The 60,000-nt window shown below is 47.5% G+C and overlaps 3 protein-coding genes across 5 annotated transcripts in view; 1 reads left to right on the top strand and 2 right to left on the bottom strand.

Annotated features, from left to right (window-relative positions):
* chrd (chordin) overlaps positions 1-4,015 on the bottom strand; it is an 18,352-nt gene extending 14,337 nt beyond the window's left edge. Inside the window, exons 1-3 of the mRNA XM_084674054.1 lie at positions 3,578-4,015; positions 2,129-2,232; positions 1,835-1,961 (exon numbers count right to left, since the gene is read on the bottom strand). Coding sequence (XP_084530180.1) covers positions 1,835-1,961; positions 2,129-2,232; positions 3,578-3,737 — 391 coding nt within the window. The 5' untranslated portion in view covers positions 3,738-4,015. The remainder of the gene's footprint in view (positions 1-1,834; positions 1,962-2,128; positions 2,233-3,577) is intronic.
* Positions 4,016-6,616: 2,601 nt separating this feature from the next.
* On the bottom strand, positions 6,617-14,861 carry LOC146257816 (uncharacterized). The gene is made up of 5 exons (XM_084673379.1): positions 11,526-14,861; positions 11,364-11,388; positions 10,855-10,923; positions 10,498-10,737; positions 6,617-9,625 (listed from the first exon to the last, which is right to left on the bottom strand). Exons 1-5 carry the CDS (start codon positions 12,039-12,041, stop codon positions 9,075-9,077), a joined length of 1,401 nt encoding a protein of 466 aa, XP_084529505.1. The 5' UTR covers positions 12,042-14,861; the 3' UTR covers positions 6,617-9,074.
* Positions 14,862-26,240: 11,379 nt separating this feature from the next.
* Positions 26,241-52,631, top strand: LOC146257815 (solute carrier family 12 member 9). 3 transcript variants are annotated; one of them, XM_084674053.1, is made up of 14 exons: positions 26,644-26,772; positions 27,516-27,552; positions 28,293-28,427; positions 28,967-29,104; positions 29,493-29,807; positions 30,480-30,587; positions 30,826-30,937; positions 37,359-37,516; positions 40,826-40,908; positions 42,834-42,958; positions 46,669-46,861; positions 49,113-49,287; positions 50,293-50,439; positions 50,731-52,631. In XM_084674053.1, exons 3-14 carry the CDS (start codon positions 28,334-28,336, stop codon positions 51,684-51,686), a joined length of 2,604 nt encoding a protein of 867 aa, XP_084530179.1. In that variant the 5' UTR covers positions 26,644-26,772; positions 27,516-27,552; positions 28,293-28,333; the 3' UTR covers positions 51,687-52,631. The 3 variants fall into 3 exon arrangements, with proteins under 3 accessions (XP_084530177.1, XP_084530178.1, XP_084530179.1); XM_084674051.1 differs by lacking the exon at positions 27,516-27,552 and having other exon boundaries at positions 26,241-26,772; XM_084674052.1 differs by lacking the exons at positions 27,516-27,552; positions 49,113-49,287 and having other exon boundaries at positions 26,241-26,772; positions 30,826-30,917.
* The last annotated feature ends 7,369 nt before the right edge of the window (positions 52,632-60,000 follow it).

Genomic DNA, 60,000 nt, shown 5'->3' with positions numbered 1-60,000 from the left:
CTCGCCCTCTCTCTCCTTCAATCTGTCGTCTCAGCACCTCCCTGTCCAGTCTGGCCGCCACGGCAACAAGGTTTATTTCTACAGCCGAGGGGTGGAGGGGGAATTGGGAGTGACAGTCGCGTGCGATCCCAACAATGAGCCGCTGTTCCACATACACACACCGCGCGTCCTGACGTCATGTGCACCTTTCAGCGTCACACAGGGAGACTGACAGAGACAGACGGGGTGACACACACCCGAGGAAGACTGGTGCACTAAGGGACACATGCCAGGCACACTCACATTCACAGACAGAGGCTCTTACTCACAAACATGTATTTCTTCAAGGCCATTTTCCCAGTTGTCAGACTGTCTGCTTTCTTTCCTGTTGTACCATTCATAACCTCTCTCTCTGTCGTATTCTCTCTCTCTCTCTCTGTTGTATTCTCTCTCTGTCGTATTCTCTCTCTCTCTGTCGTATTCTCTCTCTCTCTCTGTTGTATTCTCTCTCTGTCGTATTCTCTCTCTCTCTGTCGTATTCTCTCTCTCTCTCTGTTGTATTCTCTCTCTCTCTCTCTGTCGTATTCTCTCTCTCTCTCTGTCGTATTCTCTCTCTCTGTCGTATTCTCTCTCTCTCTGTTGTATTCTCTCTCTCTCTCTCTCTCTCTCTCTCTCTCTCTCTCCATCTGTCTGTCTGTCTGTCTGTCTGTGTGTCTCTCTCTCCACCTTCTCCCCCTTTCTGTTCGTACTCTGTGTAGTGTCAGCCACACCTTCATATACTCTGTATCCTCAGGTGCACCAGTCACCTTAAACACACACACACAGTTTCCAACCGCTTAACACAAACACACTCAAGCCTTTTCCCTGAAGCCGGACCGCAACACGTGTGGGGTTCACCCTCCTGCAACACTCAAACACACACTCCAAACTTTCCCCCCAAAACACACCCAAAGTTGTCGTGGTGATGGGGCCCTCTCAAAAAACACCTTCGATTTCCACTTCCCAACTACGGACGGACCTAGCAGGGAAACACACTATCCACCCAAGAACTGTGGAGAATGTTAGACCCACCCTAGGTCAGAAAAAGAAAAAGGGAAAGAGAAAAAAAGAGAGAGAGAAAAAAGAGGACAGAGAAAGTGAGACTGGACAACTGTGGACATGAGAAAGAGAGAGAGAGAGAGAGAGAGAGAGAGAGAGAGAGAGAGAGAGAGGGAGAGAAAGGGAGGGAGGGAAAGAGATGGAGGGAGGGAGGGAAAGAGATGGAGAGAGGGAGGGAGGGAGAGAAAGAGATGGAGGGAGGGAGAGAGAGAGAGAGAGAGAGAGAGAGAGAGAGAGAGAGAGAGAGAGAGAGAGAGAGAGAGAGAGAGAGAGAGAGAGAGAGAGAGAGAGAGGGAGGGAGGGAGGGAGGGACGGAGGGAGGGAGAGAGAGAGAGAGAGAGAGAGAGAGAGAGAGAGAGAGAGAGAGAGAGAGAGAGAGAGAGAGAGAGGGAGGGAGAGAGAGAGAGAGAGAGAGAGAGAGAGAGAGAGAGAGAGAGAGAGAGAGAGAGAGAGAGAGAGAGAGAGAGAGAGAGAGAGAGAGAGAGAGAGAGAGAGAGAGAGGGAGAGAGAGAGAGAGAGAGAGAGAGAGAGAGAGAGAGAGAGAGGGAGAGAGAGAGAGAGAGAGGGAGGGAGGGAGGGAGGGAGGGAGGGAGGGAGGGAGGGAGGGAGGGAGGGAGGGAGGGAGGGAGGGAGGGAGGGAGGGAGGGAGGGAGGGAGGGAGGGAGGGAGGGAGGGAGGGAGGGAAGAGAGGAGAGGAGAGGCTCAAGGTTTTGGTGTGGGATGAGAGAAAAACAAGGTGTGTGATAGAGATGGGCACCTTTGGGGCAGGTCTTGCAGCACTGTCCAGGTAGCAGTTCAGGGTTGTCACAGTTGGGCTCTGGGCAGTCCTGTTTGATATTCTTACAGCTCACCTTCCCGAGTACCTTACCTCGGCGGCCCTTTTGCTGAGAGAAACCAAACATGAGCCCACCTCACCTAACCCAGTGTAGCAAGACACTATTAGGGAATACAATCATATTTAGCGATAGAAACCATTTGAATAAAATGTGTGTGTGTGTGTGTATGAGAAATGTATATTAAAGATCTAAAAATTGGAGTGGGTCTAAGATACCGGTTCGCAGTAACACAGGACACAGTGCATGATCCCAAATGGCTCTCCCAGGTCAGGGTGCCACGTGTCCTCCAGGGAATAGAATCTTCCACCAAAAGAGCACCCTGCAACAAAACGTTGGTCAGTTTGGGCAAATACAAGACTTGACTGAAATGAAAAGCAATCCAAATTAAACGGACAAATTTGTATCTACAAACTATTTGGTAGCATGGTTATTGGCCAAAATAACTACAAGGTGCACAGTCGAGGCCAGACATTGTGTTAATGCTGTGGATCGTAATCTTTCAACTGCAATTGGGTCATTCGCAGTTCACATTCTCTTTCTTCGACTGCGAGTTGATCTACACGCAGATGGTTTTCAGTTGTTGGAAAGTAAAAGATTGCCAATTAGCCTTCCAACGTGTTAGACAGAAGGACATTAAACATTCAGTCAAAAAGAGGATTCTTGACAGCAAATCGATAATGGGACCCAAAAGAAGTTGACTGGAATTCACAGGATGCCTCGTGTTTTGGGGCTAAAGCCTTCTTTCCAATTTCAACTCTGCAGGGGGTATGCTTTTCACCTCACACGTCTGTGAAATTCATATTAAGAAAATTCCATTCACACAGCACCATGTCATTTGAGAGAAGAAATACCGGGAATGCACATTTGGTAACTGGCGCTGTATTGCCTTGAGGTTGTGAGTCTTGTAACCGAAACTAATTTCAGCGCTTATGACCGGAGTGTTTCAAGCGAATCAGAGAATTTATATCAGGGAAACATATTGCATGATAATCCTCTGAAAGCTGTAAGCCCAATAAGTGGATCCAACATGGTTCTGCTGTCCAACTCCCCCATCAAGTTCCATAATGGTTAGGCGCATTCGTTGACTTATGTGAATCAAATGTCCTTTTCCAACTCAACCTTGGCTTCGTTAGCTTGTGCCAACCTAACCGGCGCAATAGCTTGAATGCCCACCACCACAGTAAGATGACTGACTGTTGATGCAATGTTGTGCGGTTACCTACGCTGCGTAAACCTGGTTCGCATTATGTTTTCATTAAGTGATACACTTTAAACACTCAAGTTGAGTAACAGTGAACCAAAAACACCTCGCCTGCCCTCTCCGCTCCCCGGCCATGAATCACCCGTTTGGCAATGCCAAAGAAGCGCATACCATCACAAAAGAAACAACCGTAATGGAAAGTCGATTGTAACAATCACAGAGGGCAGTTTGGGGAAGACATTCGGGAAAAATACTGTCAGAGGGAAAGTTGTGTAGCTATCCCAAGGCTAAATGTTTATGCACACTTTCAATAAAAAATTGGGGGGGGGGGGAACTCGCAGTCTGCAAAACTTCTGTGTCTGTAACTTCAAAGGGCCAGTCTAAGGTCTTGTTTCAAATGACACCTTTACGTTGCCTCCATGAAAAAAGTGTGCCAAGAGTCAAGAAATGTGTTTTGGCTTACCTGACTGTCCCTTTGAAGGTAGAGGTTCTCTCTCAGACTGGATGGGCAGTGCGGGAGATTTCATCCGCGATGAGACTCCAGAATGTAGACACGCGCAGCTCATCACCCATAGCAAGAAGCTCAGAGCGCCGCGAGCTGGCATCCTGTTAAGTGGCAGCATCCAAAACGCACTCCGGTTTGGTTTAACTGGTCTCCTTTTTTTTGTATCTATCTATCTAAAAGCTTCTGTCCTTGTCGTCGCTTCTAAAGCATGTAGGAGTTGTAACTGTTAAATAAATTATCCTTGACAATAAATAAGCTACAGTTTTAAACTATTGAAGCTCGCCCAAACTGGGGTAGCCTATTCCCCAAGTATAGCCTAATATAAGAATGATCACAGGGTGGAGTTTTACCTCCTTCCTAACTGTACTAGCCCAAAATCGTATGACCCATCCTCTACTGGTCCTTTCTGCTTTATACTCCTCGGACACTTGAAGCGGACAAGTACAGGGAGGGGTGAGAAAGAAAGGGGTGGGGGTAGGTAAAGGAGAAAAACTAGAGGAGGGTCAAGTAGCCATGTGTGTCAGACCCCGGCCGTTAAGGCACTGCCATGCTAAAAGCATCAGAACACCTCGAGAACAGCAGTGCATGTACAGTACAGGAATGTGTGGGCGTCTGACCCGTATTTATACAACTGCTTTTGGAGTTTATACCTAAGTGACTTAACAGAAACAAATGAAAATAGTTTGAATTCCTCATGACAATTATTTTCTATCTGTGTTAGCCCTGTAAATCAGACTGTCTTGTTGTATTTAACAGTTTGTTTACTTTAGCTATTTAAATCTCCTTTTCAATGCGCCAGTTGCGTGTTAATACGTTCCTTCTTGGTTAACATTTCGTCATCCAAATAGGCGTCAGATTTGTTTAAACATCATGGGCTAAACCTTTTTGGTCAAACGTTTGCTGTATATGCCCACCAGATGACTATCAATTCCGATGAATGTTTTCTATAAATAATGCCTGTTATAAAGATGTGTTTGTTGTGTAAACAAAAATGTAATGTATGTTGAATGTAAAGTAAGACATTGGACGCAAATGCGTGTGGTAGCCGACGGGTTATGCGGTGTGTGGGTGTTGTGTTTGTGTGTGTATGGGGGGGGGGGGGGGGGGGGGGGGGTCTTGGTCCACAGGGAAGCAAAGCTCAAGTTTAAACTAGCCTACATAGAAGAGCTTTGCATCGTGATTTATTTTAGGAGCTTCAAAGGGAGGGTCATGCGAATCATAGACTAATGATGATTTATGGACGTGTGAAGAATAGGCAAAATAATATACGTCGATATGATTCTATATAAATGTTTAGAATACACTTTATTTGTAATAGTCCATTATACATTATGTATAAGTTATTGGCATATATATATACAAACTACTACTAACTATAAAAGTTCATGCGCTTTATCTCCAGGCCTATACACACGCGCACACCCAAACACAGACAGGCACAAACTTTTGGCTGTTGTAACTTTTGCCACTTCTCATTTACACTACACTAAAGAGCCATAAAATAAGTAAAATAAACTAATTTAGTACTTGTACTGGTGGGAATTGAACGTTGTTTGGCAAAGAGCCATATATCACTGATTGTTACTGTCTGTCGCGTTCCGGAAACTGCAAGACTCTTCCGTTTCTGGATACACTAGTCCATCCACATGCTAAACATGACGATACGCTCAATAGAGATAACCCATTCAGTTCCACACTCAGCCGTCCTCATCTGCCTGATGACCTATGGTTCAACAAGTGCCATAAACACAGATAAGAAAAAGAGGTGCAACAATAGATCATAACTGAACTTTACTGTAGGATTAAGGCCATACGGGTGTTCTATTTACAGCTGTCCTCGATTTTACCATTAGCTTATCGACAAAATTAAGCAAAAATTATGAAATCTTTCCTAACCTAAGTCAACGCGGTGAAATATCCACAAATTAAACTTGTTATTATTTTAGCAAGTCCAGGTGTGAAGACAAGGCGTTACTTTTATGCATATGTCATTAAACGAGACAGAGAGTCACTTAAATTGTGGTGAGGGAATTCACACTCGGGGTCCCGTCTCTGCGTGCAGACGTGAATGGGAACCGATGATGGTCTGTTAGCACTACATCATTGGGTGATAAGCACCGCTTCCATTTAATACGGGTGATTCATTAGGGAGACTGGATAGTAAATTGTCTATTGGAGTAAATACAATCTATTTATATTACGCATTCACAAAGTAATGAGAATAATTGTTGTGTTGTGTATTGCTCTTCACCGGGTCACTTTTTAGCACCAAGAAGTAGGCCTATTGGATGGCTATATGGCTATAGTCTATAATTTAGTATTGAGTGTAGGATTTACGGTAGAGGATAATATTTTTTGACTTCTCAGTTCACCTCAGTAGCTCGTGTGAGTTGTGAGTGTTCTTATCTATGGGTTTGAACAAAATATGCCTCGTCTCTCACGCCCACTGTGAGAATCAAAGGACAGCTGAAGTTTACAGCCATTCCTGTAAGCCTCTGCGTGTGTTTTCAGTTAAACTCTGGAGATGGCTAGGATAGGAGAGAGAGAGGAGCGAGAGCACGTCTGAAGTCATTTCTAATATGCCAAGAAACATTACAGTCTAATAAAATCGATTAACCGTGTCCAGTGTTTTATGAGAGTGAGCAAAGTTACAATTCCGATCAGAACTTAATTTGAAACAGGCACACTGCCTTGGTTAGAATAAAATTATTCACTATTGTATTCCCGGATGGGTATAACCCCCTTTTATGAGGAAAATAAAAGAAACATTTAGCCTACTTAATAGACCAAGACATAGTTTATACGTTTAAACACATAGGCCATAATCGAAATGTGCATAGGCCTACAAGTCTCTGCTTAGGATATCTCATTCACCATTAGATTAATGATATCAATGTACCTGAGGATGCCACGCAGGCTTGACAACATGCATAACTGCAGCTCATGCCCCCCCCCCCCCCTCCACGTCTGTCTGACTGGCACACATTCGGGACCACATCCTGTTTGTTGCCTGCATTATACGGGAGGCGTGAATATCCAGCGGGAGAGAAGAGAGGTGGGGGGTGGGGTGTGGGGCACTCCATGCTGGCCTGGCAGATGTGAACCAAACGCTTCCGTCACCACCTGTTCACCATCACTGGTTAGGTTACAGCAAAGCCTATGGAACACAGAGCGATATAGGACAACTCCTATCCGTACATAACATCGTTCCAGATTTTGTTACTGGCAAGAAAGCTGAGCGAAAAGAAATGCTATTTAATAGCGTGGTCCCATGCCTATTTGAGATTTATAAGGTGCACAATCAATGGAATAGACAAGCTTCATATTTTAGGCCTTAAATTGGCTAACTAAAATCAAAGCCTGAATGGAACACAATAAAAATAGTAAACATTTGATGTAATCGCATCTGAAAATAACTCAAGTTCATAAAACTGTCAAACATATTCCAGTTGTAATGTGTTATTTGGATGCCTGTGCATGTTATCGAGCCAAACTGTGATAAATTGTGTTATCAAGGGCCCAGAAACCGATGACTACGATAAAACAAATATTTCCATCTTAATTCGTGCAAATGCTCAAATAAAGAAGTCAGTTACATTCCAATATTGCCCAATATTTCAATTGGCATGGGTCGATAATACTGTAGCCTAGGCTAGGCTACTCATAAATACTTATCTAATTGATCCATTATGGGGTCAATTAAAATCAGGATGCGCTGCAAGAACGACATTTTACTGCCCACGATTTGGTTCTAAATAGCAAGTGACAGAACAACAAAACGAAAAGGGAGGATGACTTTATAGCTACTGTTATGTTAATACTGATAATGATGGTAACAAGACGGGGTCAAGGCCTACACGACAGTTCTCTTGTAAGGCTAATTCTTGTGTTACTCATAGCAACGGAAAGGCGCGTGAATACCCACTTAGAATGTAAATGCGAGTCTTGTGGAATTGATGTTTATTCATGCAATGGACGAACGGAATCAATTTGCAGACACTGCCGAAACGAAATGAATTGAAAGCAAGCAGGGGTGCAAAAAGAAACGCACCGCTTTCTTTTCTCACCAACACGATTTCCGAGTGGCCGTAGATAGATTTAACTAGCCTATTCAAATAACTCAAACCAGAAAATATTTGAGCTTGGGGCACGACACCACTTGTGCTTGACAACCCTAAAGATATCCACCTGTTATCCCAATCCACCCCGTTACAGAAAAAAAACTTCCGCGTCAACCCGGTTTCATTTGGTTTACAAGACAGAAATTACTTCCACACGTTATTTACAGTGGCTGCTTCAGAATAGCTGTAGTGCACACCTAGACCTACTCCCCCCCCCCCTCCACAATAAATAGCCAGACTACCTGATAAAGATCACCGGTCATCAATGTGAAGGCAGCTGAGACGTGCCAGCTATACTGAGCACATTGACTCATTATTGAGCTGTTCTGTGTAATGGTTCACCCGACTGAATTGTATTAATAATTGCGCATAATTATTGTTCCGGATGTAATCTAATCGGACATCTGGTTTTATACACCGCATACAAAATACCGCTTCAACTCGGTGCTTAATGCGTGTGAATCATATTGATTTATATTTTTTACAACGACATTTACAGCTGCTGTGTGCAACCTAGGTGGTCCGACCAAATGATTTGAGGGCCCTTTCCAAAAACAGAGAAGGGAAAAACAGACATGAGCAGATTTGATAAAACAATTTAGAATTTGCAATAAGTTGAATAATGATCAGAAATGTCACAATTCAACATGTCCAAGGCACATCCCCCATGCTCAGAACTCATTCTTTTCCTAAACCAGTTCTCCACCTGCAGTGTGTAGCCTATGCATGTAGACTTGTCCTTCCTTTCTTTCTTCCTTTCTCATTCTCTGTTTTAATTGTACTCTTTGGGGGTTGAGTGGACTAGGGGGCCAGGCTGGGCGGATGCAGACCACCTGGGGATAAACGTACGCAGCAACTGTTCCCTGCTGCCCTCAGCCAACACTGGCAGTGTTCTGGTGGTAGACCACCACATCTTCCGGCCACCCTTTCCCCAATATTCTCAATCAAACAGAAAGACCCCTACTGTCTTACCATCACCTCCTATGGGCCTGACCCCCGTGAGACTCCACCTCCTGCAAACGTCCCTCAGGGATGGTGTTGGCCACGTCCCCTAACTTCTGGGGCTGAGAGAATGACCAGTGTCATGGGGAGAGGGTCAATGACAAGGGGCATGGCCACAGGGAGTCTTTCCAGATGAGAAATTAGCCTTTCAAACGCTCATCCACATATCAAACCCCATTTCCAGGGGATTGTGTGAGCGTGGGGTTGTGTGTGTGTGTGTATGTGTAGAAAGAAAGAGACAGGGAGGAATCCCACTAAAAGCTCAATTCAAAACTGTTTCAGAGGCTTCAGAGGCTCACATGATCCAGAGTTTCTTCTGCCATTGTTTCCTGTTACCTTCCCCTCCTAGAGATGAGAGCTGATCCCGGGCTTAGACTCAAGCCAGTCCCTGGTCCACCAGGATCTGGAAGGGAGGCCAGCGTTGAACAAGAAGACCCAAAACTCGACACTAGACCAGAGTCCGAATCCGACACTGCCAGCTCTTCAAACTTCTGAATGACGGTCCTCACTGACTGGAAATCCACATCTCTACGCCAGCGTCCCCCACCGGCCCCGGAGGGGCCCCGGTAGGCCGACTGCCGGCTGAGGAAGATATGAGGTGGTGGGGGTAGGCCGCAACGAAGCCTCAGTCTGCCTTGTCCCAATCCCAGAGCAGGAGTCACTCCGGTGGGGCCAAAACGGGTGGGCAGGGTGGCTAAGTGCTCCTGGGTCAGGGGGTTGTGGAAGCTAAGGACGCCCCCACCCATGTTGAGGAATATGCCCAGGGTTTTGATCTGGGGGGGCACGGCACGAACAGGCTCCTGACATCCGTCATACACAGCGGAGAAGGACATACCCCGCCTCTCCATCCACCAACTGCGAGACCTGTCCAAGGACTGCACTCCTGTAGAGTAAAGAGCGTAATGGTCATGATATCTACTGACAAATGTGACGGTATGTAACAGACGTAGCCACGCTTCCTCACAACAAGGTATAGTCCGCCACTCACTGGGCTCCAACGCTCGACCTCTGACTTGCCAAGCGCGGCCACTACCAGCTACGCCAAAGAAAAGCTAGCTCTTCATTGACACGGGTGGCCTGCTACATAACTGAGGTGCGAGTTTCACGGTTTTCACACCGTTACACAAGCTTGGGTACGAGTTCAGGAGGGAGCTGCAGTTCAAACATCCACATGTTTTATATCACATTTTTTGTGAAACAAACCAAGCTCTTGGCCACATACACTTAACAAAGCAGCACATTCTTGTCATATTTAATACAAATCAACAAGTTGTTTATGATTGAACAGAATTAATAGACTTGACTTTTGTATACAGGCAGCAGCTGTTAGGCCCTGGAAGCCAAGAGTGTTAATGAAAGTTTTCGAGAACCAGCCAAGAGCACCAATCTCCTCTGTTCAGTTGCCAGTGCATGTGATCTGTTGAAACTGAAAGGCCCCTATCCTCCATCCAAAAGTAAATCCATGAGTTTTGTGTAAAACTGTGACGGGGGATAAATTGACATTTCTGGCTCCACTTCCAACTTCGCCACTAGGTGGCGGCTTGGAGCAGCATTGAGGGATGTCAATGAACTTTATGTAGGACAACCTGCATGCACTCATGACCGTTTCGATTTTCATGTGTCCCAGAGGGTTTGCGAAGAAAAAGCTCTGCGTCGATTTTGTCATTACAAATACTACATGGTTACAAGTGTGAAATGAAGGAGACGAACATTCGAGATGAACGTTGGATGATAAAACCGCATGTCCTTCCTCACCAATCCCATAGAGGGCGCTGTTACACACGTCCACCTCCCAGTAGAACTGCCCTCTGGAGATGATCACGTCGCCACAAACCTGAGGGAGGACCGGCTCCCTCTCCGACCCCCCGACCCCGTTGCCTGGGCGATGGGAGTGCACCAGCGGGGGGCTGGATCCCTGGAAGGCGACAGTGAGGGAGGAGTTGGACAGACGGAGGGAGGAGTGAAGCGTAGAGGGGTCCAAGATGAATGAGAGACCTGGGGAGAGAGCGGGGGATTCAAGGTTAAACGCTTTTTCAGCTCAGATTTTGATAACCTCTTTCGTTACGGCAGATTCATTTTTGTATTAAACAGCTGGAACAGTCAACCTCTGACCTGCAACAGATTGCTCCATGTCCTCTTCTTGTAAGTCTATAGCACCATCTAGTGGTGAAGGGGAGGAACCTGAATGGGTGGAAACGGTAGACATAAGCGCTACAGAGACACAACATGAAACTAAACCTGCCCTTTATGAAGTCTGGGTCAAAAGAGAGAGAGAATGTCTGTATTTATGCTGTGTTGACCTCACTACCTGTTCTGACAGCAGGACTCAGAGATAAACAGAAAGAAAAGCACTGCATTGGCTTGACCTCTATTCTTGGCGTTGTTTTACATTTTGTTTTATATTATATTTATACCAAACTAATGGTACACAAATACACATATGTTTAGGAAGTTCCGTGATTAGTTATAGACAGTAAACTTAGTGATTACATCAGCATCATTACTATGTTTAAGACTGTGCTGTAAGGATACTGTATTTTGTACACCAGTTCCAACATCTGTATTTGTACACGGAAAAATACAACAAATACTCTCTGAAGAGCACGAGGCTATGACATCACCTGTCTCCAGGCAGAACACATCCAGCTGGGTGCATGTAAGGACACAAGAACACAACATGTCATGAAATATCAAAAGCGAAAACTAAGAATATGACCCAGATCTATCCTATGACTTTTATTTCTTAAAAGAGGCATGTCGAAATGAATGTAATAACTACTCACTGACTTGTCTGCCTGGAGCGGGGCCTTTCCTGTGCCCTTTTCCTTGGTTCTCCATTCAGGGCTCAAGGTGGGGTCGTGGGGCAGACAGCACAGAGCAGAAGCCCAGTCCCAACATGGCAGCTCCACAGGGTAGCGGCAACATGGGCACAGCACAGCGCACACACGCGGGCCGACCAAACGGCAGGATCCATGGGCACCGCCAGGAGACTGGCACCCCCCTGCCTCCTCCTCTTGCCCCCTGATACAGCGCCTACACAGGGTGTGGGAGCAGGGCAGGAGGAGGGCAACATCATAGTCACGTCTGCAGGACGGGCACAGGGAGAGAAGTGAGATGGAGGGACGATCTACCTCGACCTCATCTGTCTGTTTCTCCTCTTCATCTTTGCTTCCTTTGCGAAACCCAGCCTGAAGGGGAGAAGGTTGCAGCGACATGGCTGGCAACAAGTAGTTAGACAGCCTCACAGTCAACCTGTGCTTGACAACCAACACTGTTCTGTAATCCTTTTCATAGATCATGTATCTCCCACAGAACTGGACCTGATTAAGTCATGCTTAGCTGTGAGTGACAGATCCTTGTCCACCCAACACCCTGCAGATCCGGCCTGAACAGATGGCTGGGAGTCAGATGGCTGAGCGGTGAGGGAGTCAGGCTAGCAATCAGAAGGTTGCTGGATTGATTCCCCGCTGTGCCAATTGACGTTGTGTCCTTGGGAAAGGCACTCCACCTTACTTGCCTCGGGGGAGAATGTCCCTGTACTTACTGTAAGTCGCTCTGGATAAGAGCGTCTACTAAATGTAAATGTAACCAATACAAAGACAACAAATCTTCAGAACCTCCTGATAAAAAAAATCCCAATGGGTAGAGATCTCTGTCTGCTCTTCAATAGTAGATATCTTTAAATTAGATGGAAGAAAAATAAAACACTCTTCTGCAGGTTACAAAGGTATCCCACTGTATTGAGTCACAAAGATATTCTTCTGTGAAAGATTAAAGAGGGACATTGCTCTCCACAGATGGCTGGCACACGGTTTGTTGGACTCAGACTGTGCCCGTCTATCGTCGCATTCATTTTCCTCAGCTGTCTGCCTTGTGGTCAGCGTCAGAGAAAAGAGCGCGTTCCAGGTAGGGAGTGAGAACAGAGACGGCCAGAGGAGAGAGAGAGAGACAGAGAGAGAGAGACAGAGAGACCGAGAGAGGCAGGGAAAGAGGAACACAGCATTCTTATTAGGGGCTTGTTGCTTGGCGTTACCATGGTGATTTGATTCCTGTAAAGGCTGCAAAGGAAGCCAGCCCACTTCACACACACGAAAATGAGAATTCACAATTAATGCAATGGGTGGAATGGGGATGGGCTCAACCACTAACACAACCTTTCAGACAGACACCCAGAGATAGAACACAAGCAGACACTATTTACCATGTTACGCAACCCAACAGCCTCTCTAGGATACAGGGATTATCTCCAAGTGTTTTCTTTTCATGACAACACAACACATATATAAAGATCCGCCCCCAGCTCCATCACCGTGGTTACACTTCCTGTGTCCATACTATTGTCTGTGGGGGCACTATTGTGCCCAGGCCCATTGTACAATAGCAGACAAATGTGTTAGCTCAGCACAAACCAGGTTTTGGCAACAAACAAAAAATCCAATGACTTTGCCAATACTTCAAATTAATTTAGGTAGCAGTTTTGTAGACATACTGTCCCAATTTGGAGGATTACAAATTTAAAGACCTTCTCAGACAGTTCACTCATGGAGGAGTTTCATTTAAAATTCCTCAAATACTCAACAAGGTCCTTTTTGTAAAACAGCCCCACATTTAGTCTTCTTACCGACCCCACAGCAGCGCCAATCTGATATTTCTGCTGTCTTGTCATCCACCCATCCACCCTGTGTATGAAGGGGAAGATCTGCGCTGCATGGGAAAGGCGGAGCGCAAACAAAGGATAGTGTCTGTTTGGGACATTAGGAAGAAAGATAACCTAGACGACTAATGGTTTATACGCACTAAGTGTATATGACTTCTGATAAAGGTCTGCTAAATGAATAAAATGTGTTACAGACTTGTATCAATCATCTGCTGCAATAACTCAAATTACCATGTAAAAAACTCCAGTATTTAATTGAGTAACTGACTTAGTAGTTAATGACTAACATCCCATGAGTTTGTTTACGCGGGCGTTGTGAGTTCATTGCAGACTTGGAGTTTGAGATTCACCAGGGATCTGATCACCGTGAGAGAATGCATAGTCACAGTAGTGTCCGTAAAATAACTGATTCGAGATCAAGCACTGGCTCCGAACCAGCACCTAAAATGCATTGGTGGAAAAGGAGACTCTTGGCACTTGTAATTATAAGTAGCAAAATACAGATAGGCCTACCTGGAATATTTCCAAAGTAAGGTTACCAGTTTGGCAGGTAACTGACTTTTTAAATAATCTTTCTCGTTCTCGGTCGTGTCACTTAGCCTACTGTAAGGCAGATTTTCTGTGTACATGTAAAGCCTAAAGTATCTGTAAGGTCAAGAGGTCCTGCAGCAAGACCCTCCACCGAGCAGAATATTGCACACAGTTCAGACAGTTAAGAGACTGTGAGGCAAATTATGTACAAACAGGTCTTACGTGATTAACGACTCGTTCACCTGTTAGTGAATACCTGGCCTTAAATAATGTACAATAGCATATTTAGCTACTTTATTAACTCTGTTGCTACGGACGGTGAAGCGATAAATAACCTGAAAGGCTCTGAGTCTTATCAGTAGCTATAGGTACCTCCACAGCAATAAAGTTGGTCGCATTTTAATAAAGGAGGTGGGACACAACCTTATCTACCTTAAAGCAGACATAGAGCCTAGTCAGAGCCTCAACAATCACCGGTCCTGGGTTTTAGTTTCATCGTCAGGTGAAATAGAAACGGCTGGGTGCTCATGTGTAGCTGGACCAGCACACTACTAACCCACAAAAATTCCTCTATATGAACACTTGCATCCCACCTTTACTGAAGGTAGGCTACTGCAACTAAATCTGTGGAGGTCTCGTAGCCTCAACACTAAGTAGGATGCGGATTTCCTCCGTCGGCTTTTTTTCCACAAAATGAAATGACTACACATACGATAGTGTTTTGGGTGGTCTTTTCAAGGCTAGGTTTTTCAGCTACATTGTTTTGTAGTCCTCATCTGTTGGCAGGCGAAGGAAACTGTACCGTTTGTCACATGAACAATCCCTTTTTGTTGTGGGTGTGTGTTCAACACATTGTCGTGGAAGCTTCAGATTTAGCTAAATCTGGTTGTTAGCTAGTAAAGCCGCGAACAGCGCAACAGGTAGCCTACCAGACGGCCGTCAGAAATGGTGACCTCTTTGGTAATGGCTCTATGATGACACTACATCGGAAACAATGGCTCCAGATTAGTGTGAATTGATTAAATAACTACCCCAAACCATCTTTCGAAGTTTTAACACCTTTGGGAAGCAGTTACGGTGGGAACAACCATTCTTTAAAAATCTTTTTTTTTTTTTATTTTTTTGTGGGTCACACATTCTGACGGCCGTCAGAAATGGTGACCTCTGTGGCAATGGCTCTATGATGACTCTAAATCGGAAAAAATGGCTCCAGATTAGTATGAATTTATGAAATAACTAACCCCAAACCATCTTTCGAAGTTTTAATACCTTTTGGAAGCAGTTACGGTGGGAACACACATTCTTTAAAAATCTTTTATTTTATTTTTTTGTGGGTCACAAATTCTGACGGCCGTCAGAAATGGTGACCTCTGTGGCAATGGCTCTATTATGACTCTAAATCGGAAAAAATGGCTCCAGATTAGTGTGAATTTATGAAATAACTAACCCCAAACCATCTTTCGAAGTTTTAATACCTTTTGGAAGCAGTTACGGTGGGAACAACCATTCTTTAAAAATCTTTTTATTTTTTATTTTTTTGTGGGTCACCAATTCTGACGGCCGTCAGAAATGGTGACCTCTGTTGCAATGGCTCTATGATGACTCTAAATCGGAAAAAATGGCTCCAGATTAGTGTGAATTTATGAAATAACTACCCCAAACCATCTTTCGAAGTTTTAATACCTTTGGGAAGCAGTTACGGTGGGAACAACCATTCTTTAAAAATCTTTTTATTTTTTATTTTTTTGTGGGTCACACATTCTGACGGCCGTCAGAAATGGTGACCTCTGTGGCAATGGCTCTATGATGACTCTAAATCGGAAAAAATGGCTCCAGATTAGTATGAATTTATGAAATAACTAACCCCAAACCATCTTTCGAAGTTTTAATACCTTTTGGAAGCAGTTACGGTGGGAACACACATTCTTTAAAAATCTTTTATTTTATTTTTTTGTGGGTCACAAATTCTGACGGCCGTCAGAAATGGTGACCTCTGTGGCAATGGCTCTATTATGACTCTAAATCGGAAAAAATGGCTCCAGATTAGTGTGAATTTATGAAATAACTAACCCCAAACCATCTTTCGAAGTTTTAATACCTTTTGGAAGCAGTTACGGTGGGAACAACCATTCTTTAAAAATCTTTTTATTTTTTATTTTTTTGTGGGTCACCAATTCTGACGGCCGTCAGAAATGGTGACCTCTGTGGCAATGGCTCTATTATGACTCTAAATCGGAAAAAATGGCTCCAGATTAGTGTGAATTTATGAAATAACTAACCCCAAACCATCTTTCGAAGTTTTAATACCTTTTGGAAGCAGTTACGGTGGGAACAACCATTCTTTAAAAATCTTTTTATTTTTTATTTTTTTGTGGGTCACCAATTCTGACGGCCGTCAGAAATGGTGACCTCTATTGCAATGGCTCTATGATGACTCTAAATCGGAAAAAATGGCTCCAGATTAGTGTGAATTTATGAAATAACTAACCCCAAACCATCTTTCGAAGTTTTAATACCTTTGGGAAGCAGTTACGGTGGGAACACACATTCTTTAAAAATCTTTTATTTAATTTTTTTGTGGGTCACACATTCTGACGGCCGTCAGAAATGGTGACCTCTTTGGTAATGGCTCTATGATGACTTTAAATTAGAAAAAATGGCTCCAGATTAGTGTGAATTTATGAAATAACTACCCCAAACCATCTTTCGAAGTTTTAATACCTTTGGGAAGCAGTTACGGTGGTGTAACCCTCATGAAGTTAGGGCTACGAATGTCAAAAGTAGTTCAGATTATTGTCTGAAGAGGGCGCAGTATGCGTTCCGTTCAATCGAACTCCCCACGACTAAGAAATCCCTTATTCCTCTCAAGATTTTACGATGAGACACGTGAAGAACTAAGCTCCCGAATTTTGGTATAACAATACATAAAACACTCCAAATATTACTTTAATTTACTTTTAATCATATTAATAAGATATATTTTCCAACTAGACATCCAAATTGACCGTCAACTGAAGTGTTGCATACAATAATTTCATACTGGAAACTCCGGTGAGAGAGCACATGTAGCTATTCACTGCTAGTCATTGCTAGAACCATGCTAGCGAACTTGCGAGAGAATTTATACTGCTTTTATGTTGCTGTTTTATAGATAACCTCTTTAGAACCAATCGGAGTAATATTATATTATCATAGTTAACACAAATGTTCAATATTCTAGATGGAAAGGGTAAATGTTAAGCCACATTGGTGCTCACTGTATTGTGGAGGTCACGTTGAGACTAGCACAGCTAGTCAGCATTGGGAATTGGAATGCTATAGGATGCGTGGCACTAAGTTGTTTATGTTTTAGCTACGCAGTTTATTTTGGTAGCGGATAGCAATGGCTTACTATGCAAGAGCATTGTAGCTGCATATAATCTGAATAGCCAATGCATATGTTAAATGAAGTTCAAGTTACACTGTAAATGATCCTCATGTTCAGGTCAAGTATATTGATATGGTTATCACATACCATGTTCATGAAAAAGGATGTGTAAAACAGATAAGCCCTTTGCTTAGTGATGTGAAATACTGTATTGTTTTGAATTGTACATTATTATTTAGTGAAGCACATTGAAAATGCAAGCTTCCAAGCAAGTGAAATTCTAATGTTATAAGAGTGGTTACTGTGATGTTGTTCTTTGATCTCAATGTAATCTCAGTGCACCCAGGTAATGGTTACACATATAGAAAATAAATTAATGAGATCTCATGTAAAGAATTGAATTAGAAAACACACACTGATTATTCTACACTTTGTGTAGATAGTTTTTTTATGTACACCAGATGAACCTGAATGCTGAGATGGCGAGCCAAACCCAGATTGTGGATGCGGTGTGGCCTACCGTATAATCCGGACCTGATTCGCATATCGAAACATCAGACCCAGTCCTGCCGTCAGGTAGACAGGTAGTTAAAGGACAATACATGTAAAGACCTGGACCAGAACGGAACTTGTGGAAGTCTAAAGCACACACTGTTCATGGCCTGAACGGATGATATCCTGGGAACTGTACATGCACACACCCACACACTGAAAAGAAGAGTTCTTATAAAAGAATTCTACTATTCTTGAACAATCTACTCTTCTGTTTTTATTTTCAACTGTCTATATTGTGATTGTTGCAACTTATTCTGTGTCTTAGGCCTACCTCTCCTTTGAATCTAGGTAGATATTTAGTGCTTTTTCCTAATACTAGCCCAAGACAAGTGCTACAGTGGGAACACACATTCTTTACTAATCTTTTATTTTATATTTTTGTGGGTCACACATTCTGACGGCCTTCAGAAATGGTGACCTCTGTGGTAATAGGTGCGTTCGATTTCATGCGGCGCCGGTGTCGCCTGCAGCCGCCTGCAGCCCGGCGGACTTGAAGCAGCCAATGGCATTCTCAGCCATTCTATTCTATTATGACTCTATTCCAGTCCATCTTGTTTTGAGCCGTAATCTTACAATAATAGCTACTGCAGGAAAATATGATCTGGTTCTTGTCCATGTTTATCCCATTGTGACGCTGTCAGGAGGAGGAATTGGAGTTGAATGTTTTGCACTTTTTCACATTGCTAGTTTAAACCATAAGCTATAAAAGTGGTTAACTGTGTACAATAGATGCATTGTCTGGCTTGTTCAGCTACTTTTCAGTACACCACATTAGGTACACCATTTAGTACTGTAAGACTTTGAATACTTAAAGTTCAAATCATCACATGACCAATCTGGGTTTTCTTCTGTTAAACTGTATAAGGGCGAAATAAATCAATGTTATCATGTAAGCAACACTAATAACATTGCTAATTAGTGCATTATATTAATAGTGTGCGAAGAATCAAGCATTAAAAATAATCAATAATATTTGCGTGACAGGGGGGCCCCTAAATAAATTCTGCTTAAGGCCCCATAAAGGCTTGGGCCGGCCCTGACTCTAGAGTATCAGTGTACTGACCACTGAAGACCCGTTAAGGAAGCAATTCTGTGCATTCTCTATCTGTACTGTCCAAACTCATGTATTTAAGCATGGCTGCGAGACAGAGTTTCACTCATGCCATCAGTTTGTCTTGAACTGATTGTTTGATCCGGGCGCTCGACTAATAAACCAAAGAATCAAACTCCTTTACTTTGTCGTGACTCCTTTTGGTCTGCCTTCTTCAGAAAACCTCCCTACTTAATTATGATCAGGATTACATTTTTCTTACACATTTTTTAAAGTTAAATATATGGGACATCTTGGTAGCAGAATATATATGGTTATGAGTTAGATTTTTTCCCCAGTGAAATGTGTTTAGTTTCCCCTATGAAGATGCTGTGAAAGATAATGAGGCCCACTGAAAGTTGTTAAAGAACACAGACAGCTCACCTCCAGTGGAATGCCACCATTAATTTTATGTACACGTTGCAACATTCCATCCCTTCAACCATTCCCAAGACATGCCCTCCTTCCTGACCATACTGTTAATCAAACTCTTGCTTAAGATGAGCATGGGAGTTCAGACCAGAATTAGGGACACTGTTTCTCATATTTGAATTTATTTGATGTTATCAATTACAGTCTCTTAGTCAGTCACCTGCACTTTGGGATCTTCTAGGATGCCTGCTCCTGCTGATCAGCATGGTTTGCACCATATTGCCAAATGTCAAGGCCAGACCAATTGACTTTGTATGCGATATACGTGCCAGAAGAAACATGAACAATGTAAAAGACTTGGAAGTAGCAATGGCGTGTGTGTATATGCGTGCACACACACGCACACACACACACACAGGATACTATAACAGCACATGTCTACTACCAGCAAGTCTGACGGTCCTACAATTGCATGACTGTAGGTGTGTTTTTCGTGTGTGTAATCTTGTCTGTGATCTTGTCTAGGCATCCTGTAGCGGGTCTGAACAGCTCCCCTCCTCCATTCCTGTACCCTGTGTCTTCATCCACAAAGCAACCTGGGGAAACAAATCTGTAAGCATTTCACTCATGGGCAGTATTTCCATTACTTGTATTTGAAATACATATTTCAATACTTTTGAGTATTTTGTAATTTGTATTTGATAGGGCCAATAAAAATCTAATGTAATGTGTAACAAAATACTTGAGAGTGGAGTATTTTTGTATTTAAAATACTCGAATATGACGAATCAAAAAACAGTTCACAAGTTCAGTCTTCAGATCAAAGCTGAGTTAGAAACCCTTTATTTTCTGGAGGACTCCAGAAAAGACCTTTCTCTTCAGCAGTACCCACTTATCAAGCTCCTTTTTGTTTGATTTAACACAACCCTCCCCTCTTCAGCTCCGGTTGAGAGACAGTTCTCATTTGCAGGAATAATATTCCATCCGCACAAGAGGCGGTTAACCCCAGAGATATTTGAAAAGTTAGTTGTTCTTAAAGGCAACTAAACTGACTACTCCTTGGTTGGGTCTCAACTCGTTAAGTTACCTGTTCACTTTTGTATTGAAGTTTGTATGTTTTTTTTTTGTAAAGAAAGTTGAACGATCTGATGCTTCAGTTTCCCCTGCTCAGCTTATTTACATTTACATTTATTCATTTAGCAGACGCTTTTATCCAAAGCGACTTCCAAGAGAGAGCTTTACAAAGTGCATAAGTCACTGATAATAACAACAAGATAGCCCCAAAGCATTGCGGGTAGCCAAAAACAAGAGGTACACATTGTAAACAACCCAAAAATAAGTGCTAAAGGGAGGAAACCATAAGAGCATGTAGTTAAGCAAGTTACAATTAAACAACATTAATCTCTAAGTGCAAGTGTACCTTTAGGAAAGCAATAAAAATAGGATTAACTAAAATAAAATACAACAGTTTAAATCAGCTACTACTAACCAACAAGAGCAACAGTCTAAGCAAGAGTCATTGTCATTGAGGAAACTAGCATTGGGTTCAGCAAACCATTCCTAAGTACCGTTGTACTACCGGAACAAGTGCGTCTTGAGGCTTCTCTTGAAGGTGGAGAGACAGTCTGTGTCTCTGATGGAGGTGGGGAGTTGATTCCACCACTGGGTGGCCAGGCAGGAGAAGAGCTTGTGTTGGGACCGGGTGGTCTTGAGCGGTGGGACCACCGGGCGGTTGTCTGAAGAAGACCGTAGGTGGCGAGTGGGGGTGTAAGGCTGCAGGAGAGACTTGATGTAGTCGGGTGCAGTCCTGTTCACTGCTCGGAAGGTCAGTACCAGGGTCTTGAATCTGATGCAGGCCATTATGGGTAGCCAGTGGAGGGAGATGAGGAGCGGGGTAACGTGAGAGCGTCTTGGTAGATTGTAGACCAGGCGGGCCGCTGCGTTCTGAATCCTCTGAAGAGGGCGGGTTGCGCATGCTGGGAGACCGGCGAGCAGCGAGTTGCAGTAGTCCAACGTGGAGAGGACAAGTGCTTGGACAAGCAGCTGGGTGGAGTGCTCAGACAGGTATCTCCTGATCTTCCGGATGTTGTAGAGGGTGAATCTACATGACCGGGAGACCGCAGCAATGTGGGCCGTGAGGGAGAGCTCGTCATCCATGGTAACCCCAAGGGTCCTGGCAGAGGATGAGGGGGTCACCATCGCAGATCCCAGGGTGATTGAGAGGTCGCGGGAGATGGAGGGTTTGGCCGGGATGATGAGAAGTTCTGTTTTGGCGAGGTTCAGCTGGAGGTGGTGCTCGGTCATCCAGGCGGAGATGTCTGCGAGGCAGGCCTCAATCCTAGCTGAGATCCCTGGATCGGTCGGGGGGAACGACAGGTACAGCTGCGTGTCGTCAGCGTAGCAGTGGTAGGAGAAGCCATGGGAGGTGATGATTGGTCCAAGTGAGGTGGTATACAGAGAGAAGAGGAGGGGTCCAAGGACGGAGCCTTGTGGGACACCAGTGGAGAGCTGGCGAGGGTCTGACAGTTTGCCTCCCCAGGAGACCTGGTAGAATCTTCCCGACAGGTAGGATGAGATCCACTGGAGTGCAGTGCCAGTGATGCCCATCCCAGAAAGTCTGGAGAGCAGGATCTGGTGGTTAACCGTATCAAACGCTGCCGAAAGGTCCAGCAGAATGATGACGGATGACCTCGAAGCCGCTCTGGCAGACTGGAGGGCAGTGGTTACTGAAAGGAGGGCAGTCTCTGTGGAGTGGCCAGTCTTGAAGCCCGATTGGTTGGGGTCAAGCAGGTTGTTCTGAGAGAGAAAGTTAGACAGTTGGTTAGATACAGCATGTTCAATTGTTTTAGAGAAGAAGGGTAACAGTGATACCGGTCTGTAGTTCTGGAGGACGGTAGGGTTAAGGGAGGGTTACTCTGGTCTGTTTGAAGGCAGAGGGGAAGGTGCCAGAGGTAAGAGAGGAGTTTAGAACATGGAGAAGAAAAGTTATGATAGAGGGGGAGATAGTTTGAAAGAGAGGGGAGGGGACAGGATCAAGGGGACAGGAGGTGGGGCGATGAGAGAGAATGAGGCATTTAGTTGGGTCAGTCATGGAGGGTGAGGGGGTAGGAAAGGTGGGTTTAGGGAACCGACTGCTAATGTCAGCAACTTTTTTCTCAAAGAAGGAGGAGAAGTCGTCTGCTGTCAGGGTGGAGGGAGGGGGTGGGGGAGGTGGGTTAAGAAGGGTGGAGAAGGTAGAGAAAAGTTTGTCGGGGTTTGAAGCAGAGTTAATTTTGTTAAGAAAGTAGAGGGTTTTAGCACCAGTTATGTGAGAAGAGAAGGATTTAAGGAGGGAGTGATACTTATCAAGGTCCAGACCATCTTTGGACTTGCGCCATCTCCTCTCAGCTGCTCGAAGGGTGGACCGTTCTTCACAAATAACATCCGTAAGCACGGGCAGGAGGGAGAAGATCGCGCAGGCCTGGTTGACAGGGGACAGAGAGAGTCAAGTGATGCAGTTAAAGTGGTTAACAGGGTGTTAGTGGCAGTGTTAGTGGGGTGGGACAAGAACTCGTCAATGGGAGGGAGGGAGGATGTTACAACAGAGGAAAAATGGGAGGGGGATAGGGAGCGGAGGTTGCGCCAGAAAGTTACAAGGGGAGGGGAGGTAGGATGGGTTGGAGGGAGAGAGACAGAGAATTGGATAAAGTAGTGATCAGAAATGTGCAGTGGGGTTACACAGGTTAAGTCAGTGATACAGTTACGTGTCAGGACGAGGTCTAGCTGTTTGCCTGCCTTGTGGGTTGCCGGTGTGCTCAGCAGCGTCAGGTCGAAGGAGGTCAGGAGAGACAAGAAGTCGACAGCCTGCGTTCCTTGGAGGTGGATGTTGAAGTCCCCAAGGACTATCAGGGGGGTTCCATCATCTGGGAGGACGCTGAGGAGCATGTCCAGCTCCTCCAAAAAGTCCTGGTTTGGCAATAAAGAACAATTAAGCATGCTTTGATAGGATCAGTTAGCATCACATAATGGTGTTCAAATGATTTGTCAGTAACAGAGAGGGGTGTGGAAGTGTATTTAATATGTGGGGAAAGAAGCAAACCTGTCCCACCACCCCGCCCGGTTGAGCGGGGTGAGTGAGTGAAGGAGTGGTTGACAGAGAGAGCAGCTGGAGTTGCAGTGTTCTCTGGGCGGATCCATGTCTCTGTCAGCGCAAGGGCATGAAGAGAAGCATGGGATGCAAACGCCGGGATGAAGTCTGCCTTGTGGGGAGGGGGAGACGGAGATGGAATCGGAGAGAGGATTTGTAAATATTTATTATAAGCTTTGAAAACCACACAGACATTGAAGAATATTGAGACAATATTCAATGAATAAATATATCGAAGTTTGTAAGTTCATGGGCTGTTAAGTTAACTAATAAATAAAATATATATATACACAAATTATGTATATGTATTGATTATGTAACATAATCAATCAAGTTGTTGTCTTTTAATAGCTTGGCTTAGTTACACTGACATTCTTTCTTTTTGTGGGGTTCACCAGAGCTTTGTATACATAGCCCAAACCTGAATGCTCTGCTATACCAAATTGTGAGAAAACGGAAAATCCAGAAAAAGTATTTCCTATATTTTAAATACAAAATACATTGTATTTCATTACATGTTCTGGCACCAGTACTTTGTAGTTTATTTTTATACATTTATTTGAGGGGTATTTTGTATCAAAATACATTTTGATGTATTTTTGCCCATCTCTGGCCATACATTTATTGTTCACAAACACACAAAATCCCCAGTAAACGTGTGTGTGTGCGGTCGTGTCCATGTCCAGCTCCAACAAAAGCATGCAGAGGTAAGATGGGCCCTGGAGGTGTTGCTCAACAGCTTGTGTCAGATAAGGATACAAAGCACTCAAGGCAGCTGCCAATCATCTCTGCTAGAGGAACTGGAGCATGGAGTGAAAAATCACCTGCATATAGTGAACGGTCTGGGAATCCAGGTGAGCAATGCTTCACTCTTGCTTCGTCTCTCTGTCTATCTGTCTCTCTCCCTCTCTCTCTCTCTCTCCCTCCCTCTCCCTCTCTCTCTCTCTCTCTCTCTCTCTTTCCCTCTCCCTCTCCCTCTCTCCCTCTCCCTTTCCCTCTCCCTTTCCCTCTCCCTCTCCCTCCCTCCCTCCCTCCCTCCCTCCCTCCCTCCCTCCCTCCCTCCCTCCCTCCCTCCCTCCCTCCCTCCCTCCCTCCCTCCCTCCCTCCCTCCCTCCCTCCCTCCCTCCCTCCCTCCCTCCCTCCCTCCCTCCCTCCCTCCCTCCCTCCCTCCCTCTCCCTCACTCACTCACTCACTCACTCACTCACAAAAACACACACAGACGCACACTAACACACATTAAATATAATAAATATGGGTCAGATGGCCGAGGGGTTAGGGAATTGGACTATTAATCAGAAGGTTGCCGGTTTGATACCGGCTGTGAAAAATGACGTTGCGTCCTTGGCCAAGGCACTTCACCCTACTTGCCTCGGGGGAATGTCCCTGTACTTACTGTAAGTCGCTCTGGATAAGAGTCTGCTGAATGACTAAAATGTAAATGTTAAAAAATATACTCTTGGTCCATAGGGAGACACAGGAGACTCACGGTCAGACTGTTTCAGCCAGGAGACCAAGAGTGTCAGACACATCCTGCGGCTCTACGGCAGACTGCTGCAGGGCAAGCTAGAGTGGCTCTCCAGGGATATGCGACACAACTGTGCAGACACGACACACTGAACATCTTTGGATCTTTGTGTGAACGCCGCTTTCGTACTAGCACTCTGTACTATTTGAGCTGTGTGGATAACAGCGCTCCCTGCTGGTTACTGTAAAACCGGAGCTCTTCAGCGATACCTGTTTAAAACGGAACAGATATTTGAGATTTAAATAGACTTTGAAAAGCAAGGGGAAATTATTTTCACCCTTGGGATTTCTGTTCTTGGTCAAACAACCATGGATTAAAAGGGAACCAAACTTTGGGGATCATTTCGGGACTTTCCAAATGGAAAGTTTCAATTGACTCATCTTTAGGCCTACATTTTGAAGCATCGATTTACTAGTTATGTCAACATGGTCTGCCTTAAATCCAGTATTATCTGAAGACAAACCTCGTCATCTACTCTTCTTCTCTTGTCATTCTAGCGACTGGCTTCATGTATAGTTTCATATATTATGCATTACTGCTTTTAATTAATATCAGTTAGGCTAATGAATTAACCGAATGTCACTTATTCATTGTAACTGTCTTGGAGAGACAGGATTCCGTTTTCGGGGAATTGTTTAATGAAGAGTCATCTGTTTTAATTTAACAAAGAAAAATAATAAGGTTTACTAAATAAGAAATGTTTTGGTTACCAGTTTATGCCTTTTATTTTGCTATCATTGTGTTTTTGTATTTGATTGGAGCCATGATGTAGGCTATAGTCATTACATTTGTAAAGAAATTCAGTTGATGTATGTTTCAATGTATCCTGCGCCATTAACCCACCTTAAATGGCAAATTAATAAGTCAAACTTTTGTCTTTTATTTTCTTAGTTTTTCACGGTGTTGATTGAAGAGAAAGAGAGAGTTAATAAAAATCAAGAAACATCTGTATGAGGCGTGGACTTCATTCATTGAACCGGTGTAGCTACATTCATGGATTTCCACAACAATCATTATGTAATTTCAGTTTTTTTAAAATAATTATTATAATTTCATTATAATAATTCATAAATACAGGTCAGAAAACAGACGTAGGCCTACATTTACACTTTTAACAAAATAGGCAAAGCTGAGCTTCAAGATACTTCTCTGACAAGCAGAACAAACCGCTGTCAACGCTGGAGGAATAACTCGAGCTGATTGGTCGAGCCAACTGGATCATATGATCGAATGCAAAACAACAGAATTGAAAACCAGAGCGTCACATGATAAATCCACAGGTTGCAACGCAGTAAACGACGAGTTTTGCAATAGCAAAGCGAAATGATTTTCACGGGCGTTTGTGGCAATCAGTTCTTTCAAAGAGCTTATAACTAAATTGGTATACGTACGACAGCGTTCAGCTGTTGTGGAACAACAACAAAAATGCCACACTGATGTAAGCTAAGCTGTTTCTGAACTGATTGAACCACTTTCGGTAGCCTATTCTCTAGCTTCAACGCGATTCGGCCGAGAGTACCGTCTTTTTGACTGTTCGCGTTAAAGTTTTGCCCGCTCACTAGTGGTCCGAAAACTGCTTCGAAATGTCGGAGCGGACTCCACTCCTGCACTATCGCCTTTCCACAAGTGTCAATGAGTCGGGGGAGCACCAGGCGAGTCTGGCCGGGGAGGCAGTGGAAAAATCCCCGGCTGTCCCCAGACGAAAGTCGGCACACCATGGGCAAGCCCAAAAACTTTCCACTTTTTTCGGCGTGGTGATACCCACCTTACTGTCTATGTTCAGTGTGGTGGTCTTTCTAAGAATTGGTAAGTAGCGGATATAGGCCTTACTTTTGTCGATATTCAATTATAATACAGGCAGGAAATAAAGATTAGTTACACATTTCTATTAGACGAGTCCAAGTTGGCTATCCACTCATAAAACTAGTTGACTAATAGGCCTAGGTCGAATTTAGTTGACATGATCAATAGGTATTATCAGTTTCACACCTTAAACCAGCTAAAATGTAACATGGACGTAACATTTATTGTAAAGGTTAATGTTCTCAAACGGCATTTAATGCCCTCCCTTTTACCTGTCAAATATAAAGATTGATGTGCCTACCTGTTGATACTTCATGATTAAGGTCTTAAGTCATGACAATGATACTGGTTGCTAAATGGAAAGTCCCTTGACTTGGAAAACCCATTATCTTAAAGGTGTATCTATTTTAGTTCAAATATTTGTGAAAAGGCAAGTAAAACAGCCAAATATACCACAAAGGGTGACACATTTGGATAAAATATTGCCTGGAAAAGACCATGAAAGATTAAGATAAGCGCTTGAGTCTTACTGTCAAGTCTAATTTTTTCATTGAAAGAGAAGGGTAGCCCTTTACCGCGTCATAACTCGGGTCATGAGCTATTAATCGTGTTCACATGATGTGGGTCTCGAGGTCAGATAACTATGCAGATGATGATATCGATAACAGGAGTCAAGTAGCCAAAATATATATAAATAACAAACAAAATGATCAAACACCATATCAAATGTTTTTTGTTTTCTTCAGCTTTTGTTAACTGATGTTCTTTGAGGGTGTTTTAACGGTAAGTGGCTGCCTGATTGTGTATTATCCGTGCTTGCCTCGTGTGTAGTTAGCCACCCTACTCTCATTTTCCCGGGCCGTCTCGTGAGATGTCAGCTGCTGAAGTGCAGCTACACTAGCTGACCTTCTCCAGGAACACACACATACACACACTCAGTGACATTACTATTTCAGACATATTTACTACATACAGGTTACAGACCCCTGCATGAGTTGACCTGTTAATGTTATAAGGTTTATTGTAATTATTATATATTTTTTTTTACTAAGCTAAGAGAGAGGCCTAGCGTTAGTTGTGGAGGACACATTGTTACAACAGTAACAATATTTTGAATTTGCTTGCCTTTAACATGGGTGAATTGGCTGTAGAGTGAACTGGATGCTCATAACCATCGATAAACAAGGACATGTTATCTGATTGCATGGGGGTACTAATTAATCATGATTGTTTTCATGGAAATGATTGTGTCTGTGGGGAAAATCAACAGTAGGGTAACAGGTTCCCACTCCCTAGCTGATGAGACCGCATATCAGCATGCCTGTCCAAGGGTACTACTAGCAAACTGTTCCTCAAAAAAAAAAAAAAAAAAAAAAAAAAAAAATGGCACCCTGTTGTTTATTTGTGTTTGGTCACCACCAAACCTACATGTCCCCTTTTTAGAAATCATTTAGCCTGTTGTAGTTTCAGCTTGTTAACCAACCAGTCTGCTCGATGTGTGCTGTTTCTTCCTCTATCCCCAGGGTTTGTGGTGGGTCAGTGTGGGCTGTATCAGACCATAGCCATGTTCCTGGTCGCCTACTTCATCATCAGCATGACTGTGCTGTCTGTCTGTGCCATCTCAACCAATGGGGCTCTTGATGCTGGTGGAGCCTACTGTATCCTTACACACTTATGAATTGAGGTAGCTGTAGTGGTGACCGCCTGGAAATCCAAACTAGTTGTAGCTGGCCCGGGTCCAGGAGCCCAGACCCTTAGGTGTCAGGGTGGTTTACCTGGCAACAGGTGATCCACGCACATATGCCCATGTATGATAAGTGTATGGAGGAATAACAACTATGTTGTATCCTCATTCCTCAAACACCAACACTTGTGTCACTGTGTTTCTGCATTTCCTCATGCAAGAATAGGATTTGTCAGCAGATTCTGTGAGTGAGTGAGTGAGTGAGTGAGAGACAGAAAGAGACAGGAGTTATTGTTCCTCAGACACTCGTAGACAACTGCCATTGTGTAGAAAAGTTAATGTGTAGAAGGGTTAACTGTGTCCAGTAGGATGGGAATGTGTGTCTACCCCCCCCCCCCGCCCCCTTTCCACCCCCCACCAACACACACACACACACACACACACACAGTTCATGCCAGCTGAAATGACAAACGGCAGCAGTGTATCCCTGAGCCTTAACCGTCCCCCTCCCAGACATGATCAGCCGAGCACTGGGGCCGGAGTTTGGTGGCAGCATTGGCATCATGTTCTTCCTGGCTAACGTGTGTGGCAGTGCCCTCTTTGTCCTGGGGTTGGTGGAAGCTATCGTTGCTACTTTTGGCATCCCCGAAGGTACCAGATCTCATATCTTGTTCGTCATGGAGTTATACCACAAGCTATGGATAGGTTGGCGTTTGCTCGCTATTTGTTATACTTTTTTTCCTGAATGACCTTTCCTATTTTATTTTACTAGAACATCTGGATGTTTTTGTGTGTGTGTGTGATCAAGTCATGTGTTTGAATGTTTTACTCTGCCAACATCCCCAGGTAGTTTCACTCTTTCTTACTCCGGTCAACCAGTCCTCATTATTTCACCATCTCTGCCGTTCTCTCCCCTCTCAGCAATTCCATCTCTCGTTCCCTTCATTCCCACCCTCTCTCCCTGACTCCACCCTCCCCTAAGACCCCACCACTTTGCCCTCTCATTTACCCCCCCCCCCCTTCCTCTCTCCCCCTGCAGACAGCACCAGTGTTCCTGGCCCCCAGCAGGTGCTGCCCACCGGGTACTGGTGGCTGCTGCTGTATGGCACGGCCGTGCTCTTGGTGTGTCTGGTGGTTTGTCTGGTGGGAGCCCACATCTACGCCAAGGCCACCTTCCTCATCTTCCTGGCCGTCATGCTGGTGCTGGGCACCGTCTTCGTAAGCTTCTTCGCCGTGCGCCCTCGCACCGTGACCCTGCCCGGCCCTGCGCCGCCCTTCGTCAACGGCTCCGGTCGTCCCACCACCGCCAACTTCACCGGCTTCAAATTGGACACGCTGCTGGGAAACCTCGGACGTAAGGCGTGGGGGCGGAGGAGTGGGCGGGGGTGGGAGCTATGTGTCTGAGAACAGTTATGATATTGATGACTGTTTCTGTTCAGTTTTTGGTCAATTTAGACATTGGTGATTCAAATGTCTGTTTTTAATATTTTAGGTTTGTTAGCAGACACACACACACACACACCCCTACCTGCCTGCCTATCCATTCCAAGCTTTCCCTTGTTGGCTAAATGTTTGCCAGGTTTTGCTGGCAGTGAAAAAGAGTGTAATTGATTATTTTGTTGTAATTAGAGTAGCTGTATATACCTTGACTGCTGTGAGTGAGCATTGCAGAGCCCTGAGAGGGTTATACAGGGCTGTGGAAATCAACCACATGATTACTCTGCTAATCACTATAAGTCCTTCCCCCTGCACACACAGTCTCTATAGACCCCATATTTGCCAAAATGTCAAAATACACACATTCCGCCACAGTCAGCTTCTCACTGAAGTTCCCTTTCAACATGTACACAATTTTATGCACAAACCATTTCTGGTATTTTTTGTATGTCTAGTTTACATGCAAAGATCTTTGATTGGATCATATTTCATTGAGTAAGCAGCTAACTATGTTTACCTTTTTATGTTTTAATACAAAAGACTGTAATCGAAATATACAGTATGAAAGAAATGTGTGTCTTTTTCTTAGCGGACTATGTGTTGGACTACACTACGGGAACAATGATGAGCTTTGCCACCGTGTTTGCGGTGATGTTTAACGGCTGCACCGGCATCATGGCAGGTTCCAACATGTCTGGTAAGCATCCGGCCGTAGGACTGTCTGGGCACCATGATGGGCTCTCCACATTCTGTTCAACTGAAGGTTTTTTTGGGAAGTGGAAGGATGTTGAGGGATCAGGAAGAGTATATGTATGTGTGTGGGTGTAAACCAATGTTGTGTGTGTGTGTGTGAGAACCAGTCTTGTTGTGTTTGTGTAAACCAATGTTGTTTGTGTGTGCGTGTGTGTTTAAACCAATGTGTGTGTGTGTGTCAGGTGACCTGAAGAGCCCCAGCTCCTCCATCCCTAGGGGCACCATCACCGCCGTCATCTTCACCTTCATCATCTACAACCTGCTGTGCCTGCTGGTAGCCTGTTCATGTGACCGGTCAGACATGCGCACACACACTCATATATATACACATGCACACACACATATCCATATGCATGCACACATTCCCTTACAGGCACATATATTCGCACACACGGACATACAGATACATACACACACACAAAACTCTTAAATCATAGTCATGTACATACTTGTTCTATTCTGTCCTCTACCCTGATTCCCCCTCTGAGGGGGTTTAGCTCAGTGTCAGTGTTCAGTATTGATGTGGCACTAAACCAAGTGTTGCCAAAGTGCTAAACTGACATAAAAGGCCTATAAAGGAGCTTTGGAAATCAATACTGCCATCAGTTATCCCATCTCTCTCTCTGTCTCTGTCTCTGTCTCTCTCTCTGTCTCTCTCTCTGTCTCTCTCTCTGTCTCTCTCTGTCTCTCTCTCTCTCTGGCACACACACGCACGCTTCCTCATACCCTCTCAACTGTCTCTGTAGCCACAACACAACAGAGAACCTTCCTGGTTACAGCTACAGGATGAGCTTGTGCTACTTGGCCACTGTGAGCCAAGTTACACATGTCCAAACCTTCCTTCTGCCATGCAGACTAACACTGGAAGCTCCTCACATGACCCCTCCAGAAGCCGGAGAGGCCCCTTTCTTGTGACGGGTGTGTGTGAGGGTGTGTGTGTGTGTGTGTGGCTAGGGAAGGGTTAATAAACTGAACTCATGTGACAGAATGGTAACCCAATGGGGTTGAGTTTTGAGGAAAAGAGAATGAGATACCAGGCTAGAATATGATAGAAGAAGAAAAGGAAGAGTAGTCATGTGACTACGAAACGAAAAGAAACAACAATTATTTTTGAAGGTGTGGTTTGTTGTAAGTTCTCCATTTGTGTCTGGGACAATCCTCTGTTCCTCTTTAGTCCAGGCAGAGGGAGTAACTCAGAAGAAGTGGTTTGTGGATGTCAGTACAGTGATTATACTGTACTTTGATCCCTTTTTATGGACGGGATCCCTTTTGTACTCAAGGACAGTTCCTTATTTCATCACATTGTGTTTCTGGGAATATCCTCAGGCTTGCTGCAGGCAGAATGTATGTGGTTGTCAGACATCTTAATTGCTAATCATGTCAGAAGAGGTAGCATATTGTGGGTGTAAAGATGGTTGTTGCTGGCATGTTCTACCCTGGTTGCCGACAGAAGTTTGGTCTAGAGGTGTGGTGTAGTTCAGTCAACTCTCGGGATTTGATTGGAGCATGAATTGATAACCATAGACCTGAAAATGGGTGGTTTGACGTGGAGGAAGTAGCTGTATCTAGGGGAATGTTAATATGCAAGGGCTAATCATTAAGTCGCTGGGTTTGGGAGGAGGGGGTTAGGGGGTGGGGAGGGGGCGGGGCGGGGCCTATCTCAGCCAATGGCACAGAGCGGATCTGCCCCCGCCACCTCCCCTGCCTCTACCATGAGCGAGCAACATGCAGAATATGAGGCAGGGAGCTAATAGAGAAAGAATCCCCCCTGATGGACAGTAACAGAGACTACCCAGGGGAGATGGTGGAGGCTGGCAGGGGCACAGTCGTACAACAACCAGGTGTGAGTGTAGGAGTGTCTGTGTGGCCTCATACTGCCGCCTTATCGGACGTGGGCCAATGGGCTTGAAGCAGGCTGACACAGGTGTAGTTAAGGAGCTGCCTAAGAGCCATGCCTGAACTAGGCTTGGCTCATTCAAAAAAAAATATATTCATCAGCAAGTCCCCCCTATGTGTATGTGTTCATACGCATCCCAACTAAACGGATTAAGTGGATTAAAATATGAAGCTTAGTATTAAAACCATCAGTCAACATCAAACTGCAGCTAAACTGTCAAACAGGGAGGGCCAGAGGTATAGAGTTACCATGGTAACAACGGCCTCTCTGTGATTCAATCGATTTGAATGTTGGTGACTTCCAGAAGAAACAAGAACATTTGAATGATTGATGCCCATGTCGGAAGCCGATGTACTCTAAGTAAGCATGTATTGGTCATAATGTGTAGTTGCGCGAAACAGCCAGCAGATGGCGGTCACTGCCCCTGACAGCAGAAGGAACTGTCCATTTTGGCTGAGGTAAGCATGCTCAGTTTAATCCCAACTATTTTTCCTTTTTTTTAAGTGTATATATATATGAAATCGTAGATTTATCAATGCCCATGACAAATTGCTACCCAAGTTGGCAGTGTATTTAGTGGGCACTTATAGTGTATTTCAGGAAAACACAGAACGGTTGTGTGACTGCTTTGCAGGGCAGTGACTCTGACTTCATGAAAAGGTTACAGGTGCAGTCCTGTGTATGTGTGTGGAAGATGGCTTCCTCACGACATGGATGATGATGATGATGATGATGAGGGGGAGGGGGAGGGGGAGGGGGATAAAGGGCCAGTCGCCAGATAAGGAGTCTATTATCTCTGTGACAGGGTTGCCTGTCGTGACAGATTGCCTGTTGTCAACGCGTCACCAAAGCCCTGCCCCATTCCTAAGTGTACATTCCACTGCGTGCGCGTGCGTGCGTGCGTGCGTGCGCGCGCGTGCGCGTGTGTGTGGAGGGATGAGTGCCCTGGATGACTGACAGTGAAGTGTGTGCATGTATCTGGTTGAATGACTTTGTTCAGTGTGTGAGTCTCTCTCCGTGCTCTTCTGTGTGTTGTCCCTCAGTGACCTGTGTGCTAATCCTCCCCTGCTATTGAAGCTTATGTATTAATTACTGGCGGGATGATTATATTAATTTAAATCTGCCATCCCTCTTTTGTTCTGCTATCTCCGACATGCAGACTTGTGTGTGACTTAAGTCAAAGAGTCCCCCAAGTCTCTCTCGCTCTCGGCCTCTCGTTCGCTCTCTCTCTCGCTCTCTCTCTCGCTCTCTCTCTCTCTCTCTCTCTCTCTCTCTCTCTCGTTCGCTCTCTCGTTCGCTCTCTCGTTCGCTCTCTCGTTCGCTCTCTCGTTCGCTTTCTCGTTCGCTCTCTCGTTCGCTCTCTCGTTCGCTCTCGCTCTCTCTCTCGCTCTCTCTCTCGCTCTCTCTCTCGCTCTCTCTCTCGCTCTCTCTCTCTCTCTCGTTCGCTCTCTCGTTCGCTCTCTCGTTCGCTCTCTCGTTCGCTCTCTCGTTCGCTCTCTCGTTCGCTCTCTCGTTCGCTCTCTCGTTCGCTCTCGCTCTCTCTCTCGCTCTCTCTCTCTCTCTCTCTCTCTCTCTCTCTCTCTCTCTCTCTCATATCTCAACTCTCCCTCCCATCACTCAGTTGTTTTTCTCTCCTCTCTTCTTCCCTCTCCCTTGCCCCCCCCCCCCCCCCGCTTTACCTTTTTTCAGACTTTCCCAGTAGCCTCACGGTGCTTGCATCTTGTCCAGATTCCCGACATTGTTCAGCAACAAGTCCCACCATTCGCATCTTCCTCCTGCCTGTCCGCTCTCTCTCTCTCTCTCTTTCTGTCCCTCTGTTCCCATGCTATCACCCCAGCACAGAGCTCCACTCCTTGGCTGCTGTTCTCTCTCTCTGTCCATCCCACTTTTTTATTCTCTCTATCTCTCCCACACAGAAATCCCAGTCTCTGTTTCCCTCATTCGATCTCTCCCTCCTTCTTTCTCTCTCTGTCTCTCTCCCTCTTGTCTCTCTCCCTCCTCTCTCTCTTTGTAACTCACTCCTTCTGTCTCTCTCTCACTCTCTCTCTCCCCCATCTCTCCATCCATGTGGTCTGGTACAGGTTTCCAGTCCACAGTGGTAACAGAGCGTCCAAATCAGCATGTCCTTGAAACAACACACTCTTACTTTGGAACCTTTCTCTGCTAGCAGGAAAGGAGAGGGAGAGAAGAAGAGAGAGAGGACGGAGAGGGAGAGGAGGAGAGGACAGGAAGGAGGGAGAGGGAGAGGACAGGAAGGGGAGAGGGAGAGAAGGACAAGACAGGGAGAGGGAGAGGACACGAAGGAAAGGACAGGAGGGAGAGGGAGGGAGGGAGGGAGGGAGGAGGGGGGGGGGGGAGAGAGGCATGTGTGCCAGAGTTTGGTCTACACAATACCACAGGCTCTGGACAGTAAGCACCCCCTCTGTTACAGGGTGAACAAGGTTCAAATTCGGATTTGTCCTTGCTCTTCTTTTCAGATGCCTTTTAAAATCTCTAGTTCTCTTCTCCCCTCTCCTGGACTCTTGGAAACATGGGCTGAGATCTTCTAAAAGGAATGTAGTAAAGATGGACAGAGAGTTTGCGTCTCACAGGGAGGAGAGTAGAGGAAAGGAAGAGAGGTAGTGTCTGGGAGATCTGTGCAGCACTTGTTAGTTATTGATTCCATTTAATTATCCCTACTCCTCTAGGAACACTTCCCTTTCCTGTCATAGTCTCTCTCTCTCTCTCTCTCTCTATCTCTCTCGATCTCTCTTGATCTCTCTCTCTCTCTCTCTCTTGATCTCTCTCTCTCTTGATCTCTCTCTCTCTCTCTCTCTTGATCTCTCTTTTGTCGCTCTCTCTCTCTTCTCTCTATCTAGTTATTTCCTCAATCAGCAATGAACGTGCCTCATAACCCACACAATCACAGAGTGAATGAAGTTGAGTAGTAAATCCACTGGTTTGGTTTGGATGAATAGTGTTGATTATGAAATTGTATTCAAAGATTGTAACGAACCCCAGAACCAACAGACGAATGACCTTAATTAATGACAGCGAATAAACAAAGAAAGAAATGGATGGATTAACGAACGAGTGCAAGAGTCGACGAATGCTTGAGCAAGCAGTCTCGTGGCTCTTTTACTCGTTTACCACCCTCCCTTCATCTTAAAAAGCCCTTCGTTTGTCAGCCTCTTTATTTCGCTCTGTTCTTTATTTCAATGGCTGAGCTCATTCCAGCTGGATGATCTGATCAATAATCTGCTTTACTGCCTTTCAGAGAGGGACATGGGGGCCACAAACACACACACACAAACACAAACACACACACACACACACACACACACAAACAAACACTGGCATTGGCACACATGCACACATTATAAAACTGAAATATACGGTTCCATACTTGAATACCCCTCTTTCTCTCTCTCTCACACAAACACGCACACACACCCCTACCTACCGTTGTCACCCCCGTTATTATGGCTTTGTTTTGGAGAGCAGATTTGAAAATGTCAACCTCGTTTGGATTTATGCTGCACCTGCCACACGTCAAAGAAATTAATAACCAGGTCCTGAGAGTGCTCAAATCCATCACTCACCCACACGCACACACCCACGCCAGGTGCCAACGTATATACCGTACACATTGAGCTCAGCAAACCCTCAAAACAGTCACATACAGACCACCTCCACCCCCACATACAGACCACCTCCACCCCCACATCCAGACCACCCCCAGACCACCTCCACCCCCACGTTCAGACCACCTCCACCCCCACATACAGACCACCTCCACCCCCACATCCAGACCACCCCCAGACCACCTCCACCCCCACGTTCAGACCACCTCCACCCCCACTTTCAGACCACCTCCACCCCCACCCCCAGACCACCCCCACCCCCACATCCAGACCACCTCCACACCCACGTCCAGACCACCCCCACCCCCACATCCAGACCACCCCCACCCCCACATCCAGACTGACCCTCGTACACAGTCATGTATCACGTGTGCCTGTCTGTGATGGGGCATCACTGGGAGAGCGTTATGAATATGTCAGAGACTCATGGTAAAGCTTTGGTTCATCAACTTTTAACTTCAGCAGCCCACTCATAACGGCAACACTCGTCAAATAAACAATGTCATTTGGCATTTCCTAATATTCGTTTGGATGTTAACTTCTCTCAAGAGCCTATTGTGTGTGTGTGTGTGTGTGTGGTGTTGTTGGTATGTGTGTTGTGTTTTTGGTGTGTGCATGCGGGTCTCACTGGGAAATTACAGTGTGTTCAGATCTTGGGTCGGAGAGAACAATACTTAATAGAGCCATGATGATAAGTAGAAAAAGCACTGGACCTGAAAGTAAACGTGACAAGCATCTTAATGATGAAAGAGAAGACTGGGAGGGAGAGAGAGAGAAAGAGAGCTCTCTCAGGGTGGACAGAGGGGATGGGGGTCTACCAGACAGGAGAGAGAGTACGTTTAAAAAACGTAAAACGGTTTCTTTTGTCTGTCATTCGATCGAGCACCCATTAGGTACCCTTTAGGTACAATCGTCACTGTGGGTTTCACGTACAGACACACGGCCAAGCACTTTCCTGCGCATTGTGTTGCTGTGTTGTGTCAAAGCCAACTTGTCATTTCTTTGACTCGTTCTAGCTCTCCATCTCCCTCGCTCTGAACCACGTGGCTCTTAGTCACAACACTTCATTGGGGTGTCAGCAAAATCTGTGTTTGATAACAGGAGCAATAAACTTTCTCTCCTCCTCTCCCCTTCCTCTCCTCTCCCTCTCACCCTCCTCTCCCTCCCCTCTCCTCTCCCTCTCACCCTCCTCCAGCATCCTGCTCCAGAGGGACTACAGCTTCCTGAGGGACATCAACGTGTGGCATCCTTTCGTCACCATCGGGGTCTACTCCTCCACCCTCTCTGCTGCCATGAGCAACCTAATCGGGGCGTCCCGCATCCTGTACGCACTGGCACGGGACGACCTGTTCGGTGAGCGCTGACATGCGCGAGCACACAATTTCTTCTTATTTACTTCTGTTTTCCAATCCTTCTTTCTTTTCTTCTATTTTGACCTCCTCTCTACGTCTTTTCCCCTGTTCATAGTGTGTGTGAGACAGAGAGAGAGATATCACTGGTGTGTCGTGGGATGTGGATGGCATCGTCAGGCTGGGTTCTCCTGCAGCGTCAGGCTGGGTTCTCCTGCAGCGTCAGGCTGGGTTCTCCTGTAGCGTCAGGCTGGGTTCTCCTGCAGCGTCAGGCTGGGTTCTCTTGTAGCGTCAGGCTGGGTTCTCCTGCAGCGTCAGGCTGGGTTCTCCTGTAGCGTCAGGCTGGGTTCTCCTGCAGCGTCAGGCTGGGTTCTCTTGTAGCGTCAGGCTGGGTTCTCCTGTAGCGTCAGGCTGGGTTCTCCTGCAGCGTCAGGCTGGGTTCTCCTGTAGCGTCAGGCTGGGTTCTCCTGCAGCGTCAGGCTGGGTTCTCCTGCAGCGTCAGGCTGGGTTCTCCTGCAGCGTCAGGCTGGGTTCTCCTGCAGCGTCAGGCTGGGTTCTCCTGCAGCGTCAGGCTGGGTTCTCCTGCAGCGTCAGGCTGGGTTCTCCTGCAGCGTCAGGCTGGGTTCTCCTGCAGCGTCAGGCTGGGTTCTCCTGCAGCGTCAGGCTGGATTCTCCTGCAGCGTCAGACTGGGTTCTCCTGCAGCGTCAGGCTGGGTTCTCCTGCAGCGTCAGGCTGGGTTCTCCTGTAGCGTCAGGCTGGGTTCTCCTGCAGCGTCAGGCTGGGTTCTCCTGCAGCGTCAGGCTGGGTTCTCCTGCAGCGTCAGGCTGGGTTCTCCTGCAGCGTCAGGCTGGGTTCTCCTGCAGCGTCAGGCTGGGTTCTCTTGTAGCGTCAGGCTGGGTTCTCCTGTAGCGTCAGGCTGGGTTCTCCTGCAGCGTCAGGCTGGGTTTTCCTGTAGCGTCAGGCTGGGTTCTCCTGCAGCGTCAGGCTGGGTTCTCCTGCAGTGTCAGGCTGGGTTCTCCTGCAGCGTCAGGCTGGGTTCTCCTGCAGCGTCAGGCTGGGTTCTCCTGCAGCGTCAGGCTGGGTTCTCCTGCAGCGTCAGGCTGGGTTCTCCTGCAGCGTCAGGCTGGATTCTCCTGCAGCGTCAGACTGGGTTCTCCTGCGGCGTCAGGCTGGGTTCTCCTGCGGCGTCAGGCTGGGTTCTCCTGTAGCGTCAGGCTGGGTTCTCCTGCAGCGTCAGGCTGGGTTCTCCTGCAGCGTCAGGCTGGGTTCTCCTGCAGCGTCAGGCTGGGTTCTCCTGCAGCGTCAGGCTGGGTTCTCCTGTAGCGTCAGGCTGGGTTCTCCTGCAGCGTCAGGCTGGGTTCTCCTGCAGCGTCAGGCTGGGTTCTCCTGTAGCGTCAGGCTGGGTTCTCCTGTAGCGTCAGGCTGGGTTCTCCTGTAGCGTCAGGCTGGGTTCTCCTGCAGCGTCAGGCTGGGTTCTCCTGCAGCGTCAGGCTGGGTTCTCCTGTAGCGTCAGGATGGGTTCTCCTGGGTTCTCCTGCAGCGTCAGGCTGGGTTCTCCTGCAGCGTCAGGCTGGGTTCTCCTGCAGCGTCAGGCTGGGTTCTCCTGTAGCGTCAGGCTGGGTTCTCCTGTAGCGTCAGGCTGGGTTCTCCTGCAGCGTCAGGCTGGGTTCTCCTGTAGCGTCAGGCTGGGTTCTCCTGCAGCGTCAGGCTGGGTTCTCCTGCAGCGTCAGGCTGGGTTCTCCTGCAGCGTCAGGCTGGGTTCTCCTGCAGTGTCAGGCTGGGTTCTCCTGTAGCGTCAGGCTGGGTTCTCCTGCAGCGTCAGGCTGGGTTCTCCTGCAGCGTCAGGCTGGGTTCTCCTGCAGCGTCAGGCTGGGTTCTCCTGTAGCGTCAGGCTGGGTTCTCCTGCAGCGTCAGGCTGGGTTCTCCTGCAGCGTCAGGCTGGGTTCTCCTGCAGCGTCAGGCTGGGTTCTCCTGCAGTGTCAGGCTGGGTTCTCCTGTAGCGTCAGGCTGGGTTCTCCTGCAGCGTCAGGCTGGGTTCTCCTGCAGCGTCAGGCTGGGTTCTCCTGCAGTGTCAGGCTGGGTTCTCCTGTAGCGTCAGGCTGGGTTCTCCTGCAGCGTCAGGCTGGGTTCTCCTGCAGCGTCAGGCTGGGTTCTCCTGTTGCGTCAGGCTGGGTTCTCCTGCAGCGTCAGGCTGGGTTCTCCTGCAGCGTCAGGCTGGGTTCTCCTGTAGCGTAGACATCAGGAGCAGCACTGGAATGACTCAGCGCTGTCTGCTTTAGACTAGGGGTTAGTGTGTGTGTGTTTTAAGGAGTCAGATGTCACCAATGTGTGCTGCTTAACCTTGCCACTGTGTCTGGTGCCCACACAGTGATGGATGCCCTAGTCAAGCACACACACACACACACACACACTTGGATGCAGCTGACGTTTCATCCCCGTTTTACACCTCTATCTGCTTTCTCCTTCCGTCCTCCATCCTTTCTTCATTTTCTCCTCAGTAGGCTTTATTTGATTTGGAGTCTCTAATGTAATTCTTTTTATTTATCAACTGTGAAATGTGGTGTTAAACTTTCATTCCCCCTGCCTCACCCGTCGCCCTTCCCTCTCTCCCTCTCTTCTACATCGGTTTCTAATTTCTTTTTTCCTTCTCTCTCTCTGTCTCTGTCTCTGTCTGTCTCTCTCTCTGTCTCTGTGTCTCTCTCTCTCTCTCTCTCTCTCTCTCTCTCTGCCTCTCTCTCTGTCTCTGCCTCTCTCTCTCTGCCTCTCTCTCTCTCTGTCTCTGTCTCTCTGTCTCTGTCTCTGCCTCTGCCTCTCTCTCTGCCTCTCTCTGCCTCTGCCTCTCTCTCTGCCTCTCTCTCTGCCTCTGCCTCTCTCTCTGCCTCTCTCTCTGCCTCGCTCTCTCTCTCTCTGCCTCGCTCTCTCTCTCTCTGCCTCGCTCTCTCTCTGCCTCTCTCTCTCTGCCTCTCTCTCTCTCTGTCTCTGTCTCTCTGTCTCTGTCTCTGCCTCTGCCTCTCTCTCTGCCTCTCTCTGCCTCTGCCTCTCTCTCTGCCTCTCTCTCTGCATCTGCCTCTCTCTCTGCCTCTCTCTCTGCCTCGCTCTCTCTCTCTCTGCCTCGCTCTCTCTCTGCCTCTCTCTCTCTGCCTCTCTCTGCCTCTGCCTCTCTCTCTGCCTCTCTCTCTGCCTCTGCCTCTCTCTCTGCCTCTCTCTCTGCCTCTCTCTCTCTCTCTCTGCCTCGCTCTCTCTCTGCCTCTCTCTCACCTCTGTGGTTCCGGTCTGGTGACCAGTCCTCTGGCCTGTGTGTGTCCCCTGCAGGCAAGGCTCTCTCTCCTGCCAAGAAGACCTCTCACAGCGGGAACCCCTGGGTCTCAGTGCTCATCTCCTGGTTCCTGGTGCAGGTGAGGATCCAAGAGTGACTACACTGGCTGCAGTTTACTCAGTCGGTCCAGTTCTTCACCTCAAGTGCGTCCTCGGAGTGAAGGCAGAGGAATGTGCCTCCATAGTTCAGTGGTGTGTCCTGTCCTTAAGGCAGCAGAAGGAGGCCCCGGGCATTGACCCCAGGACCGGAGGGGTTCACTCCTTGGCCTGATGTGAGGACCAGGCTGGAAGAGACCATTGAGACAGACGCATTGATAAATATAGACCTTGTTAGAGGCAGAGAAATAAAGAGAGGGAGGGAGGAAGGGAGGGCAGAGGGAGGCTCTTGAAAGATTGTCATTATCACAGGTGAGTCTGAAAGGCTAAATGGAGGTTCTTGGTCTCTCTTGTTCTGCCTCTGTCCCAGAGTGAGGCAGTAATTATCTTGTTCTGCCTCTGTCCCAGAGTGAGGCAGTAATTATCTTGTTCTGCCTCTGTCCCAGAGTGAGGCAGTAATTAGAGGGAGATCGTTAGCCGCTCGACTGCTATCGGAGATCGTTTACTCTCTCGTTCTGCCTCTGACTCTCTACCGCCTCCCTCTCTTTCCGCCTCTCTCCCCCTTCTCTATCACCCCCTCTCCATCCCTCCTGATCCCTCCACCTCTGTAATAAGAATAAGAAAAATAATACATTTTATTGGGATTGCACTTCTTGCAATCTCAAAGTGCGAATACCCTCTCTATCCCTTTCCATCCCTCTCGTTCGCCCATGTGCTCCCTCCCCCCACTGCCATTGGATTAATTCACTGATGACAAAAGTGTGATTCTAATCTGGGCCCTGGTTCAACACTCTCATAGGAGATGGGATGAGGGAGAGGGAGAGGGGATGAGGGAGAGGGGATGAGGGAGAGGGGATGAGGGAGAGGGGATGAGGGAGAGGGGATGAGGGACAGGGGATGAGGGACAGGGGATGAGGGACAGGGGATGAGGGAGAGGGAGGGAGGGGACGGAGGGAGAAAGGGTGAAAATGAAGAAGGCTAGACTTGAATGAGAATTGGAAAGGCTGGCCTCTAAGAATTATGGTTCTTTTGCTTTGTCCGTGTCTGTGTACACACCTGAGTACACACACACACACACCAGTACACTGTCACACACACACACACACACACACAGAGTGGCGCTGTGACAGCAGTTGTCCATGCTGGCCTGTGCTGGAGTTAATGGCTAATTAATGTTCTGGTAAAAGGTCCTCCCATGGGACGCATGCAGACACACTCACTGTGACTTTGTGTTGCAGAGGTCAGATAACCCTGCCTCTCTCGCTCTCTCTCTGTCTCTCGCTCTCTCTCTGTCTCTCGCTCTCTCTCGCACTCTCTCACGCTCTCGCTCTCTTTTGCTCTGTCTCTCGCTCTCTCTCTCGCTCTCGCTCTGTCGCTGTCTCTCGCACTCTCTCACGCTCTCGCTCTCTCTTGCTCTGTCTCTCATTCTCTCTCGCTCTCTGTCTCTGTCTCTCAATCTCTGTCTCTCTCTCTCTGTCTGTCTCTCGCTCTCTCTCAGTGCCTGTCAATAATGTAGCTTCATGAATCTCAATTCCTAACTCCCTTTGTCTTCCATTACCTCTCTCCTCTCCATCTCTTTTTCTTGTCGTTTCTGACCTCTGCCAACTTTGAATCTGTGTGTGTGTGTGTAGACTGCGTACGTGTTAATGCAAAGAGTTAAAGAACAGACTCCAACTCAAGGTCTCTCCCCTCCCTCCCTCCCTCCCTCCCTCCCTCCCTCCCTCCCTCCCTCCCTCCCTCCCTCCCTCCCTCCCTCCCTCCCTCCCTCCCTCCCTCCCTCCCTCCCTCCCTCCCTCCCTCCCTCCCTCCCTCCCTCCCTCCCTCCCTCCCTCCCTCCCTCCCTCCCTCCCTCCCTCCCTCCCTCCCTCCCTCCCTCCCTCCCTCCCTCCCTCCCTCCTGGTGTGTCCAGCTGGTGCTGTTTTCAGGGAAGCTCAACACGATTGCCGCCATCGTCACCATCTTCTTCCTGCTGGTGTACGCAGCTGTGGACCTGGCCTGCCTGGCCCTGGAGTGGGCCTCCGCTCCCAACTTCAGGTACACACACACACACACACACACAGACGGACACACACACACACACACAGACAGACAGACAATATTGTTTATCTACATACACACCCCCCCACACACAAACATATATACTATACACAAAGAGTGTGTGTGTGTGTGTGTGAGCCTATCAATAATCTATTGCAGTTTACATCTTTCTGTCTCTCTCTATGTCTCTCTGTGTGTCTGATGGATGGTGTTAAGTGTGTTTGTGTTAATCTTCAGTGCGTGTGCCAGTTGGGCGCTGTGGCGACAGTGTGCTAATTAAAAGACCTAAACCAGCCAGTGCTCCCAGCTGCTCATCGACCAGGCTGGAAGTGTGTGTGTGTGTGTGTGTGTGGGCATGCCTGTGTGTGTGTGTGGGCATGCCTGCTTGTGTGTGTGTGTGTGTGTGTGTGTGTGTGTGTGTGTGGGCATGCCTGCTTGTGTGTGTGTGTGTGTGGGCATGCCTGCGTGTGTGTGTGTGGGCATGCCTGCTTGTGTGTGTGTGTGTGTGTGTGTGTGGGCATGCCTGCTTGTGTGTGTGTGTGTGTGTGTGTATTGAGCTCTCACATTGTGCTTGTTTATAAAACAAGTCCAGAGGAGCGACACCTCGGCTTCCGCTCCGGTGCTCGGCCGCGTGTAAAGAGCACCGGGGAGAGTTCACCAAACTTTTTCCCTCTTTCCTGTTTGTCCCGGTCTGCCTCGCTCCCTATTGGTTAACGAGGTTTGGCCGTGTGCTGATAAGCCTCGTGGTTGGCTGGCCGGATGCAGTGGGGCGCTTCCTCCCTCGGCTGTTAATTCTGTTAGCCTGCTTGTCGCTCTGTCGCCGGGCGGGTTGTTGCGGTCGGCAACGCTGTTGGTTTGTTTGTTGTCGTCCGCTGTAGCTTTCCTTCCATCTTTTCTTTTTTATTTTTTTTTCCTCAATCTTTTTCCGGGCGAAAGGAATTAAAAGCCATTTAGCGAGGCACTCCCCTGAGAACTGCTCTGTAATTAGCAGAACTAATTTAGCAGAAATATTTCCCATTCCTCTAAATTTGGCACACGCACAAACACGTGTGTGTTTGTCTTTTTTGGTGAGAGGGGGAGTGGGGGGTGTGGGGCAGAGAGGGACTGGGGGGGAGGGGTGTGGGGCAGGGAGGGGGAGACTGGGGGGGAGGGGGGTTGGGGCAGAGGGGGGGAGACTGGGGGAGGGGGGTTGGGGCAGAGGGGGGGGGGGCGAGGAGAGGCGGCTGCTAAATGATGATGTTGCTGTAGAGCTGTCTGCTTGTTAATAGTGTGTGTGCGTGGGTGCTAAGTGTGTGGAAGGGATAGTGCGTGCGAATGGGTTTGGATTCAGTTTTTATTGTGTGTGTGTGTGTGTGTGTGTGTGTGTACATGCAAGGCTCTGTTGGCTGCAACTCTATCAGTAAACGGCTCCAGTTTTCCAGAATGTTCCTTTGGGGCAGTCCATGGTTCTGCTGCTGATGGCACAGTGCACCAACACTGGGACACGGCTGAGCAGCTTGGCAACACGCACACAAACACACCCCATTCAGACCTGTATTAGGAAACTGCTGACAGCTGGCCACATGATAATGTTTGTCCATCACTTGAGCCTGCAGTCTCTCAGAGTAGATGACCCAGAGGTCTTCTACTGTATATAGTGTATGTGTTGGCCTACAATTACACCATCATACTTTCTACTCTCAGGGCCTACGCCATGCAGACAAAAAATAACTGTAAAGTTGTGTGTGTATGTTTAAAAGGGCGTTGGTCCAGTCCCTGAAATATTGTTGCTTCCTCATTCTATGTGACGTAACGTCTGATTGAGAACTTACAGACTTTTTACTTATGGACGATGACTGCATATCTGGCAGCTTGGTAGGGGGGGGGGGGGGGTAGCTCTTTCATCGAGGGTGTTTTAAGGTGATGGCCATTGGATCTGTTTCTGTCCCCTCCAATAATGACGTGTCTTTTGGCTGTTGGCTGGCTTTTTCTCTCGCCCTCTCTGTCTCTCTCTCTCTCTCTCTCACTACTTGACGGGTGACCATTTCTTGTTTTTGCTGATCTCAGCAGAGTGACATCAGTCATTTGGAAACGGGGGGCGTGCGAGACACAGAAACAACTGAGAGAGAGGTATGGAGGCTAGACACAGGAGAAAGTGAGAGATTACCGAGACAAAGGGAGGGAAGGGAAGAGAGGCGGTGGGGGAGAGAGACAGAGATGGAGAGAGAGCGAGACAGAGATGGGGGGAGAGAGAGACAGAGATGGGGGGGAGAGAGAGACAGAGATGGGGGGAGAGAGAGACAGAGATGGGGGGGAGAGAGAGACAGAGGTGGAGAGATGAGAAGGAGAGAGGAAGAGTGGAAGAGAGAGTGTGTGGAAGAGAGAGAGTGTGTGTGTGTGTGGGAGAGAGAGGCTGCGCTGGGGATGAGAGCTTTTACCATAATTACACATCCTCTCCAGCAGGGAGAGGGAGGAAGAGATGGAGGGAGGGAAGAAAGTAAGGAGGGAGGGAATGGAGGGAGATTGAAATACAGTAGGTGGGGGGCAAGAACGCTGTGAGTGATTTAAACAATGGCAAAATAAAGGGAGGATAAGTCCACAGCAGGTAGAACCATCTTTCCCTCCTACAGGGATGGAATTACACTTTCAACCTCCCACCAGCTTCTCTCCACGCTCTCGTTCTCCCTCTAAATCGCCCTTACCCTACCCTCACAAGGTAGCCGGGGCTGCTACGTAGCATTAGCGTTTTGCCTGGTCCTCGCTAATGAGACCGAATGAGGGGAAGTCTGCTAGCGTAGCCTAGTGCTTCCCTAGCGCTCCCAGCTGGACCGGGTGCTCGTTGATGGAGTCAGTCATTTGGAGGGTAATTACAGTTGCCCGGCTCGGCCTTTAATGGCTGTTTATCTCCCGACGCTCTCTCCGCTTGAGATTGGGGTCGCTTGGTGATCGATGACCCTCTCCTAGTCCTCTGCCCTACCCCAGGGAGCTAAGGCATGACACACACACATTCACACACACACACACACACTCACACACTCACACACACACATTCACACACACTTAGACGTGAGGTGTACAGTACACACCCACAAATACATTAGGAGACAGCATCACAAACTAATATTAACTTTTGTTAAGGCCCTTTTTTTTATGACGCACACACAGACACACTGAACTAAACACTTTTCCATAGAGGAACTTCGTAATCTGCATGCTGTGTGTGTGTGTGTGTGGGCTTTAGGATTAATTACCTGAATCTCCAGCTCACCTTTACTTGTTTAGCATGCTGCGATAGAGCTGTACGTTCTGTTGCTAGGAAAGTGCCCCCAGAGGGATGTGTGTGTGTCTTTGACACATGTAAATGAATCTGTCTTCTTCTCAGGAGTGTGTATTTTGTAAGTTATAGTTACGTGCAGGAATATATTCAGGCGTGTGAATGCAAATCAATAGCCTAACCCCCCTCGTCTCTCTCTCTCTCATCTACATCTTCATAGACCCATTCGAGGACTCCTCGAATAACAAACAGGATTAGCCCACAGACACAACAATCCCTTCTTTCTGCAACTTCCTCAAACGTGTGCATGGAAAAATCAACATCTCTCTCTCTCTCTCTCTCTCTCTCTCTCTCTCTCTCTCTCTCTCTCTCTGCTATCCCCTCTGCATCCCTCCACTCTTCCTCCATCCTCCCTCCCTTTCTCCACACCTCTCCCCCCCCTCCTCCCCCCCAGGCCGACGTTCCGCTACTTCACGTGGCACACGTGTGTGCTGGGCATCGTGGGCTGTGCCATCATGATGTTCCTGATCAACGCCATCTACGCCTCGGCCAGCATTGCCTTCATGCTGCTGCTCCTCCTGCTCATCCACTACCTCAGTCCCACCAGCAGCTGGGGCTACATCAGCCAGGCGCTCATCTTCCACCAGGTACTCACACACACACACACACTCCTTCCCACCCTCACATTCACTCCCACACCGACCTCATCCCAAGTATCCGTGTTCTGTGTCCTCTATCCTGCAAGCTTGTGTCTCCAGACCACACTCTTAAGGAAGGGGGGGTTTGGGCGGTTCGGTTGCCAGGAGGGACCGTTTCCAAGGGGACGGTTGCCAGGGCGCATGGGGTGCCAAGCGGCTGTCAGACGTTGGGCTGCTCCAGGAGCATTATTACAGCCACTTAACTTATTGAGCCTCTCGTTTCCCCCCCCTCCTCCTCCCCCCCCCCCCATTCCGCAGGGAGAGGGAGAGTAACGAAAGAACCGCAGAGACACAAGACCCCACTCCGATTAAACTAACAGGCTAACTGGTGTGTGTGTGTGTGTGTGTGTGTGAAGGTGTTCATAGTGCACATCCCATCAGTGTAACATGGCTCGTGGCCAACTGGGTGACTTTGAAGTAAGAGATAGAGGAGGGGATGTGGGAGGCCTGGGATGGAGAGGAGACCCTCTGAAGATGACAGATGGAGAGATCTGTCAAACTAATGCCTGCGGAGGGATTGGTCATAATGTCAAAAGTGAGTGTGAGAGGTGGTGGACATAAACAGACGGAGAGATGTGGAAAAAGATGGAGAGATGGAGGGATGAGGAGATGTGATGAAGGGATGTGGAGATGGAGGGATGTGGAGATGGAGGGATGTGATGGAGGGATGTGATAGAGAGATGGAGGGATGAGGAGATGAAGGGATGTGATAGAGATGGAGGGATGAGGAAATGAAGGGATGTGATAGAGATGGAGGGATGAGGAGATGAAGGGATGTGATAGAGATGGAGGGATGTGGAGATAAAGGGATGTGAGGGAGGGATGTGATAGAGAGATGGAGGGATGAGGAGATGGAGGGATGTGATGGAGGGATGTAATAGAGAGATGGAGGGATGAGGAGATGAAGGGATGTGATAGAGATGGAGGGATGAGGAAATGAAGGGATGTGATAGAGATGGAGGGATGAGGAAATGAAGGGATGTGATAGAGATGGAGGGATGAGGAGATGAAGGGATGTGATAGAGATGGAGGGATGAGGAGATGAAGGGATGTGATAGAGATGGAGGGATGAGGAGATGAAGGGATGTGATAGAGATGGAGGGATGAGGAGATGGAGGGATGTGGAGATAAAGGGATGTGAGGGAGGGATAGAGGGGAATGAGGAGTGCAGTCTGATCCTCGGGACCTCGGCCTAACTTCAGAGCCTTCCTTGATGATGATTATGATCAGGATAATGACCATAATGATGTTAGAGTGCATCCTCATCAGCGCTCCCTGCCTCCCTCTCTCTGTCTTTCTCCCCCTCACACACACTCAGTCTTATCTCTAAACCTCCCCCCTGATCTATCTCACTGACAAACACACACACACGCACACACACACACACCCCTTCACCTTGCGACCTGATGCATGTTGTTATTGTGGACATGAGTTCAAATGGACTCCCCATAATGAACTGTAGATTTCAGTTGCATGTTTCATTACACTTGGGTAATGTTTAGTAGGGGATCCTATAGTAATGGTAGGTTCCACTTGGCTGAATGTGTCTTAATGATACCTGGACGTGGGCGCACAGGGACCTAATTGGAATCTGTGGTATTTTCACTCCTTAATGACAACACACACACTCTAAAGTCCCTTTTGCTGTCTTGTGTCTTAATGGGATTCTGATTGTGGATGTAATTTGTTTCTGCAGTGTATGAATCCCTTTGATTAGAGCGCACACACACTCACACAAACTATAGCCCAGACCAGAGAGGGGGGGCGGAATGGAGGTAATACACGTGTGTGTGTGTGTGTGTGTGTGTAACTGTGGCTTCAAAGTCCCATAGCGGATGCCATTGTGGCTATGGTGTATGTAAAGGTTATGTTACACGTGTTCAATCGTTGTGGTGTTTGCGTGTCCAAGCGTTATCAGATGGGAGTCCTAATGAAGTTGGGGTTCGTCGAAAGGAAAACATTTCTTTACATTACATTTACATTTAGTCATTCAACAGACGCTCTTATCCAGAGCGACTTACAGTAAGTACAGGGACAGTCCCCTGAGGCAAGTAGGGTGAAGTGCCTTGCCCAAGGACACAACGTCACTTTGGCACAGCCGGGAATCAAACCAGTGACCTTCTGATTACTAGCCCGATTCCCTATCCGCTCAGCCATCTGACTCCCCATTTCTAACTGAAATGCCCCCCCCCCCCCCCAGGTGCGTAAGTACCTGCTGATGCTGGACGTGAGGAAGGACCACGTCAAGTTCTGGAGGCCCCAGGTGCTCCTGATGGTGTCTAACCCCCGCAGCTGCACCGGCCTCATCAGCTTCATCAACGACATCAAGAAGAGCGGGCTGTACGTCCTGGGACACGTGCACCTGGGAGACCTCAGTAAGACCGCCAGGCCTGGAGACTGGGGAGACTGGGGGGGGGAGACTGGAGGGGGAGACTGGAGGGGGGAGACTGGGGGGGGAGACAGGAGGGGGGAGACTGGGGGGACGGGGGACGGGACGGGACGTCCTGCATGTTCTAGACGTTTCCCTGCTCCAGCACACCTCATTCGAATGGTAACATCCTATCATTTGAATCAAGTGTGGCAGAGGAGGGAAACAGGCTGGACAGGGGGTCCCTGAGGACCATGGTTTAAACTCAGAATGACCCTGAGGGCTTGGAGGGATGGGAGAGGTGACCCGCTCTGACTCCAACACTGTAGGACCACCAGGAGAAGAGGAGAAGAAACAAATTCTCCTCCCCAAAGTGAATGTTGGCTGTGTGGTCAGGCAGCAGGGTACAGCATAGTCTCACGTTGTCCAGGCCTGTCTAGACCAGGCTCATGGTTTCTATTCTGCTGCAGAACCCAGTCCTTCATGACGTGATCTGGGAGAGCTAGCCAGGAGCAGCATGGGAGACACGGCCTTTGGCCAGTTCATCTACAGAGATATGAATGTTTCATTTCTGTTCTTTAGTTTCTCTCTCACCTTCTCTTTTGTTTTGCCCTCTCCATACAATTTATTTTCCTCTGTTCTCCCACTCTAGCTTGTCTTATTTCCCTGTCGCACTGTTTTATTCTCATTATTATTATTATTATTAATTCCCTTTTTCTGTCTGTCTGTCTGTCTCTCTCTCACACACTCTCTCTCTCTCTCTCTCTGTCTCTGTCTCTGTCTCTGTCTCTCTCCCTCTCCCTCTCCGTCTGTCTGTCCGTCTGTCCGTCTGTCTCTCTCTCTCTCTATCTCTCTCTCTCTCTCTCTCTCTCTCTCTCTGTCTCTCTCTGTCTCTCTCTGTCTCTCTCCCTCTCTCTCTGTCTCTCTCCGTCTCTCTCTGTCTCTCTCCCTCTCTCTCTGTCTCTCTCCCTCTCTCTTTCTCTGTCTCTCTCTGTCTGTCTCTCTGTCTCAGACACGTTGCCGTCAGACCCTCTGCAGTCTCGGTACGACTCGTGGCTGTCTCTGGTGGACCACCTGAACATCAAGGCGTTCGTCAACCTTACCCTGGCTGACTCGGTCAGGCACGGGGTCCAGCACCTGCTCTTCATCTCTGGCCTGGGTCAGCAGCGCCTGCTCCTCGAGCCTCTGCTGCTCTCAGCGGACCACACACACACACACACTCTCACTCACACACACACACACCCACACTCACACTTACTACCAGCTCTCACCCACACTAACACACACACGCACTACCAGCGCTCTGTTCTTGCTATCCATTTGTCTTAACTTAACTCTCTTTTTTTGACTTTCTCTTGATCCATACGCCATGTCTTTCATCCAGTCATTAATTCTCTCTCTCTCTTCCTCTCTCTCTTCCTCTCTCTCTCTCTTTGTCTCTCTCCTGCAGGTGGAATGAGGCCCAACACCCTGGTCCTGGGCTTCTATGACGACTGCCCCCCCGAGGACAAACTGTCCAACCCCTCCCTCACCTTCGCCCCGTCCCCCGACTCCTCCAGCCCCGCCCCGGACCCCGAGGACGACACCACCCTCTTCCACTTCCCCGCCGTCCGGGGCGAGGGCGTGGACCCGGGAGAGCACGGCGCCGGCAAGGTCCTGGGGCCCCAGGAGTACGTGGCGGTGATCGCCGACGCCATGAAGATGCTGAAGAACGTGGCTCTGGCCCGCTACTTCCACCTGTTCGACCGCGCCGAGGCGCTGTCGTCGTCTGCGGGGAAGGGCCGTCTCTTCGTGGACGTGTGGCCCGTCAACCTGCTGAGGCCCGACAGCAGCAGCTACGTGGACACCTGCTCCTTCTTCCTGCTCCAGCTGGCCTGCATCCTCAACATGGTCCGCGCCTGGCGCCGCGCCCGCCTCCGCCTCTTCCTGTGCGTGGAGGAGGGGCGGAGCCTGCGCGGGGCGGAGGACAAGCTGGGCCAGCTGCTCAAGGAGCTGAGGATCAAGGCCAACGTCTACACGGTGCCCTGGGACCAGCAGGTGGCGCTACACTGGCAGCGGCAGGGCGAGGTGGGCAAGAGGAGGCCGACACGACAGGAGGGCGAGGAGGAGGACGGGGGGGCGGAGGAGAAGAGGAAGGAGGAGGAGGAGGAGGAGGAAGGGGACTTTGTCAACAGCTTCCCCAGCAACGCCACGCGACTCTCTGACGAGTACCTGGCATCCGTCAACGGTCTGATCCTGCAGCAGGCACGCCCTCCTCCCGCCGTCCGCTTCCTGTACCTGCCCCGCCCGCCGGCGGACACACGGCGCTACACCGCCTACCTCCGCCAGCTGGACCTGCTGACCGTCAACCTGGGCCCCACCCTGCTCATCCACGGGGTCACGCCCGTCATCACCACAGACCTTTAACCCCTCCCCCCCCCCCCTCCCCCCATTTACCCATTTACACCTTCATTCAGACTCTCTAGAACCTTCCTGTCGTTCCTACGAGGAGGCGCCTCTGATCCGACGCGAGGCGGGTGTGGAACAGCCAGGTTAGAGAAGCTCACGTTTTCACAGATCAATGGCGTCCAGATGCAGATTCTGTCAAGTCGTCTGGTCTCAGGAAGACCCTTTTTCTGTTTGTTTTTCTTTTTCCTTCTCCAGAAACACACGTTTTAATGGTTTCTAACCCACCAAATCATAAAGGTGCAGCTTGGCACTCTTATTCCATGTTTACAGCACACACACACTCTGAAGCGTCTGGAAGGATGTTATACTGTAGAATCGAGTGTGAGAGTACGATGTATAATTTAATGGATGTATTTTCGGTACTTATAGTTTGTCCCTCTCCCCGTATTTTGATATTGCTGTGTCAATCGGAATACCAAAGTGCCTGAATGTTGCCGATGATCTCCCTGATTCTGAATGTTGCTGATGATCTCCCTGATTCTGAATGTTGCCGATGATCTCCCTGATTCCAAACAGGCCAACACATCCTTTCCCCCTCCATCTAACCTCCCAAACCAAGACCACGCTCTCGTTCTCCAGTCCGCTTGTGATGACGTCGTCATGGACCCCACATGCTCGCGTACACTCCTATGATGTCATGTTGTTTACTATGGGATGTCTGTCCTACATGGATCAGTCCCATTTTTGATGAGATTTCCATCCCATCAACAGTAGCCTCTGTTGAACACTCCTTTCCTATGCAAATCATGGTTGTACAGGGATCTGAAGGAAGATGGTATGATACACACACACACAAAATGGTATGCACACTCTGTGGGAAATAATCCATCATTTCTAAGCACTGTTAAACCTCAAACTGTACAATTACTGTTTGTCAATTAATAAATAATTAAAATATTTTAACAGGTTTTGTTTTTACAACATGATTTCTAAATGTTTATTAGTTTGCTGTATATGGATGCTATTCCAATCTCAAATTCAATTCAGAAGCTGTTTTGGAGAAATGCATGGTGTTTGGAGTTGTCTGCGTTATGAAGATGACACAACCGAACACTCTTTTTGTACTTCTATAAAAGTTCTCATACTAATCTGAAATAGGAATAATGGAAATACATAAAATGTAACACCATTAGAATATATATAAGTGTAGAAAATATCTAAATGGAGTTTAGGAGCCATGAAGGGAAGCTGACAGAGAGAGGTGGTGGCTCTACTTCCTGAACAAGACCTCTTCCCTTCACCAGATAAGAAATCGTTCCTTTCGGCTTCGGGGATGAAAGAATGAGGGGTGGAGAGACGTGTGAGAAGGAGGGAGGGTGTCATGTCTGATGAGGAAGAGCGTGTGTGTGTGTCACCAGGGAGGAAGAGGGCACACAACTGTGTGTGCCTCTGGTAAATAACAAAGTCATGGGGAGCGACAACATGTGACACACCAAAACTCACCCCGAGCCTTGACTAGGAGACACTGCATCTATCACTTTAAATTACCTCATCTGATATTCTCCATCTCTTCTCACTCGCTGTATTTCCTTCTTGTGTCTACATTGCAATCACTTCGGCCAGTGTTACGTGACAAGCAGACTACCAGTGATGCCGTTGGGGGTAGAAGGACGAGTGAGTGGTGGAAGGAGTGAAGGAGATGAGCCACTTAGGTCACAGTGTTACCGGCCATGATTAGTAGTCACGCGGGAGCGTCAGAGAGAGAACCTTGATTTGCTTACCCCTGCTAACACTGTTTAGTAAAGACACAGAGTGCGTGATTTATTATGAAGAACCCAAATACTGGAGTTTTGCCTCCAGCTGTTAATGTTGTGTGAATGATTGGAGGCGTCTGTCCACTGTTGCTTGAATGACGCGAATAGAAATATCTGCATTGTTATGGCTAACACTGCCCGTGGATGATTATGGTGCTCCATATTCAGTAACGACTATGAAATCAACCGTCGTTCATACTATAAATGTCGTTGAACTGCAGGGTGTGTGGGTAAACTGTATTGAGGTGTGTTGTGTTATGTTCCTGTTATTCTTTGTGTGTCAGTGAAAGACGATGTCATGGCAACCCTAGGTAGGTTAAAGTTTCTGTATTTGACATGCGTAAGATGTTGTTAGAGAAGCATTGTGTGTGTGGGTGTTACCCTTTAGTTCCTCTGTAATGGACGCAAAGAACCTCTAATAGAGTATTCAACTGTATTTTAGTCGCAGTCGTTGTGACCTATGACATGTCAAAATGCAGCTGTCTGACTGTGGCTCTTTCAAGGTACCCTCCGTCCTGTCAGACGTTGCAATTCACAGAGAAAAATATTTTCGGTCGATAGTGCAGATGAGAGGTGTGATTGAATCACGATTTTACCTTGATTTTTACCAGGCAAACGGCCGACACTGTGTTAGTTTTGCCATGTCAAATGTTATCCTATGATGTCATAGCTAGAATCCTGGTGACATCACTTTAGATGGCGTACAACATTATCAGTAGCTGAACTGTGAACACAATTATTGTGTCAAACCTGAAAATAATGCTCATCTTGATTTGGTTTTTGCTTAGCAAGTTAGTTAGCTAACTAATAGCTAAGTTGCATCATATACATGTCAAAGTGTATTTTTATGCATTCAACATTTTCAAACAGGACAAATGAGAGTGATCAAAGAGATCATCTCAGTTTTATGTGAAGCCAAGAATATCTTTGTTTTTGGCTCAGATTTAGAAAAGCACATTTAGAACGACACAGGTTTCACCCATGTACACGCGCTCACACACGCTCACACACGCTCACAAGCGCTCACACGCGCTTACACGCGCTCACACACGCTCACACGCGCTCACACACTCACACATGCTCACACGCGCTCACACACACTCACACACGCTCACACACAAACACGTATTGATTGGGGGGCTTGCTTGCTGGCTGCTTGGCTCTGCTAATGGTCGGAGATAACGAGAGTGTAGGGTGTAATTACCTCAGAGACACATCTCTGCCCCCCCACCCCCGTTACCACTCCCCTCAGACCAGTAACACAACAACTTCAACACTACTGATGGCTCTGGGTGGACATAGACCAGTGTTTGTCCAGTGTTTGGTCATGTTGTGCTGAGGTCATGGTTGGTCTGTGCTGAGTAGTGTTGGGGTGTGGTCTGTGCTGAGTAGTATTGGCGTGTGGTCTGTGCTGTCTGTGGGGTTGGCCCTTCCAATAGGGGTTCAGATTGGTTCATGGTTTCAGTTCAGGTTGCTTGGGGACTCTTATTCTGAGACTTGAGAAGTTCTCAAGTCTTGAGAAGTCACACAAGGTCCCCAAACTGTGTGTGTGTGTGTGTGTGCGTGTGTGTGTGTGTGTGAATGAGAGAGGCAGACAGAGAGGGAGAGAGAAAAAGAGAGAGAGGGAGAGAAAGAGAAATAAAGAGAGAGAAAGGCAGAGAGAGAGGGAGAGAGAGAGAGAGAGAGAGAGAGAGAGACAGAGAGAGAAAGGCAGAGAAAGAGAAAGAGAACAAGAGAAGGAGAGAGAGGGACAGAGAGAGAGGGACAGAGAGAAAGAGAGAACTTGGTTTCTCTCTGTTGATTGAGTTCAGTCTGCAGTGTCAGAGGCCTCTCTGTCCTGGAAAGCAGGTTGAGTAAGTGATGAGGTGAAATGAACTGGAGTTATTAGTTTGGCAGATTTCATATTAATTCCATATAATTGGACCAGCCTGTGTAAACTTGTGGTCAGACCTTTGGGTCCATTTAGTCGTGTGTGTGCGTGCGGGTGTGTGTGTGTGTGTGTGTGTGTGTGTGGTGTGTGGTGTGTGTGTGTGTGTGTGTGTGTGTGTGTGTGTGGCGTGTGTGTGTGTGTGTGTGTGTGTGGTGTGTGTGTGTGTGTGTGTGTGTGTGTGTGTGTGGTGTGTGTGTGTGTGTGTGTGGCGTGTGCACGGCTACTTACCTTCCACTCTCTGTCCTTCACTACATCTGTTTTTCAAATTGAGTCTCCATCCACTCATTACAAGTCCGATGATATTCATACATTCTCCCTCTTTTTCCCTTCTCCCTCTCATTAAGTCTTGTTAATTCCTTCTTCCTCTAACTCCAATTCACCCCTTCATCCCTTCGTTGCTATGAACTCCCCTACCCTTCCATCATCCTAACACTTTTTCCTTTTTCAGTTTTTCTCCTGTTCAATAACTGTTTTTCCTGCCTCGACAGCACAGTCACAGTCCACATCTCTCTATCTGTCTCTCTTTCCTTTCATCTCCCCCCTCCACCTCCATCCCTCTCTCCTCCCTCCATCTATAAGCACAGCTGCAATTACCACTCCTCTATAATGAGATTTTGTCTTTTTTTTCAATCTTCTTCTTGTTTTTTTCCCTTCTCCCCAGGTGAGTATACTTGTCTGCTGTCACCATGAGAACAAACAGTCACCAATTTAAGACTTCCCAAATGATTCCAGAACAAGGGATCAGAGGTCTGGACAGAATAAAAGAATGAAAGGAGAAGGAAAGAGGTGGTGGACACAGTAGAATGAGCTAATTGAGACTTTGTTTGTTTGTTGCGGCGTGGGTAATTAGTGTATTGTGAGGGAGTGCGTGAGTAAAGTGTTCCAGACCGTTGGTGCGGAAGGAATGGCTGGGTGCTAACAGAGTGCTACCTACCAGCAGTACACCATGCTTACACACACACACACAGACACACACACACACACACACACACAGGCCTGCACAAACAATTTTGTTGACAGGGTTTAGAAGGACAAATGTGGATTAATAGAGGAAGCTGATGTTTTTAGGAAGTATTACAGTTGTGGCGATGCTGCACATCATTCTTTTGGTTTGTGGTTAGGAGGTATGGTTGAAGTCTGAAGATGATTTGTAACTAGTGTGGCTGACAAACAGTGCTGTTGTTTTTGATTATGTCTGAGTGAAGCTGTTCAGTGTAAGCGGAGTTGAGTGGAGGTGTGGTGTGTGTTTAGGTTAGGGTGGGTGAGTGTGGGTTAATCTGAGAGCTGGTGGAAGGGTTGTGAGGGTGGGCTGGTGGAAGGGGGGGGGTGAGGGTGGAAGGGTTGTGAGGGTGGGCTGGTGGAAGGGGGGGGGTGAGGGTGGAAGGGTTGCCATGGAGAGATGGATGGCTGCTGACACTTTAACTGCTCTCTGTGTTGTTCTTTAGCCCCGGCGGAAAATGGCACTGTCATATAAAAGTCAGCAGAGCACAGAATACTTTATGTCAGAGGGAAGCAGGGAGGGAAGGCTAGGATAGCAGTCAGAAAGAGAGAGAGTTCATCTCATTTCACTTGTTCTGCTAGCTTCTCTGTAACCCACAACCCCGTCTAGACCTGTTCACGGAGAACTAACCCTAGGATGACACATTTCACTCTTAAGAGACGTTGACACTATCATTTAAAGCCATAATAAGGAAATACTACCTCAGTCTCCCGAGGATCACTTTTCTCCCCCTCGTTTGGACGTCTCTTGAGGCCCGGCATGCCTCGTAAGTCCTTGTGACGTTTGTTTTGAGTGTGAATGACTGTGACTCAGAGCGTCGTCAAGGTATCAACACATGAGCACTTGCTGGGAGCTCTGGATGTGCGAGGTTGTGAGTGAATGCGGGAGAGGGACTGAGCGCGTGCAAGAGTGCGTGTTTGATAGGGAGAGGGCGTTGGGGGGGGCGGGACGTAAATCTCCGGGCCAGTCCAATCTGTGAGAGGGAGACAGTTCCATAACTCGCTCACTCTGTCACCTGGACCACAGGAGACAGACAACAGACGGTAACTCAACCCCTTGTTCACTCCTTGGCGGCACACACACACTAACAGACACACAGGAAATGTTAGTTTAGAGGTTTTTTATTTTTTCGCTCCCTCACACATCCCCCCCAAACCTACCACAAAGACGTTTTCTTTAGCAGAAATTTGAATTTAAAAAGTTATGTGCTTACAGCAAAAGTGCAGATTATTTTTTAAGATTTTCTGAGTCGTTCTCTCTGCCAATCGTCTGCTGTTTGGCCAACAGTTCTGCCAAACAAAAGATATTGTCAGTGTTCAGATGTGTCTTGAGTGTGTGGTTGTGTTTTCATAAACGCTACCATGCCCTTGGACACAAACGTTTTGTAACCCACTCGCTCTGTCTTTGTCTGGCATGTGCACACACACACACAGTGGAAATAATCATTGTGTGTGTTTGTTTGCTGTGAGACCCACTTCTGTGTTTAGTTCCGCAGCGAGGGTTGAGAACATTCAGACCAAAGTGATTCGGCTCTTACGGAAGAGAAGAAGAAAACAAAAAGGACGGAGAGGAGAGGAAAACAAAGACTCCCGTCTGATTGAATTTGTTGAGGCGTGGCATTGAGATAGATCACAAACGGAGGTGTGTGTGTGTTTGCGTATGTGTGCGTCTGACTATGTACAGCTGGAGAGTGAAGGCACTGCAGGTTTTGTATCTAGTCTATATATATGTGTTCACATCTGTGTGTGTGTGTGTGTGTGTGTGTGTGTGTGTGTGTGTGTGTGTGTGTCCAGTCACGTCCCTTGTAGTCCATGCCTGCTGTCCACAGGTTCCCCCTGGGACCATGTGAGTGACAGGTGAGGCCCCCTGCTGGAGAAACATGATACTGCTTTGAGACCCTGTCCACCAGCCATCACAGCCCAGTCTATCTGGGACTGAGTAGGTGAGAGGTGAGGGAGACTGTTTGGACAGGGGGGGATAAGAAAACATAATATATGTCTACTCTCCACTGCTGTCTTTCCATCTCTCTCTCTCTCTCTCTCTCTCTCTGTCTCTGTCTCTCCCTCTCTCTCTCTCTCTCTCTCTCTCTCTCTCTCTCTCTCTCTCTCTCTCTCGCTCTCTCTCTCTCTCTCTCTCTTTCTCTCTGTCTCTATACCTTCCAGTACCTCTTTGCTGCATACCACTTTTTTCCTTCTCTCATTCTTTGGCCCTCTCTGTCTCCCCTCCCATCCCTCATGGCGTCTGTGGTTACCCCTCTGGGGGCGACTCCAACGCATCTATGGACTGAGCAGGACTCGCTGATGACAGATTTATTCGCCCCGCACACATGGTGGAGTCATCAAGGATCGCTCCACCTCGTATCCTTCTCAGCTATAAACTCCGACACAGAGGAGAGAGGGATGGAGGGAGGGATGGAGGGAGGGATGGAGGGAGGGAGAGCTCAGGACTAAAGAAAGAACAAGAACAGTGAAGGAAGGGTACGGTATGTGGATGATGGATGAACAAAGTTTGAGTGTATGAAGGGTGTGTGTGGAGCAACTGGCGACGGTAGGGAGGGAGGGACAAAACAAAATGGCTGGGTATGATTTAATGTGTGGCTTTGCTTTGCAAGGCTGTAACTCACTTTTTGATGAAAGTGATCCATATGTTTATTACAGTCTTCTCACAACCTCGCTTTTTCCCCTCCTCTTCTTTCCTTCCTGTTCTTCCCTTCATCTCTCCCCCTCCTCAGGTACAATGAGTAAAACAGCCGGGATGATAAAAGGGTCCCCAGGAAGATCATTTTCTATGGTAAAAAAACAAAACATAACAGTCCTTGCTATTTCAACTAATCTCCTCTCACAAACCCTTGTTTATCGCTTGACTGTTCATGGTCAATTTGTTGGTATAGTTATCTTTGAGGAATTGGCTGGTTATCGATAAAGACGATGCTGGCTTTGCGGCAATTTTCAACCACCTTTGGGTTGTTGCTAGCTACCTGGGCTGGACTTGTAAATAATCAGGTGAGCCTATAAATATTGGAGATAGGATTGGTGGGTATGTCAACATCTCTAGAGTCTAGCACCTGCGCGAGTATGGAGTATGGATGACAAATTTACAACAGTCCACTTCTAGTAAACATGCTGGTAGTTATTCATACACACACAAACAGGGCAAGAGCGAACCTATGCAGATTCACGCACACACACACACACACACACACACACGCACACACACACACGCACACACACACACACACACATGCACACACACATGCACACACACAACTAGACCCTTGGTTGCCCTCAGTGAGATTTTAAGTTCTGCCTTCATTTGCGCTTGCATGCCCTGTCCTGGATGTGCACACACACACCCATATTTGGAGATGCAGCACCATACAAACCTATTACTCTCTTGTAAACTATACTGTGCAGCAGAAAAACTTTTTACACCAACTCAGCCCCCCTCCCATCTCTCCACCCTCTCCACCCTCTCCATCCTCTCCCCCCTCTCCACCCTCTCCCTCCTGTCTGACAGTCAGATAAAGAGTGATTTGGGAAAGGTCCAGGTGACTCCCCCCGCCCTCCCAGAGTGAGGTTCACTCTGCCC

The sequence above is a fragment of the Hypomesus nipponensis genome, chromosome 15 (assembly GCF_054491055.1).
Source record: "Hypomesus nipponensis isolate SF chromosome 15, ASM5449105v1, whole genome shotgun sequence".
In the NCBI taxonomy this organism is placed as follows: Eukaryota; Metazoa; Chordata; class Actinopteri; order Osmeriformes; family Osmeridae; genus Hypomesus; species Hypomesus nipponensis.
This window is presented reverse-complemented; position numbering and strand designations above follow the sequence as displayed.

Bases quoted from the DNA above. Each gene is read 5' to 3' on its own strand.
- LOC146257816 (XM_084673379.1), bottom strand. From the start codon at position 12,041: ATGATCTATGAAAAGGATTACAGAACAGTGTTGGTTGTCAAGCACAGG. The intron at 10,924-11,363 runs GTGATGTCATAG...CCACCCATTCAG, and splicing joins TGTGTTCTGCCTGGAGACAG to GTTCCTCCCCTTCACCACTA. The intron at 10,738-10,854 runs GTCAGAGGTTGA...CTCTCTCCCCAG, and splicing joins CATGGAGCAATCTGTTGCAG to GTCTCTCATTCATCTTGGAC.
- LOC146257815 (XM_084674051.1), top strand. From the start codon at position 26,550: ATGTCGGAGCGGACTCCACTCCTGCACTATCGCCTTTCCACAAGTGTC. The intron at 42,959-46,668 runs GTACACACACAC...CCTCCCCCCCAG, and splicing joins GCCTCCGCTCCCAACTTCAG to GCCGACGTTCCGCTACTTCA. The intron at 46,862-49,112 runs GTACTCACACAC...CCCCCCCCCCAG, and splicing joins AGGCGCTCATCTTCCACCAG to GTGCGTAAGTACCTGCTGAT.